Source organism: Mobula birostris, chromosome 10, assembly GCF_030028105.1.
Source record: "Mobula birostris isolate sMobBir1 chromosome 10, sMobBir1.hap1, whole genome shotgun sequence".
Lineage (NCBI taxonomy): Eukaryota > Metazoa > Chordata > Chondrichthyes > Myliobatiformes > Myliobatidae > Mobula > Mobula birostris.
In genome coordinates, this window is record NC_092379.1 from 17,662,160 (window position 1) to 17,727,369 (window position 65,210).

At 49.9% G+C, this 65,210-nt stretch overlaps 1 protein-coding gene and 1 long non-coding RNA gene across 2 annotated transcripts; both read left to right on the plus strand.

Annotated features, from left to right (window-relative positions):
* The first annotated feature begins 23,498 nt into the window (after nt 1–23,498).
* On the plus strand, nt 23,499–32,129 carry LOC140203862 (uncharacterized). Its single transcript, XR_011887401.1, has 3 exons — nt 23,499–23,612; nt 27,405–27,507; nt 31,882–32,129. It is a non-coding gene; the product is annotated as an uncharacterized lncRNA (long non-coding RNA).
* Nucleotides 32,130–32,269: 140 nt separating this feature from the next.
* Nucleotides 32,270–36,126, plus strand: LOC140203861 (uncharacterized). The gene has a single exon (XM_072270004.1). It carries the CDS (start codon nt 32,289–32,291, stop codon nt 33,537–33,539), a length of 1,251 nt encoding a protein of 416 aa, XP_072126105.1. The 5' UTR covers nt 32,270–32,288; the 3' UTR covers nt 33,540–36,126.
* The last annotated feature ends 29,084 nt before the right edge of the window (nt 36,127–65,210 follow it).

A 65,210-nucleotide genomic window follows, 5' to 3' on the forward strand; every position in this document is an offset into this window, starting at 1 on the left:
ATGGCAGGGGAGAAGAAGGTGATCTTGAGTCGTTGAGTGCTCACCTCCTGTATCTCTTCCCCGGTGTTAGTGTGGAATTCGTCACTGCAGACAAGGCCACCCGGCTCAAAGACAGCTTCCACCCCACTGTTCGGAGGTTATTAAGTACTTTCCCAGTACGATAAGCTGCCCTCTTGATCTTGCAGCCCATCTCATTATGATCTTGCGCCTTATGCTTTGCCTGCACTGCACTCTCTCTCTAGCTGTTAAGCTTTACTCTGCATTCTGTATGTGGAATTTGAATTGGTTGAATATGGTCTCCAAATATCTTTGAAATGTTGAGAATGTCTCAATGACTTCCTCTGGCAGCTTATTCTCCTCCTGGGTGAGAAGATGCCTGTTATGGTTTTATAATCCTCTGCTCGGTCACCCCTGAGTCTCTTACGCTGCAGTGAAAATGGCCCATCTAGTTTCTCCTTATAACACCAGGCCTCGATTCCCGTTACCATCCTCATGAATATTTTCAGCATCCTCCCCAGCTTCACCGCACCCTGGCTGACTGAAACTGCACACAGTGCTCCAAGCACAATCTCACCAAGGTCTCATACAACTGTAACTTGACGTCCCAACTGGCCCAGCCTCTCCCTAGAGATCAGGGCAATATTTCTCGCAACACACGCTCAAAGTGCTGGAGCAACTCAGGCAGCATCTATGGATGGAATAAAGTATCAACGATTTTGGCCAAGATCCGTCACCATATGTCCATGGGGGTAGATGGAGGGGTGTGGGGCGTGGGGAGAATGAGACGGGGTTGGGGTAGATGGGTGGCTGATGCTCAGCACGGACGTCAGTGGGCTGAAGGGCCTGTTTGATCCTGGGACCCCATCTGTAAATCACTCCCTTCTGAGAGATCAATCTACCTGGCTGCCTGTTGGACAATGATGCCCATGGTCCCGTTTGTGGGAGCCTTCGCCTCTTGTGAGAGCACTTGAAGGTGCCCCGGCCGGAAGGGAGGGGAAATCTCTGAATCAAAGCCCGATGCTTCGACGGTGCCTTCTCCATCTACTCCGTCCACAAATGTACAGGTATCTCAAACAACGATGAGTCAGACTCCAGGGAGGAGATAGATCGCGTAATGACATTGTGTCCTGATAACACTTTCTCCCCCAATGTCTGTAGAACAAAAGAGCTGGAGATGTGAACCTCAGCACTGCTGAGAGTATGTACCGTGTTATCCTAACCAGTCAGGACGCCCTAAGACATACGAGCAGAATTAGGCCATTTGGCCCATCTAGTCTACTCTGCCATTTGATCCTGGCCAATTTATTTTTCCTCTCCATTCCATTCTACTGCCTTCTCCTCTTAACCTTTGACACCCTTACTAATTAAGTACCTATGCATTTCAGCTTTAAATATACCCAATGACTTGTGGCAATACATTCTACAAATTCACAAGAAATACCCCCTCATTCTGTTCTAAAGGGATGTCGTATCGGAGGCTGTGCCCTCTGGTCCCACACTCTCCCACTAGTGGAAACATCCTCTGCAGGTTCGCTCTATCTGGGCCATTCGGTAGGCTCAATAGTACACCTGTAGAAGCTAGTTAGAACGTTCGGCTACAAGCCGAGCCGCCTCAGAAGTAAAGATGCTGGGGTACCTTCTGTCAGGGTCACTAGCGAGGTCAAGTGAAGGAATCATAGAGACGTCGGTAATTCAAAGAAAACAAAAGATTTCTTTCAGAAATTGACCCGCAAAAATTAACAAGAACTCAGGCAAACTACACAGAATCATGAAGCACTAAAGTCGCTCACAATAGGTAGATGAGCTCGGTCAGAGTTTCACCAGACAAGAATTCGCAACGACTGAGCAAAGAGCGGTTGATAAACCCCCTGAAATACACCCTGGAGCACGTAGGATTCAGGACCAATCCGACAACCCTGGTGCTGGACGAAGCAATGATCCCCAACGAGAACAACGACAAGACATTGAAATTCCCATGCTAATTCCAGTAGTCCAAATTGAATAAACCTGATAAATACAAAGAGTTTAACAATCCCTAATGTCCCAGATGAGACATCTGCAAAATGAAGTGAAAGCCCTGAGGAAGTACAAAGACCAACAATTCGGCATAAAAGGTAAACAATCAAGGACAGTGCATTCCCACGAGGTCACACTGAGGAAATATAGTCCACATACTAACTGAAAAAAATTACCCCTGGCTGTGACACCTGTTGTTACGTGAATGAAATCGCTGGAGAAAATTACTGGTAGATACAAAGCAGCTTCTTTTTTTGACAAAACAAGGTACAGCAGGCAGTGGAAAGATCTCCTGGCCCAATGGGGGGGCTCGACATGTTATGTGCCAAACATCAAAGGACAACTCCATATTTACAATGTATAGACAATGCTTTCTTTGAGACCACATGCAACCTTCACATCTCCTGATTCTCATCCACACCACAGATGCCAGCATCGTCTGGACTGGATTTATAGATTTTAGGAATCCATTGTTCCAAATTAAATCCACAATACATTTACTTGATATTTTATGTGCTAAACACAAAGGACAATCCCATATTTACAAAGTGTAGACAATGCTTCCTTTGAAACTACAAACAAACGTCACACCTCCGTCTTGGTACGCACACACCATAGACATCCAAGTGAATTTTAATCAGTATTGACTGGTCTGAGATTCGCAGCTTTTAGGAACCCATTGTTCAGACCTGCACCTTAAATTAAATTCAAAGGCAGAAGACTGGTAGCCAAAGCCATTCACTAACTGTAAATGACCTAAACCCAAAAATCACTCTAACACCTTCCTTGTGAATGTATTTATGTGCTGGGTTCAGGATGGGTCATTAAGATGTTAACATCCATAAATGTAAAGCAGCTGACAGAAACAGACCCCTCAGACTTCCTCATCTGTACTGATCCCCCTTTCCCATGACCCTGTCCTTTGCTACCTAGCCTGTTGTGTCTCTCTAAATGCTTCTGACCACATTCCAGATATTACCCTCTCCCCATGTGGGATAAGAACCCTCACATCCCCTTTAAATCTCCTCCCCCTTACCATAAACCTGCACCTCTGTGTACATTGCTTGATCCACCTATGATGGGGAAAAGACAATGACTGCTCTATCCATGCCACTCAGAAACTTCTATCAGGACCCCCCTCAGCCTCCAAAGCTCCTGGGAAAACAGGCCCAGCCCTATCCATCCTTCCTTCGAAGTTTTCACAATTTCAGCATGTCACCTAACCCCATGATTAAAGTCCTCGGATCCAAGCAACGTCCTGGTGACAGGAACACAGGCAGAAACATTGGAATTGGTTTACTATTGTCACATGAAAAGCTTGCCTTGCATAGTGTTCACACAGATCAAACCATTACAGTATCAAGATGAGTCCTGCCGAAGGCTCTCGTCCCAAAATGCCGGCTGCACGTTTTTTCCATAGATGCTGCCTGGCCTGCTGAGTTCCTCCAGCATTTTGGGGGGTGTCGCTCGGATTTCCAGCATCTGCAGATTTTCTCTTGTTCAAAATCATGTTTCATACCGTTGGCATATGTTGTGAAATTTGTTGTGCAACATATAAACTACGCCATAAATTACAAAAAGAAATAAATACTTAAAAATTAAACTTTAGAGTGAAAGGAGAACAGAAATAGTGAGGTGACATTGTCCATTCATAATTCCGGTGGCAGACGGGAGGAGTCTTCCTAAAGTCTTCACAAGATCACAAGACAAAGGAGCAGAAGTAGGCCATTCGGCCCATCGAGTCTGCTCCGCAGCTCCCCCATGAGCTAAACTATTCACCCATCTAGTTCCAATTTCCGGCTTTCTCCCCATATCCCTTGATACCCTGACTAATTAGATACCTGTCAATCTCCTCCTTGAACACCCTCAATGATCGGGCCTCCACAGCTGTGGCCGTGTGGCAACGAATTCCACAAATCCACGACCGTCTGGCTAAAAAAATTTCTCCTCATCTCCGTTTTAACTGGGTACCCTCTAATTCTAAGACTACGGCCTCTTGTCCTGGACTCACCCACCAAGGGAAACAACCTTTCCACATCTACTCTGTCCAACCATTTCAACATTCGAAATGTTTCCATGAGATCCCCTCTCATTCTTCTATACTCTAATGAATACAGTCCAAAAGCCGACAAACGCTCCTCATATGTTAGCCCCTGCATTCCAGGAATCATCCTCCTAAATCTTCTCTGAACTCTCTCCAACATCAGTACATTCTAAGATAGGGGGCCCATATATACGTGGTCCACCATGCAGTGGCTGAGTTCTTGTTTCGAGTGTGTGTCTTCAGGTTGCTGCACCTGTTCTCTTTTACCTTCTTGAAGATCAAAGTTCAAAGTAAATTTATTATCAAGGTATGTGTATGACGCCATGGGATTCATCTCCTTGCGGAGGGGCACAGTGGACACAAAGCAACACAGTAGAATGAGTGGAAAACTACACACACAAATAAAGGTAAACGACCAAGGTCCAAAAGACAACAAACTGCACAAATACAAAAAAAAAAGAGCAAATAATAATTAAATAAATATTGTGAACATGAGTTGTAGAGCCCTTGAAAGTGAGTCCGGAGGTTGTGGAATCGGTTCAGTGTTGAGCTGAGTGAAGTTGTCCACTCTGGTTCAGGAGTCTGGTGGTTGAAGGGTGAACCTGGTGGTGTGGGACCTGAGGGTTCTGTACCTCCTTCCCAATGGCGGGAGCAAAACGGGAGCATCGCCCAGACGGTGGGAGTCCTTGATTATGAATGACGCGCTCTCGTGAGAGTGCTCCATGTAGATGTGCTCAATGGCGGGGAGGGCTTTACCCATGATGGACTGGGCCATATCCATTGCATTCAGTAGGCTTTTCCGTTCATGGGCATTGGTGTTTCCACACCAGCCCGTGATGCAACCGGTTAGGACACTCTTCCCGCTGCGATCCATACACCGTAAGTTTGTCCAAGTTTTAGATGACATGCCAAGTTTGCAGAAACTTCCCGGAAAGCAGAGGCTCTGCAATGCCTTCTTTGTAATGGGACTTGCGTGCTGGACTGAGGACAGATCGTCTGACATGATAATAGCAAGAAAATTAAAGTTAGTGACCCTCTCCACCTCCGAGCCCCTGATGGTGACCATGGACCACTAGTTTCCTCCTTCTGTAGTCAATAATCAGCTCTTTGGTTTTGGTGATGTTGTTATTGTGTCACTATTTAGCTAGATTTTCAATCTCCCTCCTATCTGCTGATTCATCACCACCTTTGATTTGGCCAACGACAGTGGTGTCATCAGCAAACTTGAGTATGGCATTGGAGCTGTGCTTAGCCTCACTGTCATAGGTGCAGAGCGAGTAGAGCAGGGGGCTGAGCACGCAGTCTTGAGGTGCTCCTGTGCTGATGGAGGTAGTGGAGGAGATGTTGTTGCCAATCCAAAATGACTGGGGTCTGCAAGTGAGGAAATTGAGGATCCAGTTGTGCAAGGAGGTATTGAGGCCCAGATCCTGAAGCTTATTGATTAGTTTTGAGGGGACGGTAGTGTTGAATGCAGAGCTGTAGTCAACAAAAAGCATCCTGATGTTTGCATCTTGACTGTCCAGATGTCCACGAAATAGCATCTGCTGTTGACCTGTTGTGATGGTAGGGAAATTGGACTGGAACCAGGTCACTCCTCAGGAAGAAGTTAACATGTTTCAGTGAAACAGAGATCGCAGCAATATCTCGTTTCTCTCCAATACAACAATCTTGCCCTCAGGTCCTCTATCTTGTTCTCCAGTGACTGTACATTAGCCAACAAAATGCTGGAGAGAGCTATCTTCATACCCCAACGCTTTAGTCTGGCTTGGTCCACCCTGACACTTTCTCCTCCAGCAATGGCCAACCTTCGTCTGTTTCAAGGTGCCATGCCTGCTTTTGTAGGTATTGCTGCTGTCCAGCTGGTCCAAGGCTGAGAGGAGACCCAGTCAGATCACGTCCGCTGTAGACTTATCGTAGCGGTAGGCAAATTGCAACAGGTCCAGCTCCTTGCATTGGCAGAAGTTAGCTGTAACCCTGGTCAACCTCTCGAAGCACTTCATCACAGTAGATGTGAGTACAACTGGGCGATGGTCATTGAGGCAGCTCACCCTGGGCGCTGGTATGATTCTCACTCTTTTGAAACAGGTGGGAACCTCTGACTGCAGCAGTGAGATATTGAAGATGTCCTTGAACACTCCCACCAGTTGGTTGACATAGGTGTTCAGTACTCTAACAGGTAACGCCACTGGGGCCTGACACCTTACGAGGGTTCACCTTCTTGAAAGGTGTTCTGACGTCAGCCTCTGAGACAGAGATCACAGGGTCACCAGCCACAGCGGGGACTCGTACAGGTGTAATTTTATTCTCCCTTTTAAAACATGCATGAAAAGCATTGAGCTCATCTGGAAATAAAGCATCACAGCTACATACGTTAGGTCTTTGTCTTGTAGGAAATAATGGCCCGCAAGCCCTGGCGGGAGCAAAACGGGAGCATCGCCCAGACGGTGGGAGTCCTTGATTATGAATGACGCGCTCTCGTGACAGTGCTCCATGTAGATGTGCTCAATGGCGGGGAGGGCTTTACCCATGATGGACTGGGCCATATCCATTGCATTCAGTAGGCTTTTCCGTTCATGGGCATTGGTGTTTCCACACCAGCCCGTGATGCAACCGGTTAGGACACTCTTCCCGCTGCGATCCATACACCGTAAGTTTGTCCAAGTTTTAGATGACATGCCAAGTTTGCAGAAACTTCCCGGAAAGCAGAGGCTCTGCAATGCCTTCTTTGTAATGGGACTTGCGTGCTGGACTGAGGACAGATCGTCTGACATGATAATAGCAAGAAAATTAAAGTTAGTGACCCTCTCCACCTCCGAGCCCCTGATGGTGACCATGGACCACTAGTTTCCTCCTTCTGTAGTCAATAATCAGCTCTTTGGTTTTGGTGATGTTGTTATTGTGTCACTATTTAGCTAGATTTTCAATCTCCCTCCTATCTGCTGATTCATCACCACCTTTGATTTGGCCAACGACAGTGGTGTCATCAGCAAACTTGAGTATGGCATTGGAGCTGTGCTTAGCCTCACTGTCATAGGTGCAGAGCGAGTAGAGCAGGGGGCTGAGCACGCAGTCTTGAGGTGCTCCTGTGCTGATGGAGGTAGTGGAGGAGATGTTGTTGCCAATCCAAAATGACTGGGGTCTGCAAGTGAGGAAATTGAGGATCCAGTTGTGCAAGGAGGTATTGAGGCCCAGATCCTGAAGCTTATTGATTAGTTTTGAGGGGACGGTAGTGTTGAATGCAGAGCTGTAGTCAACAAAAAGCATCCTGATGTTTGCATCTTGACTGTCCAGATGTCCACGAAATAGCATCTGCTGTTGACCTGTTGTGATGGTAGGGAAATTGGACTGGAACCAGGTCACTCCTCAGGAAGAAGTTAACATGTTTCAGTGAAACAGAGATCGCAGCAATATCTCATTTCTCTCCAATACAACAATCTTGCCCTCAGGTCCTCTATCTTGTTCTCCAGTGACTGTACATTAGCCAACAAAATGCTGGAGAGAGCTATCTTCATACCCCAACGCTTTAGTCTGGCTTGGTCCACCCTGACACTTTCTCCTCCAGCAATGGCCAACCTTCGTCTGTTTCAAGGTGCCATGCCTGCTTTCGTAGGTATTGCTGCTGTCCAGCTGGTCCAAGGCTGAGAGGAGACCCAGTCAGATCACGTCCGCTGTAGACTTATCGTAGCGGTAGGCAAATTGCAACAGGTCCAGCTCCTTGCATTGGCAGAAGTTAGCTGTAACCCTGGTCAACCTCTCGAAGCACTTCATCACAGTAGATGTGAGTACAACTGGGCGATGGTCATTGAGGCAGCTCACCCTGGGCGCTGGTATGATTCTCACTCTTTTGAAACAGGTGGGAACCTCTGACTGCAGCAGTGAGATATTGAAGATGTCCTTGAACACTCCCACCAGTTGGTTGACATAGGTGTTCAGTACTCTAACAGGTAACGCCACTGGGGCCTGACACCTTACGAGGGTTCACCTTCTTGAAAGGTGTTCTGACGTCAGCCTCTGAGACAGAGATCACAGGGTCACCAGCCACAGCGGGGACTCGTACAGGTGTAATTTTATTCTCCCTTTTAAAACATGCATGAAAAGCATTGAGCTCATCTGGAAATAAAGCATCACAGCTACATACGTTAGGTCTTTGTCTTGTAGGAAATAATGGCCCGCAAGCCCTGCTAGAGCTGATGTGCAATGGATTCCGTCTCTAACTTCACTCGGAATTGCCTTTTCACTCTTAAGATAATTTTACAAGTTTCAGCAACTTGCTTTGATCTTGTGCAGTAGCCACACCCCCATACCAGGCAGTGAATCAGTCAGTCAGAATGCTCTCTACGGTACATTTGTAGAAGTTTTTGAGTGTTTTAGGTGACAAACCCAAATCTCCTCAAACTCCTAATGAAATATAGCCATTGTCTTTCTTTCTTTATAACTGCATCAATATGTTGAGTCCAGGTTACGTCCTCAGAGATAGTGACACCCAGGAACTTGAAACTACTGATCCACTTCTGATCTGTCTTTGAGGATTGGTTTGGGTTCTCTCAACTTACCCACTGAAGTCCACAATCAGCTCTCTGGTCTTACTGATGTTGGGTGCAAGGTTGTTGTCACAACACCACTCAACTAGCTGGTACATCTTGCTCTTGTACGCCCTCTCACCTCCATCTGAGATTCTGCCAACCATCATCATCAGCGATCTCTCGTAGTCGAGTATGATTCTTCTCCTGGTGGTTGTTCTGGTCACTTGTGGGTCCTGAGATGACTGAAGAGGCCGATCCGTGACCCACAAGTCCTATTGCAGTGTTGGCAGGTGGAGATCATTGAGGTGGTGGTGGATTTAGCTGGCTGGGCCTTTCCCAGTCTCTCCTTGTATTGAAGCTGCTTGGTCTCAGCAGCACGGTGGAGGTATCCTTCGGGCTGTGCAGTTCCCTCACGGACAGACCCTCTCCAGCTTTCCCCGTCCTGTGCTAATTTTTCCCTTCCATTCAGGTTAATGTGGGTCTAGATACAATCCTTGAACTGCTTTTCCTGCCCTCCAGGAGCGTGCTTCGCATCCTTGGGTTGGCTGAACAGGAATTGTTTAGGGAGATGGGAGTCAGGCACATGGATGATGTGGCCGACCCATCGGAATTGCTGTTGAGTCACGATTGTGGCTATGGAGTTAATGTTAGCTTCCTCCAGGATGCTGGAGTTAGTGTGCCTGTTTTTCCAGTGAACTTTCAGAGTCTTTCAGAGGCATCTTTGATGGTAAGTTTCTAGGAACTTTATGTGCCTGCTGTATGTTGTCCACGACTGTGCTCCATGTAGCAAGGAGGGGAGGACTATAACTTTATAGACCAGAAGCTTAGTGTTGGTCTTGATATTCCGATCTTCAAAAACTCTCTTTCTCAGCCTGGCAAAAGCTCCACCTTGCCTATTCTGCGATTTATTTCAAAGTCGATGTTGGCTCTTGAAGAAAGAGAGGTGTCAAGGTATGGGAGATGATCAGTGTCCTCCGGAGGGATGTTGTCAACTTGGATGGCTGGAGGTTTAGGAGCTTGATCTGGAGCAGGTTGGTGCAGGACGTGGGTTTTCTTGATGCTTAGATGAAGTGCCAGGAGCCTGTACGCTCAGGCAGAAGCATCCATTCTGCCCTGCAGATCCGCAGATCCTCCTCAGAGTGAGCTACGATGGCGTTGTCGTCTGCACATTGGAGCTCCGTGATGGAAGTAGTTGACATCTTTTTCTTTGCCTTGAACCTGTTAAGGTGAAAGAGCCCCCACCCCCACCTATCCTGTCGAGAATCTGGACTGCTTTTGGGAGGTCTTGGCCTGTGAGGTGAAGAATAGTTGCAATGAAGACAGCAAGCAGAGTTTGGGCAATGATACACCCCTGTATGCCCCGGTCTCAACCTGAATGGTTGCTGTTTCAGAGCCGCTGTTGCTGAGGACTGGTGAGCTCATATCATTGCGTAACAACTGCAGGATCCTGAGGTACCTCTCCGGGCACCCGATTTTGGACAGTACCTGCCAAAGTCCAGGACGATTTACAGAGTCAAATGTTTTTTTAAGGTCTATGAAGCCCATATAGAGTGGGAGATTCTGTGCCTGGGCTTTCTCCTGAAATTGACATGCTGTAAAAATCATGTCAGATGGACGGAAGCCACACTGAGACTCAGGCAGGAGATCTTCTGCCAGAGGTGAAAGCCAGTCACATAAAATTCGGCTGAGTACCTTTCCTCTTATAGGGAGGACGGGGGTGCCTCTAAAATTTCTGCAGTCAGCTTTATCACCCTTTTTGAAGAGTGTGACAATCAGGGCATCCCTAAGTTCAGCTGGAATCCTCTCCTGGTCCCAGATCTTGACAAGCAGGTCATAAGTATGATTTAAAAGCTCTACTTTCCTTGAGGATTTCTGCTAGAATTCCATCAGTGCCAGTGGCCTTGTTGTTCCTCAATTTCTTGCCAGCCGTCTGCGCCTCTTTGACACTAGGAGGCCTACTCATGTCCTCCTTCATAAGTCGTTGTGGGAGATGGTTGATCACTTCGATGTCAACAGTGTCATAACAATTACGTAGCTCCTGAAAGTGCTCCTTCCATTGAGTATTGATGACATCATTGTCCTTCAGCAGCCTTTGACCCTCTTTGGAGTGCAGGGGATTCAGGCCATGATGGTTTGGGCCATACAACATTTTAAACTTTATACTTTATTGTCGCCAAACAATTGATACTAGAATGTACAATCATCACAGCGATATTTGATTCTGCGCTTCCTGCTCCCTGGATTACAAATCGATAGTAAATATTAAACATTTAAATTATAAATCATAAATACAAAATAGAAAAATGGAAAGTAAGGTAGTGCAAAAAAAAAACCGAGAGGCAGGTCAGGATATTTGGAGGGTACGGCCCAGATCCGGGTCAGGATCCGTTCAGCAGTCTTATCACAGTTGGAAAGAAGCTGTTCCCAAATCTGACCGTACAAGTCTTCAAGCTCCTGAGCCTTCGCCCGGAGGGAAAAGGGACAAAAAGTCTGTTGACTGGGTGGGTCGTGTCCTTGATTATCCTGGCAGCACTGTTCCGACAACGTGCGGTGTAAAGTGAGTCCACGGACGGGAGATTGGTTTGTGTGATGTGCTGCGCCGTGTTCACGATCTTCTGCAGCTTCTTCCGGTCTTGAACAGGACAACTTCCATACCAGGTTGTGAGGCACCCTAGAAGAATGCTTTCTACGGTGCATCTATAAAAATTAGTGAGGGTTTTTCTTGGTGGCATTAAACAAACCCCTGCTATCACCAGAGTCAGCAGGGTGCTGTATTTCTAGGGCCCTGGTTCTTTATTTCCCTTACTCTATGCTGGACTACGGCCTTCGCTTTGGAGTGGTCTTCTCTGTATGCCAAAAGCAAATCAACAACTTTATAGGTGGCACTTTGAGCTGTGCCTAGCCACACAGTCCTGAGTGTAGAGAGCGAGCAGAGCAGTGGGCTGGGCATACATCCCTGAGGTGCACCAGTGTTGATTGTCAGCAGGGAGGGAGAGAATGTCACCAATCAGCACAGATGGTTTAATAATGATGCAACATGGTATCCTGACCCTTGAACTCAAATTGCTTTACTAATAAAGGCAAACATGCCTTGTGCCTTCTTTACAACCTTATTGCACACTCATTAACCTGCCACCATGTGCGTCTCTGGGATATCCTTGAGATCAGCCGGGGAGAACTCAGTCACTCGCACAGAGAGTGGGCAAAGTCTACACACACCCAAGGTCAGGAGTGAACCTGGATCACTGATTGGGAGGCAGTGGATAGACCAGTCATTCACCAAGCTGCATCTGAGATCTGGGTTTCAAAGTTAAAGTCAATTAAAGTACAGTGAAAAACTTACTTGCAGTAAACCAGGACCAAGCTTATATATCACTGGTGTATGTCGTAAAATGTGTTGTTTTGCAGCAACACATTGCAATACAGAATAATGTAAGCTGTAAATTACAGCAAGAAGTATATATATTTAAAAAGTTACACTAAGTAGGTAGTGCAAAATGAGAAAAGAAGTATTGAGGTAGTATTCACGGGTTCAATGTCCATTCAGAAGTCGGATGGCAGAGGTGAAGATGTTGTTCCTGAATTGTTGAGCGTCTGTTCTTGGTATCCTGTACCTCCTTCCTGATGGTAGCAAAGAGAAGAGGGCTTGTACTGGATTCTGGGGGGGCTAGTGCCCATGAGGGAGCTGACTGAGTCTACAACTTTCTGAAGCTTATTTCGGTCCTCTGCCGTTAGAATGCTGTCCGTGGTAGATCTATGGAAATTTCCGAGTGTTTTTGGTGACGTACCAAATTTCCTCAAACTCCCAATGAAATAGAGCCACTGTCTTGTCTTCTTTGTAACTGCATCAATATGGTGAGTCCAGGATTTTTTTTCATTATTTCAAAATATACTTTATTCAAAAATAAATATATACAATAAACCATTCAATAACTTTTCATCCTTTACATACGTTTCCATTATACTCAGTACATATCCGTATTAATAGCTACCCACGTGGCACTCCAGTAGTTCAGCTTACCACATCATTGTTGAGGGGTATACTCCCCGCCCACCGACCCCTCCCACTCCCACGGGTGGAGAAACCTATACTGTGGTCCTTCCCCACCGGGCCCTTGCGATGGCTGCACCGAGTTTCAGTGCGTCCCTCAGCACGTACTCCTGCAGCCGAGAATGTGCCAGTCGGCAGCATTCTCCCACGGACATCTCCATGTGCTGGTAGATCATCAAGTTTGGGGCCGACCAAAGAGCGTCTTTCACCGAGTTGATGATCTGCCAGCAGCACCGGATGTTTGTCTCCGTGTGCGTCCCCGGGATCAGAGAGTCCTCTGTTACGCAGCTGCTGGGGATGAAACGTAACATCCAGGATAGATTCTCAGAGATGTCAGGGACTTGAGACTGCTCACCCTTTCCTCTCCTGATCCCTCAATGAGGACTGGTGTGTGTTCCCTCATCTTACTTATTGTGTTCATTATCGAGGGAGAGTGCCGAGCACACCAGGAAGCCAGCGTGCAGGATATCCAACTGAAGTTTATTGATCCCACGTGCTTGTAAAGCGTGTGAACACCTCCCATGGGGGAGTAGCTAATTGAGTGGCCAAGGAGTAACATTATTAACAACCACTACATCTCCCCTTCTTGAAAAACAGAAAAACTAGGTATGTCCTACTTGTCTACAGAACTGTGTTGAAATTATAGTCACTGAAGTTGTGTGATTCAGTTCACTTTACCCATACCACGTAATTTATGGTCCCTACATAAACATAAAAAAGAATTGCCAACATTATAACTGTCTTTCTATTTGTTTTTAATGGTCTCTCTCTCTCTCTGTTTTCCTCATTTTTTCACCAATTCCTTCTTTTTTTAAAGAGCAGTGTCAGTTTGAGAAATGTTTTCAACATTAGAACGCTTTTTAAAAACACTAACTCTAATGGAAGTCAGGGTGGACTACCTGAATACTCCAGCAAAGTGAGAGGATTATTCTGCCTCTTTAATCACTTTCCCGAAGTTATTAGGCTACAGAGTGTAGCTCTGTGGTGATAGATGACTGAGGATGGAGAGGAACTGTTTTTCCCAGAGAGCGGTGAATCTGTGGAATTCTCTGCCCAATTAAGCAGTGGAGGCCACCTCAGTGAATGTATTTAAGACAAGGTTGGATAGATTTTTACATAGTAGGGGAATTAAGGGTTGCGGAGAAAAGGCAGGAAGGTGGAGATGAGTCCATGGCCAGATCAGCCATGACCTTATTGAATGGCGGAACAGACTCGATGGGCCAGATGGCCTACTCTTGCTCCTATTCCTTATGTTCTGGTGCAAGGCCTGATGTGGTATAGGTCTCTGGAATTGTTGGAGTGGATGGAGATCCTTGAACCCGTGCATCCTCCTTGCTAAGTGGTCCTCGTCGTAAGGATCAGACCACTCTACTCCGTTCTCCACCTTTCATGGACCTCAAAGGTGCACAAGCTCACTCCTGATAGAAACAGAGAAACATAGACAACCTACAGCACAATACAGGCCCTTCGGCCCACAATGCTATGTCGAACATGTAGTTACTTTAGAAACACACATCAAATTTGCTGGTGAACGCAGCAGGCCAGGCAGCATCTCTAGGAAGAGGTACAACCGACGTTTCAGGCCTGACGAAGGGTCTCGGCCCGAAACGTCGACTGTACCTCTTCCTAGAGATGCTGCCTGGCCTGCTGCGACAACCAGCAAATTTGATGTGTGTTGCTTGAATTTCCAGCATCTGCAGAATTCCTCGTGTTTAGTTACTTCAGAAATTACCTAGGGTTACCCATAGCCCTCTATTTTTCTAAGCTCCATGTACCTGTCCAGGAGTCTCTTAAAAGCCCTTATCGTATCCGCGTCCACCACCATCGCCGGCAGCCCATTCCACGCACTCACCACTCTCTGCATAAAACAAACTTACCCCTGACGTCTCCTCTGTACCTACTTCCAAGCATCTTCAAACTGTTCCCTCTCGTGTTAGCCATTTCAGCCCTGGGAAAAAAGCCTCTGACTATCCACATGATCAATGCCTCTCATCATCTTATACACCTCTATCAGGTCACCTCTCATCCTCCGTCACTCCAAGGAGAAAAGGCCGAGTTCACTCAAGCTAGTCTCGTAAGGCATGCTCCCCAATCCAGGCAACATCCTTGTAAATCTCCTCTGCACCCTTTCTATGGTTTCCACATCCTTCCTGTAGTGAGGCGACCAGAACTGAGCACGATACTCCAAGTGGGGTCTGACCAGGGTCCTATATAGCTGCAACATTACCTCTCGGCTCCTAAACTCAATCCCACGATTGATGAAGGCCAATACACCGTATGCCTTCTTAACCACAGAGTCAACCTGCGCAGCAGCTTTGAGTGACCTATGGACTTGGACCCCAAGGTCCCTCTGATCCTCAACACTGCCAAGAGTCTTACCATTAATACTATATTCTGCCATCATATTTGACCTACCAAAATGAACCACTTCACACTTACCTGGGTTGAACTCCATCTGCCACTTCTCAGCCCAGTTTTGCATCCTATCTATGTCCCGCTGTAACTTCTGACAGCCCTCCACACTATCCACAACACCTCCAACCTTTGTGTCATCAACAAATTTACTAACCCATCCCTCCACTTCCTCTTCCAGGTCGTTTATAAAAATCAGGAAGAGTAGGGGTCCCAGAACAGATCCCTGAGGCACACCACTGGTCACCGACCTCCATGCAGAATATGACCTGTCTACAACCACTCTTTGCCTTCTGTGTGCAAGCCAGTTCTGGATGCACAAAGCAATGTCCTCTTGGATCCCATGCCTCCTTACTTTCTCAATAAGCCTTGCATGGAGTACCTTATCAAATGCCTTGCTGAAACCCATATACACTACATCTACTGTTCTACCTCCATCAATGTGTTTAGTCACATCCTCAAACAATTCAATCAGGCCCTTGACAAAGCCGTGCTGACTATTCCTAATCATATTATACCTCTCCAAATGTTCATAAATCCTGCCTCTCTGGATCTTTTCCATCAACTTACCAACCATTGAAGTAAGACTCACTGGGCTATCTCTACTCCCTTACTTGAATAAGGGAACAACATCCACAACCCTCCAATCCTCCGGAACCTCTCCCATCCCCATTGATGATGCAAAGATCATCGCCAGTAGCTCAGCAATCTCCTCCCTTGCCTCCCACAGTAGCCTGTGGTACATCTCGTCTGGTCCCGGTGATTTATCCAACTTGATGCTTTCCAAAAGCTCCAGCACATCCTCTTCCTTAATATCTACATGCTCAAGCTTTTCAGTCTGCTGTAAGTCATCCCTACAATCGCCAAGATCCTTTTCCATAGTGAATATTGAAGCAAAATATTCATTAAGTATCTCTACTACCTCCTCTGACTCCATGCACACATTTCCACTATCGCACCTGAGTGGTCCTATTCTCACACGACTCGTCTGCTTGCTCTTCGCATACTTGTAGAATGCTTTGGGGTTTTCCTTAATCCTGTCCACCAAGGCCTTCTCATGGCCCCTTTTGGCTCTCCTCATTTCCTTCTTAAACTCCTTCCAGTTAGCCTTATAATCTTCTAGATCTCTATCATTACCTGGTTTTTTGAACCTTTTGTAAACTTTTCTTTTCCTCTTGACTAGATTTATAACAGCCTTTGTACACCACAGTTCCTTTCCCTGTCTCATTGGAACATGCCTATGCAGAACGCCACGCAAATATCCCCTGAACATTTGCCACATTTCTGCTGTACATTTCCCTGAGAACATTTGTTCCCAATTTATGCTTCCAAGTTCCTGCCTGATAGCCTCATATTTCCCCTTACTCCAATTAAACGCTTTCCTAACTTGTCTGTTCCTATCCCTCTCCAATGCTATGGTAAAGGAGATAGAATTGTGATCACTATCTCCAAAATGCTCTCCCACTGAGAGATCTGACACCTGACCAGGTTCATTTCCCAATACCAGATCAAGTACAGCTTCTCCTTTTGTAGGTTTATTAGATTAGATTAGATTATGAGGACACTCAGTCCTCGTTTATTGTCATTTAGAAATGCATGAATTAAAAAATGATACAACATTCCTCCAGAATGATATCATAAGAAAACACAGGACAAACCAAGACTAAAACTGACAAAACCACATAATTATAACATATAGTTACAACAGTGCAAAGCAATACCATGATTTCATAAAGAGCAGACCATGGGCACGGTAAAAAAAAGTCTCAAAGTCCCGATAGACTCATCATCTCACGCAGGCAGCAGAAGAGAGGAACTCCCCCCGCCGTGAACCTCCAAGCGCCGCCAACTTGCTGATGCAGCACCATTGGAAGCACCCGACCGCAGCGGACTCTGTGTCTGTCCGAAAACTTCGAGCCTTTGACCAGCCCCTCCAACACAGCCTCACTGAGCACCATCCTCTGCCGAGTGTTTCGAACCTGCCCCGGCCACCGAGCAACAAGCAAAGCCGAGGACTCGGGGCCTTCTCCTCTGGAGATTCTGGACCACACAGTAGCAGCAGCAGTGAAGCAGGCATTTCAGAAGTTTCACCAGATGTTCCTCCGTGCTCTCACGTCCGTCTCCATCAAATCAGGATTGTGCATGTCACCCTACTTGACAAATAACAGACATCACCACTGGAGTGGCTGCTGCGAGCTGTGTCGTGCCGCCATCTTCTCCTCCCTCCTTCCACATATTGTTCTGCCTGATCTCACCTCGTAATGTTCTGATCACAAATGATCATGGTGCACACTGCCGGACTGTTGTTCCTTTGCTGAATTGGTCTGAAACCCAAGCAGCTTCACCTGTCCTGAGGAGTGTCAAAGATCTTGCCCTGTGTCCAAGATCATGAATGCTCTTCATTTTCTCACGCTGTGTTATCTCAAAATTTCTCACTTTGGCTGAATCCAGTCGGTGAGGTTGGAGGAGGGAAGGAAGAAGAGGCAGCTTGTTCTCAGTCTCCAGCCCATTGATGGCTCTGATGGGCTGGGAGAGGCATGGAGCAATAGGCTGGTAGTGCTTTGCAGGGGTCTCTCGCCTTCAGTAGGAGACTCTTCACAGTTTGCACTGCTCTTTCCGCTTCTCCATTTATCTGTGGGTACTGTGGACCGGTTGTCTGGTACTTGTCTGGTACACAGTGTGGACATGGTGGAGGATTACAAATACCTGGGGATACGAATTGACAATAAACTGGACTGGTCAAAGAACACTGAGGCTGTCTACAAGAAGGGTCAGAGCCGTCTCTATTTCCTGAGGAGACTGAGGTCCTTTAACATCTGCTGGACGATGCTGAGGATGTTGAATGGCGAAGGCGTCTCTTTCAAGCCAGTGAAGTCTGAGCTCATGAGCTCCTTTTGGAACAGCTGGCCACCCACGATCACAGTGTTGCATGACCTTGCTGCAGATTTGGTCCGTTTTCAACTCAGCGCAAATTTCATCCACCTTACTTTGTGACGCAGGAAAGCTTTCATGTACCCGAGTGAAAAAGATAACAGTGTCTTCCATGAGGAAAAAGTAAGCTTCCTTCCACTCACTTTTGCATGGCATCCTTGACAGAGGGGTCTGGTGTTGTGAAGGATTTGCCAGGGACATGTTCAATGTCATAACAGTATCACATAAGCCCTCATTCTGAATCTTTGCAGATGTGGAGGTAAGTCATCCAAGTGTTTTGAACTGAGGATGCTGATAAATGGCTTGTGGTCTGTTTGAAGTAGGAATTTAGTGCCAGTCAAGTAGGAGCTGAAGTGTTCACAAGCCCATAGGAAAGCCAGTGTTTCCTTTTCAATTTGGGTGTAACACTGTTCAGTAGGAGTCAGTGCTCTTGATGCATATGCCATTGGTTTTCATACACCACTGCAGCTTTGCATGAGCACCCCGCCCCCCACCCGGCCAAAGGAAGAGATGTCTGCTGAGACCTTGGTTGCTTTGTTTGGACCAAAGAACGTCAATGTTGGCAGAGTGATAAGCTCTGCTTTAAGTGATGAGAATGACTTCTCCTGTGGTGCGTCCCAGCTCCAAACATTTCTGAGGGAGGAGGTCAGGTGGTGGCTTTATTTTCTCTGCCAAATCTGGAATGACCTTTCCCAGCTGGTTTACCGTGCCAAGGAAATAGTGGATCTCTGATACCTTCATCAGTTGTTCTCGCCGAACTCCTTCCAGTTTGTTCTGAATCTGGTTGCACTCCCTCTGAAGACAGTTGGTGGGATAAGGACTTCACCTCCTACTTCACAAATTCACATTTCTTTTTGTTCAGGGTGATTCTAGCCTGTTTCAGCTTCTCCAAGGCAGCTTCCATTCTTTTGTCATGTTCCTCACTTGAGCTTCTGAAGATAAGTATATCATCCAGTCCCCCTGAAATTTGGTTCACCCTCATCTGAAAGAGTTCAGGGGCTGATGAGAGGCCAAAATAGAGTCTCTAAAAGGCATAGCATCCACATGGTGTGATAAGGGTTGTGAGCTTCTGTGACGCAGGAGCTAAATGGATCTGCCAGAACCCTCAGTTTGCATCTAGTTTGGTGAAGAACTTTTCTCCATGCAGCATACTCAATGTGGGTTCAACAGAGGGCAGAATAAACTTCTCCCCTCTCACTGCATTATTCAATTTTGTTAGATCAACACAGATCCTCACTGTGCCAGCTGGCTTGGGAGCAAGAACAATACCCGCACACCTCCACTCACTCAGGTTATGATGTCAAGCGCCTTCATTCTCTCAGGTTCAGCTTTGACTTGGTTCATCAAAGCGATCGGAGAGTAGGACATCACTCCTAACCTCAGCTGGATAAGGTAATCTTTCGATACCCCCAGGCCTGTGAACAATTCCAGATACTTCTCCTGCCACTGAATATTGTGTAGTGATTCCAACCTTGCCATGAGGTTCAGCTCCTCGATGGCACGTCATCCAGAAGTGTAGATTCTGAACAGCACAGGCATCCTCTTTTCACTGAGGTTAAGCTTCCCTGGCCCCATGAGCACTGTCTTTGTTGGGTTTAGCGCAATGCCTGCTCTCTCCTCCAGTTCTGTGAACAGACGGTTGGGGATGGCTGTGACATCTGCCCCAGTGTCTGTATTGACTGTCACTTCCTCATTTTGCTACTGAACAGTAGTACACCAGCCTTGTCTATCTGAATCTGAAGCCCCAAGGAAAGCTCTCTCTCTCTCTCTGTCTGAATCATGGTCTTCTTTGACCTGCTGAAGAACTTTGAACTTCTATAATGGCCAACTCTATTGCATTGGTGGCAATCACTTCTTTTGTTGACAGAGCTCTTTGACATGAAATGGAGACTTGCCGCATCTCTTACAGTTGGACATTTTACCTGCTTTTTGCTTTGCTTGTTGTTTTGTTTCAGCTGAGCTCCACTCTCACCTCTTTCTGGATACACTTTGTACTCTTCTTTTTGTACAGTTTCTAGCTTTACCTCAGCATTGTCTTCTTGCCTGAGTTCTGCTGTTGCTGATGAACAATCTCACACTGCCTGACCATAGTAAAAGCTTTCTTTATTGTGAGATTTGCCTGCAACCGACGTCTCGCGGACAATTTGGTGTCTGGTATCCTGACAGCAATCCTGCCTCTAATGAGCTCTTCTCTCAGATTTCCATGTGCACAGTTGTCTGACAGGGCATTAAGTCATTTACACTTCCATCTGGGTCCTGTATTCTGGAGTTGAATTTTGCCCTGTTATATACATTTCATTTCACTTTTCAGAGAAATATTCTTTGAATTTATCCTGCACTGTTTTATACTCCTTTTTTTCTGAGCATCTGTCAGTCCTAATCCATCCACGATGTCACTGGCTTTGTCACCCATGCAGTATATCAGTGTGCTTACTTGATGCTCTTCTGAAGCCTGAGTGAGATTGTTTCAACCCTAAATCTCTCAAAGCGTCTGAGACACCTCTCAAAGTCCCCTAGCTGAGAGAAATCAAATGTCTCGGCGGCTTTATCATGTAAGTAGATGTATGCTATTGTTGCTCTTCTCCATGCCTCCTTGAGCTGCTGGGGTGGCATTTTCCTGACTTTTCTTTAGCATTTGTCTGTTTTTTTTATGAGGCCAGGTTGCTAGTTCGATGCTCAATCCAGTATGGATGGAAAATATGCAAGGAGCCTGCTCGAGTCGAACAACTTGAAGTTGAGTGCGGATGACACCATACCACTGGCTGGCTATAGGTAGATTTAGGCAATGTTGCCTCTAATTTACAATGACCAGTGTGCAAAAAAATCTTGCGCTGTGCAATTTTTTTGCCCAGTGACAACGACATGTGCGCACTGAATAATTTCTTCAATAAAAACAGTATGAATAAGCCAGTTCTAAAATCTGCAGACAAATCGTTGCAAACTCCACATTGTCAAGACCATCCACATCAGATAATTGTGTACGATCATGAAATATGCTTAACATGTCAACGAGGTAGAGGGTGACAACCTGTTGTGCACAGTTTAAATTCCTTTGCGCGCTGGTAGCGAATGATGTGTGCGTGCGCACACCTTAGAGGGAACATTGGATGTGGGTGCTGGAGGTATTTGCTCCATTTTCCTGTTTGCTTGTTTCTTCGTTTATTATTTTATTTATTTGGACTACAAAGGTCTTCTTTTCTCTTCCTGAGAGTTTGACTGACTTCTCTGCTGTGTTTGTGGCTCTCTGCGTTTTCCCTGGCCAGTGGTTCACAGATTATTACAATGTATTCACTTTTGGGTATAGCGTGAAGGCATTGCCTAGCAACCCTGGCTCTTTCTCAACTCACGCTCAATACAGTTATCAAACTAGCATAGGCAGTTTAGGTTGATAAGTGTCAGGATATTTTTCATCGATATATGAAACAAGAACAGTCTTACGGTAATTTCTTTCTTGGTTTGGGTCATTTCGTCGATGATCAGCCACTTCCGACACTATGTTGTGTTCATTAATGAGGGAGAGTGCAGAGCACACCAGGATGCCAGCATGCAGGATATCCAACTGAACTTTATTGATAACCCTGCTTGTACAGTATGTGAACTCCTCCCATGTGGGAGTGGCATAGGAATGACACTATTAACTACCACTATAGTGCCCTTTCTGAAGTCCACAACCAATTTTTTGGTCTTACTGATGCTGCAACACCACTCAGCCAGCTGATCTGTCTCAGTCCTCTACGCCTTCTCATCACCATCTGAAATTCTGTCAACAATAGTTGTATCATTGGCAAATTCATAGATGGCAATTGAGCTGTGCCCGGTCACAGAGTCAAGGGTATGGAAAGAGTAGAGCAGTGGGCTAAGCACACTCCCGTGAGTGTGCCAGTGTTGATCAGTGAGCTGGAGATTTTATTTCTGATCTGCACGGACTGTGCTCTGCCAGTGAGGCAGTCAAAGGTCTAGTTGCAGATGAGGCACAGAGGCCCAGGTTTGATTTTTGATCAGAGCTGTATTAATGATTGTGTTAAATGCTGAGCTGTTATCAATAAACAGCAGCCTGAAGAGTCAATGAGATTGCATCCACTGTAGACCTATTGTGGTGATAGGCAGATTGCAGTGGGTCCAAGTCCTTGCTAAGGCAGAAATTGATTCTAGCCATAACCAACCCATCAAAGCACTTCATCACCATAGATATGAATGCGACCGGACAATAAGTCAGTAAGACAGGTCACCCTGCTCTTCTTGGGCACTGGTATGATTGTTGCCCTTTGAACCAGGTGGGAACTTCCAATTGTAGCAAATAGCATGAGAAACGCAACATTCACAAGAAAGAAAACATAAATTGTACTAAGTTCTACAAGGAAAAAAACACAGATCAGAAACATAGTCCATTTTTAGAGCATAGTGGTGAAAGCAGCCATGATTTTGCAATGCATGTTGGTGATCATGGTCGTGCTGGTTGGTTCGAGAACCGAAAGGTCGAAGGGAAGTAGCTGTTTCTGCAACTTCAGGCTGTCCAATGATAGCACGGTCTAGATGGTGGGGATCTTTGATGATGGATGTTGCTTTCTTGAGGCAACACTTCGTGTGGTGAAAAGGGACATGTCCCAGGTGTATTAGGCAGGATGCACGACCTCTCTGCAGCTTCTTTGGTTCCTGTGCATTCGAATTGCTGTACCAGACTCTCATTGTTAGATATGTCACCGAAGATTCTTGCAAATTTCTACAGATGTAGAGCAGAGGGCATTCCGACTCGTTGCATCACTGCCTGGTAGGAAGGTTCGAATGTGCATGATTGCAAGAGGCTGTGGAGAGTTTTCGAATCAGTCGGCTTCCTCACGGTCACAACCCTTCCACCTTGGAGGATATCTTCAAGAGGCAGTACCTGAAGGACCCTCACCTTTCAGGGCACATCCTCTTCTCACTACTACCCTCGGTGAGGAGGTACAGGAGCCTTAAGACCCAGCCTCCACGATTCAAGAACAGCTTCCTTCCCTCTGCCGTCAGTTTACTCAATGGTCAATGAACAATGCCTCATTATTTGTCTTTTGTGTTATTTATTTAACTTTTCTTTGCACTTACTGCTACCACAGTACAGCAAATTTCAGGTATTATGTCAATGATAATAAATATGATTCTGAAACGGGTTAAGTAAGACCCCGGTTTTCTTTCACCGCTTTGGGTATCACAGCAGCGAAGAGAAGTCAGACTGCTCCTGGATCTGATCCGTCACGCAAACAATTTGTACCCTGACAGCAACGTAGGTTGGGAATATTTATCTTTTGTTCGCACGGAGCTGTTAAGAATGTTATTTTTAAAGAGGAAAAGCTTTTTCAGGAACTCTCCCCCCCACTCCCGGTGGGAAGCCACCCTCTGCCGCCCTTCTCTGCCACAGGGGCGGGAGGAGGGGTGGGGTTGGTCGTCGAGTCCCGCCCTCTCCACCGATTGGTTGGAGGACCAAGCGCTGCCGCACCGTTCCTCCCGGTGCTCCGGTTGGCGATTGGTCGCGCTCCCGTCACTCCATGGCACGCCGCCCGTCACGTGGTCCGCAACAGGGGGTTGGGGGGGCTGCTCTCTCCGTGCTCGAAGGAGCCGCTCAGTCCGCCGCCATTCAGGAGGCGCTCCTGCGCCCGCTTGGGTTGGTATTTTACCGGTCGATCCAGCCCGCCCGATGCGCGAGCATGCGGTTTATCCCCGTGGAACGGAAAATAGCGCGACGGATGGAAATTGCCAACGCCGTCTCCGCTCGCCTTTCCTCACCCTCCCCCCTCCGTCGACCGTTAGCGAAATCGCCCGGCAGGCCGCGCGCGCGGAGCCCAGTGCGCAGGCGCGCCGGACCACTCTCGGCCCCCCCTCCCGCCCCCCTGCGCTGTGAGCATGCGCGGGAGTGGTCGGGTGCTGGCGAGGGGGCGCTCCCGCGCCCAGCTGCAGGGGCGGGTTGGCGCGCGCAGGGTGGGCGCCGGCCCCGGGTTGGGCGCTTTCCCTGCGCGCGGGGAGTTCTGGGTACCGGGCGACGCCATTAAGGGAGACACGGGGAGGCGGTGGCCACAGATTCTTGAGTAGTGGTCTCTGAATCCGTGGGAGCAATTCTGAGTCATTTTACACCTCTGCTCTTTCTCCGAAGGACCCTATGAACACTACCTCGTTATTCCTCTTTTGCACTAATTTGTTTTTGTAATTTACTGTGTCTTTTACGTCTTGCACTGACTGCTGCTGTAAAACAACAAATTCTACGGCATGAGAGGCTGCCCCAGAAGGTTAAGATATCTGGCTTTCAGGATGGAGTTGTCAGTTTGATTTAACATTGTATTAGGGGGAGAAGTGAGAGACAGGTAGTAGATGGTTGTCTCTCTGACTGTGACTACTGGTGTGTCGCAGGGATCATTGCTAATTCTGTCCATTGTAGTTTATCAACAATATTAATGGTTTGGATCATAATGTGAATCAGTAGGGTGAATGTAGGTAGGCATTTTCCTCTCATGTTGGGTGAGAGTAGAGCTTGAGGCCAAAGGTTTAGAGTGAAAAGTAAAGTATTTAAGGGGGATCTGAGGTGGAACTTCTTCACTCAGAAGGTGATGCGAGTGAAACAAGCACTCAGGGTGGTGTGTGGTAGATGTGGATTCAAAGTGTAATGTTTGAGAGAAGTTTGGATAGGGTATATGCATGAGGGGGTTGTAGATGGGACTCGGCATCTTGTTCGTGCTGGTCTGGGATTTTCACACAGAGTTTAGAGAGGATGGTGTGAAAACGGCAGTTCTGTGGGTGAAAACACTTCGTTAATGGGAGAGGCCAGCAGAGAATGGCCAGACTGGTTCAAGTGGACAGGAAGACAACAGTGACTAATCACCATACATTACAACAGAGGTGTGCAGAAGAGCATCTCTGAATGCACAACACGTTGAAAGTTGAAGTGGATGAGCCACAGCAGCAGAAAACCACCCCGAGCTCCATTCCTGTGGCCGCTTTATTAGGGACTTAACTGTACCTAATGAAGTGGTCACTGTGTACAATAAGCCTGATTTTGATTAGGGAAGAGTTGGTACAAACCGTCTACCAAGCCCAGATTTATTCTCCTTCCAACTCCCACTACAGGCCACAAGTTGCACCTCATTGCTTGTCACATTCTCACTTCTAAAATTAAACATGAACTGTTTTCTATCAATCTATTCTCCGTCTCTTAAACCTGGAGTTACAATTAAAAAATTAAAATCTCATTAAACACAATTAAATCCTCTCGCCCCCCCCCCCCCCCCCATTTCCTCCTAAAGTCAGGAGGTAAGTTCAAAGTCAACTACATTAGTGGTCTGGGCCGGGAAATTTACTTTTCCAAAGGTTGTCAGTGAATAGACTGCACTTTCTTGGTTACAACTGGACGAGAAACTCCCCTCATGAATTGTTACAAACTCTGTTTGTCCCCTTAGTAACTTCTGCCCCCTTTCAGAGTACTAGGAAGGTGTGCTTGATGCAGACTGAGAGAGATTTACAGCACAAAGACAATCCCTTCAGCCCTCGGTCTGTGCAGCCATTAATCCCATCAACTCCCCATATTCCACCCTCAGCCACACATCAGGGGCGTTTTGAGACCAGTTAACTGTCTGACCCGTGCAGCTTTAGGATGTGGGAGGAAACTGGAGCACCCAGGGGTGGTGAGGGGTGTGCTCCCACGTGGTCACAGTGAGAACACACACACACACACACACACACACACACACACACACAGGTCAGGGCTGAACTGGTGTCTCTGGAGCTGGGATTTGTACCATCACCCACACTGCACGCCTAGTTAAACAGGAATACTCTAGCACTGGACATAGTCCAGGAGAAATTCGCTGGGCTAATTGTTTAAGAGGGTCATCCTACCACCGAGTGGATAAATAGTTAAATCTGTGTTTCCTGGAGTTTAGAAAGATAGGGGCTGATCTCATCAAAACATAACAGACCCTGAGGGGGTTTCTCAGGGTAGGTGATGAAAGTGTTTCTGCTGTTGACGTGGTTACGGGGCAAAGATCCAGTCGATTAAAACCACAGTGTGTAGGGGTGTCTTCTCTTGTTGGGAAAAGAATCTCTGGCTGCTCGGGGGTGAATGTTATGCTGTAGGATAAAAATCAGCTTTATATGAAATCTGTTGTTATTTATTCTTCTAACTATCTATTTATTGGGTTACAGAACAGAATAGGCCCTTCAAGCTGCGCCACCCAGCAACCCCCGATTTAATCCCAGCTTAAACGCGGGACAATTTACAATGACCAATTGACCTACCGACTGCTACGTCTTTGGACTGTGGGAGGAAACTGGAGCACCCAAAGGAAACCCACGCAGTCACGGGGAGAATGTACAAACTCTTTACAGGCATTGGTGGGAATCGAACCCAGGTCGCCTGTACCGTAAAGCGCTGTGCTCACCACTACGCTACCGTCCCGCTGTTGTGCAGTAGGAGGACGTAAAGTTACTATAAATAGGTAGTGCTGGAGTTCCCAGTCTCTTTTATGCCATGGACCCCTATCGTTAACTGAGGGGTCTGTGGGAACCCCTGATGTCGTGCAACAAGAAAGAAAAATGAAGTCGTCTTCCTGGACTGTTCAGGAATCTGCTGGCAGGGGGATAAAGCTGTCCTGAACCATTGAGTGTGGGTCTTCCAGCTCCCGTACCTCCGCCCCGATGGTAGTAACAAGAATAGGGCATATCCTGGAAGGGGAAGGCCCTCAGTGATGGATGCTGCCTGCTTGAGCCACCACCTCTTGTAGATGCCCTCGGTGGTGGGGCGGGTTGTGCCTGTGACGAGCCTGCAGCCTCCTGTCACCCTGTGATGCAGACAGTCAGAATGCCTGCCACTGCGCATCCGTCATAATTTGCCAGAGAGGAGCATTGGGAGGGTGGAGGTTTGCTGAGGACGTGGTACCGGAGAGGAGCTGAGATCAGCTGCGGTCACACTGGGCGCCGGGGCCTCTGGCTCCTGTTGACTTGTTTGTGTGAGTACCTCTGCATTCCAACCCTCCGACCGCCGCGGCACGCTGGAGAAAGCCTCTCCGTTCTTTGGTACCACAGTGGTTAGTGCGATACTGACAGCTCGGGGCATTGGGAGTTCGGAGTTCAGCAACCTGTGCAAAGCGTCTCTTTACGTCCACCCCATGGAACATGTGGGTTTCCTCCGGGTGCTCCGGTTTCCTCCCACAGTCCAGAGACGTACCGGGTAGGTCAAGTGGTCATTGTAAATTGTCCCAGGATTAGGTTAGGGTTAAATTGGATTAATCAGCAGTTGCTGGAGCAGTGCAGCGCCAAGGTCAGAAAGGCCCACTGCACGCTGTATCTCTAAATAGATGGAAAAATTCCTTGCTGGCTGGGGAGGAGGGACCTTGGCTTTGCATGCTGGTTTCAGAGCTGCAGCGTGCCCTGTCCCACGTCTCAATGCCGTCTGTCTCTTCCTCGCCAGGAGACCACTCAACCTGTCGCACTGGTCCACCCCCACCCCCCCTCCCCCAGGCGGGGTTCATCAAACCGTGACTGAGCTCCGGGACTCCGTAACATTCCTTCAGGTACGTGTCAGAGCCGTTCTGTTATGGTATCGGAATACTGAAGCAGGCTGCTGGAAGCACCTGGCTCCTGCGGCCCGGGTGCCAGTCTACCTTCAGCTCGCCTGCCCTGAACCTTCCTGTTCAATCACCCTTTAAATGTTGTAATTGTACATCACTTGTTCCACACGCCCACCCCCGCTGCCCGCCAGATCCCCTTTAAGGCTTTCCCCTTCTCCTTGGAACTGTGCCCTTTGGCTGTTACCCCGCCACGCTCAAGGACCACTAGCTATTGAGCAGATCCCTAGTACAATAACGTCTACTTGTGACTTCACAATCTACCTCATCATGGCCTTGCAGCTCACCGTCTGCCCACGCTGCACTTTCCCTGGGAGCTGTGCGTTCTCTTCTTCCTTTTCCACTGAGCTACCTCAGAATGCAAGACAAGCTTTTCACTGTACCTCAGTAAATAAATCAATTTACCAATTTAATTTTTTTTTACCTTCCTCTGCCCTGGGTAGACAGGGTGGGCTCTATCTACTCTGCCAGTGACCCTCGTGGTTCTATAAAACTCGACAGGGTCGACCATTATCTTCAGGCCTCCCCTCCACGAGTTCTGTCTACAATTCCTGCATCACCGTCTGGTTTGCCGGGGGGAGGGTGGAGCCCACTGCACAGGATCAAAATAAATTCTGGAGAGTTGTAAAATTAGTCAGTTTCATCATGGGTGCTAGCCTCCATAGTATCCAAGGTACCTTCAGGGAGCGGTCCTCACAAAGGCGGCCTTCATCATTTAAGGACCCCCACCACTCAGGTCATACCGTCTTGTCATTGTTACCGTCGGGAAGGAGGTATGGGAGCCTGAAGGCACACACTCAGTGATTCAGGAACAGCTTCTTCCCCTCTGCCATCTGATTTCTGAATGGACGTTGAACCCATGATCACTACCTCCCTACTTTTGTTTTTATTTCTGTTTTTTTTTGCACTATTTTAACTATTTAATATACATATATACTTACTGTAAGTCAGTTTTTTTCTATATTTATCATGTTTTTCTTTGTACTGCTACCGCAAAATTAACAAATTTCAGGACACACGCCGGTGATATTAAACCTGATTCTAATTCTGCTGTTAGCTTAATCAAAGACGCCGCCTCTCCCCCTCCCATACAAAAGCCTGACAGCACCTATCACTGGGCCCAAGGACAGCTTCTACCCAGCTGCTATATGACTATTGAACAGTCCCCGAGTCATCTCTTGACCTCACAATCTAACTCATCACGACCATGCACCCTATTAAACAAGTAAATTGGTTTACCCACTCTGGGACTCTGTCCCTCCCTTTGCAACTGGATCCTTGACTTCCTGACCACCACACGGCCCCCAGTAAGAAAAGTCAGCAACACCTCTGCCTGCGATTGTCCTCACAAGGTTGTGTCCTCGGGGCCCGGCTCTACTCCCTGTACGTTCACGACTGCGTGACCACCTCTCTGCACTGCCCTTTCTCTGTAAGTGTAACATTTTGTTCTGCATTCTGTTGCCGTTTTCCCTGTGCCACCTCAGTGTACTGATGTGATAAATGGATAGCACGCAAAACAGACTCTTTCCATGTACCAGTACAGCCTGTCAGCCTCCTGCATTCCAGGGAGAAAAAGAACCCTGTCCAATCCCTCTTTATAACCACAGCCCTCTCTAATCCAGGCAGCACCCTGATGGTTCCCTCTTGTCCCTTCTTTATCTCGACTACAATAGCGTGGTGAGGAGAACTGTGGACGATACAACCTAGTGTTGTCAAGCCGGTGGTTTGTACAGTCCTTGATGCCTTGTTTGTTACCTAGTTCCCAATTGGTTCATAAGAACTTAAGAAACAGGTGCAGCAATAGGCCATCTGGCCTGTCATTCAGATCATGGACTCAGCTCCACCTCCCCCATCACTCTTAATACCCTTGCTATGCAAACCTCGATCTCACTGTGTATTAAATGTATTTTGTGAGGTAGCCCCTCCTGCTTCCCAGTGGAGAGACTTCCACAGATTCACTACTCTGTCAGGAAAGCAGTTTCTTCTCACCTCTGTCCCAAATCTACTTCTGCCGATCTTGAGGCTACGTCCCCTAATTCTAGTTTCACAACTTTCCTGTCCTGATCTTCTGTACCCCTTTCACAATTCACATTTCTATAAAATCCCCTCTCATTGTTTTGAATTCCAATGAGTATAGTGTCTGGTGATTCAATCTCTCGTCATACGCTAATCCTGCCCATCCAGAATCAACCTGATGAACCACCTCTACACCCCTCCAAAGCCAGTATATCTTTCCTCAAGAAACCTACTGTTAATGCCAGTGGCATTTAGTGCAGCAGTGAAGGACCTCCATCTCTGGTGATGTTCATGGTATCAGTAGCTTCCCCTTGGTTTTCACCACTGTCAGTCATGCAAGTCCCGGGTGAAGACCCAGCAGTTTTGTTTTACCAGTCAGGGTGATTAGTTATCAGTCAGGGTTATTAGTTACCAGTCAGGGTTATTAGCCCTGAGATGAAGCCCCGAGCCTGGAGGACTAGTTGACCTGGAGGTCTGTCCTCTCCCCTTTGACCTGTTTGGCATGGGTGATCCTGCCAAGAGCCAAAGCATAAAGCCCTGACTCCAGCCCAACATAGTTCCCCTGGATGATTGAGGCACGCAAGCCTCCAAACCCAATAACAAGGTTGTGATCGTCTCAGAGGCTCCTCAAATCAGGAGACCGGAAATACATGCATTACTTCAGGTACTGTCTCAGTTAAAAAAAGGTTGCATGAAAAACAGGTTTGCATGTCTTCCATACTTGGGTACTTGGTAAGGGCACCAGGGGTTACAGGTTAAAGCAGGAGAATAGAGCTGAGAGGGATAATAAATTTACAAGTCCCTTTTCAATGATGTTAATGTACCTTCTTCAACCACTTCCCCTTGCAGCTCATTCCATATGCGGACCACCCTCTGGGTGAAAAAACTTGCCCCTCAATTTCCTACAGAACTTTCCCTTCTCACCTTAAATCTGGGCTTTCTGGTTCTTAATTCTCCAGCCTGGGGAAACACACTTTGCCATTCATAGCTATAGAGTAATAGAGAAGTACAGCATAGAAACAGGCCCTTCGGCCCATCAGATTCATGGTGAAATCATTTAAACTGCCTACTCCCATCGACCTTAGCCCTTACTATCCACGTACTTCACTTAACCATTGAAATCGAGTTTCCATGTACCCTACTCTGGCAGCTTGTTCCACCCTCCGAGTGAAGTTTCCCCTTGTGTTCCCTTTAAACTTTTCACCTTTCACCCTTAACCTATGACCTCCAGTTGGAGCCCCACCCAACCTCAGTGGAAAAAGCCTGCTTGCATTTACCCTATCTATAGCCCTCATGGTTTTGTATACTTCTAATAAATCTCCTCTCGATCTCCTGTGTTCCAAGAGTAAAGTCCCAACCTATTCAATCTCTCCTTATAACTCTGGTCCTCCAGTACTAGCAACCAGGTCATCCCTCAGCCTTCTTTGCTGCAGGGAAAACCATCCTAATCCTATTCAGTCTCTCAAACCCTCCACTCCCGATAAAAGCTTTCCCTGCACTCTTTCAATTTAGCAACATCTCTCCTGCAGCAGACCAGTCAAAACTGAACTCAGTACTCCAAGTGCGGCCTCACCAACGTCTTGTACGACCTCAACATAATGTGCTGTACTCAGTGCTCTGACTGATGAAGACCAGTGTGGCAGACATCTTCTTTTCCACCCTGTGTACCTGTGACTCCATTTTCAGGGAACCGTGTACCTGTACTTCTGGATCACCCTGTTCCTCAGCACCCTGCACGTCCCAGAGTTTGGACTCGGAGCCATCGATGAGGGCCATTGTGCCTTTGCCGCCCTGCCTGCCCTGTGCTGCCACTTTCAAGAACCCGTGCACCTGCACCCTTCGCTGTCCCTGGTCTACAATACCCTTAAACTCCAGTACCAAGCGCTACTGGTCTCAATGGGGACAGATCAGCGCAGAGCGAGGTAGCAGGGCCCTGGAGGGCGGAAGGGTCTGTTCGGTAACCTGGGACTGACCCTCGCTCTGCTCATGGGGTGGTAATTATTCCTCACCCCATTCCTCCCTCCCTCCTCTCCTCCTCCCCTCCATTGGATTTGGTTTATGATTTCTTTGCATACTGTTCAAACAGATCAAACTCCGCTCACGTGATTGTTCCTAACCTCCTCACTCTCCTCCTCTCCCTTCCCCCACCTTCCTCTTCTCCTCCTCGTGCCCCCCTCCTTCCTTCCTCCCTCCCCCCCACATCTCCTCCTTCCTCTCCCTACATCTCCTTCCTCTCCCCACCTCTTCTCCTCCCTGCTCACCTCATCTCTCCTCCTTCCTCCCTCCCCCTCACTTCTCCTCCAGGTGCTTCCAGGATGGATCTGCCAGAGGCTCCCACCACAGAGGGGAAGGAGCGGGAGGAGGAGAACCCCACCACAGCAGAGGGGGTGGGTGGGGTCGGGCCTGACACAGCAGAGGGGGTAAATGGAGACAGGCCTGACAAGGCAGAGGGGGTAAATGGAAATGGGCCTGACACGGCAGATGGGGTAAATGGAGATGGGCCTGACAAGGCAGAGGGGGTAAATGGAAATGGGCCTGACTCGGCAGATGGGGTGGGTGGAGATGAGCCTGACAAGGAAGGGGGGGTGGGTGCAGATCGGCCTGACACAGCAGACAGGGTGGGTGGGGATGGGCCTGACATGACGGAGGGGGTGAGTGGAGATGGGCCAGACATGGCAGAGGGGGAGGAAGAGGAGGAGGGGGCAGTGCAGATGGTGGTGGTGGGAGGGTCACCCAGCTCTGGTGGAGTTGGGGCAGGGGCCATTCCTGGTCCCAGGGGTGGGTCGGACAAGCCCTTCTCCTGCCCGGGCTGCGGCTTGGGCTTCCGGCGCTCCTCCAACTTGTCACGGCACCGCTGCCGGCCGGCTGGCGAGCGTCCCTACAAGTGCGGGGACTGCGGCCGGGGCTTCAACTACCCCTCAGAGCTGGCCATCCATCGTCGCAGCCACACCCGTGAGCGCCCCTTCGTCTGCCCGGTCTGCGGCAAGGGCTTCATCTACTCGTCCAACCTGCTGACCCACCAGAGGGGTCACACCGGCGAGCGGCCCTTCGCCTGCCCCCTCTGTGGCAAGGCCTTCGCACGCTCCTCCAGCCTGGCCGCCCATCAGAGGGTCCACTCGGACGAGCGTCCCTTCCCCTGCCCCGAGTGCGGCCGCCCCTTCAAGAGCGCCAAGGAGCTGAAGATCCACCGGCGCCTGCACGCCGGCGAGCGCCCCTTCCCCTGCACCGAGTGTGGCAAGGGCTTCACCCAGCTTTCCGTCCTGCTGGACCACCGGCGCACCCACACCGGCGAGCGCCCCTTCGCCTGCACCCTCTGCGGCAAGGCCTTCGCCCGCTCCTCCAGCCTGGCTGCTCATGGGGGTGTCCACTCCGATGAGCGCCCCTTCCCCTGCGGGCTCTGCGGCAAGCGCTTCAAGAGCTCCCGGGAGCTCAAGACCCACGGGCAGGTCCACTCGGAGGAACGCCCCTTCCCCTGTGAGATCTGCGGGGAGCATTTCCGGCAGGCCCGTAACCTCCTAGCCCACCGGCGCATTCACACTGGTGAGCGCCCCTTTGCCTGTCCTCTCTGCGGCAAGGCCTTTGCCCGCTCCTCCAGCCTGCTGGCCCACCAGCGGGTCCACTCTGAGGAGCGCCCCTTCCCCTGTCCTGCCTGCCCCAAGCGCTTCAAGAGTGCCCGGGAGTTGGCCACTCACCGACGGGTCCACACGGGGGAGCGCCCCTACGCCTGCCCCCTCTGCCCCCGCCGCTTCGCCCAGCCCTCCATCCTACAAACCCACCGTCGCACCCACACGGGGGAGCGCCCTTACGCCTGCGCCATCTGCCCCCGCCGCTTTATCTGCTCCTCGAGTCTCCTTAACCACCGCCGCACTCACACACTGGAGCGCCCCTTCACCTGCTCCGTCTGTGGCAAGGCGTTCCGCCAGGCTGCCAACCTGCAGAGCCACCGCCGGCTCCACCTGTGACAGGCCGTGACAAGGGGCGGGGAGGGACATGACAAATCCAAGCCCTGCAGCTTTCGCAGACTGTTCCTTGTCATCCTGGTAATGCTCTGGGCTTTGGGAGGGGAGAGTTGAGGGTTTGTGGGGGGAGGGTTAGACAATGATTGTTCCCCATCCCGTGTATCCCTGCAACTATCAGAGATCCCCCTTCAGAATGGGAGGGGATTTCAGACAATGAATAATCCCCTTCTCCCATATCCCTGCAGCTCTTGAGGTCCCTTCTGTAATGCTGGTGATGCTCTGGGCTGGAGGGGGGAGGAGTTGGGAATTCAGATGAAGATTTGTCCCACCCTGCCCATCCCGGTGGTTCTTGGGGACCTTCTCCTCTGAATCTGGGGGGACTGTGGGCTTCAGGAGTGGAGTGGGGGTGGGTTTAGATGGTGTCATCATTCGACTCACCTCTGCGCTCTCGAGCACCCTCTGATATTCAGGAGGGGCGAGGAGACGGGATGGGGGTGCTTAGACAACAATTCATCCCATCCCTGCAGCCCTCGGGGGGCTTCTCTGATCTTCAGGAGGGCAGAGGGTAGGGATGTGGATCAAAGTTGGTCCCTGCAGGGTCTCCTGGGCTTGGATGGCGGAGTGTTCAGCAGTACGGAATAAGGGAGAGTTTTGGGGGTGTTGGGACAAGAATGCATGTCACTCCCTGTGATGCTCGGGGACCCCTTTGTGTAAACCTCGCTGTGATTCGGGGAGAGGAGCTGGAAGGGTCACCTATCCCCTCACATCACTGCAAAACCCAGACCCCTCCCTCTAGGCCTGGTGGGGCTCTGAGGGTAAGTGATGGACAGGAGTGGAGAGAGAGGGCTGGGGGCCGCTAAGACAACATTGTATATCCCTGCTACACTTGAATCCCTTCTCTACTCGTTAAAGGAGCTTGGTCTTCCGCATGTTTTTCTTCTGGGGTAGTAGAGGGGCTGTGAGTACAGAGGAATCAGTCAGAATCACTGGGCCCATCCAGCCTGTTGGTGCCAATTGCACACCTCCCATCAAGCATCTGCCGGTGAGCACCTCGCATTCGAGGTGGGAGGGAGAGTGAAACCGTCAGTGTGAGAGGGTGGGGTGGATCCAGGAATGGCTCAGGAGGTCGGCTAGCAGGGGTGGGTGTCCACCGAGTCGTGGAGGGGGGGCGCGAGGGAGAGGTTGGGTGGGTTACCCTACTCATCACCCAGGCTGAAAGGGGTTGTACCTGCCTGGACCTGTAAGATGTAGGAACGGAGCAGAACTGGGCGTTCTGGCCCATTGAGTGTTCTCCGCCCTTCCCAGCCGGGATCTCGATAAGGTGCAAGACCTCGTCCGTGTTGAGTGGACCACCATCATCATCATATGACATTGGTGATCGTGGTCTTTGACCGTGATTGTTCTTGGCAAAGTTTTCTACGGAAGTGGTTTGTTATTGTTGGCTCCTGGGCAGTGTCTTTACAAGACGGGTCACCCCAGCCATTATCAATCCTCCTCAGAGATTGTCTGCCTGGCGTCAGTGGTCGCACAACCAGGACTTGTGATCTGCACCGGCTGCTCGTACGACCATCCACCACCAGCTCCCATGGCTTCACATGACCCTGATCGGGGGCTAAGCAGGTGCTACACCGTGCCCAAGGGTGACCTGCAGACTAGTGGAGGGAAAGAACATCTTACCTACCCGTTGGCAGAGATACACCTCCACCGCGACACCCGCATTGAGCAAACTGGGGAGCTGGATCAGTACTGCATCTGGAATTGGGGAAGACGCGGAACTGATATCCGGAGAATACTCAGAGCTGGAGCACACCCAGAAGTTGAGATGGAGTCAGCTGTTTCCAGGAGACGGAGAGAGGGCTGGAGTTCTCGACAACCACCACCTCTGGTTAGCACAGCTTGACCTGGGGGTGGTGTGGGGGTTTCAGAAGTCAGATATTGACCACGACGCCCCAGTCATTGGCAACGTCTCTCAGTCCCCGAGTCAGTTCATGTCTTGGGCATGAAGGTTGAACTATTGGGTGGGTGACCTCTGAACTCTGTGCCCCCCACACCACCCCTTCCCCCAATCACCTGGGGTCATGGGGCTGGACGCAGCAGGGGCCTGCTGGTGCTCAACCCTTCAGACTGTTATATGGGTGGGACAGGAGGTGCACAACACAATGCCAATCATGGTGGTTGTTTACTGATTGGGATGGAGTCCTGACATGCAGAGGCATCAACTTCTCTTCATTGTTGCTGGGTCAAAATTCTGGGTTTGCCACGCCCCACACAACACAGGGGACGAATCCTGTGGTGGGACAACCAGCTTTACTACAGGCAGCCCAGGACTACTGCCAGCTTTGAATCAACAGTTTATACGGATTTAAAAGATAAAGTGTTGGATTTCACGGGGATGTGTGTTACGAGGGAAGGGGAGAGGTTTAAAGGGCACCAATGGAGAACACGGTGGCGACTTTAAGGACCACCAAGCCATTTTAGCCTAACCTCCCCCAACCCATGATATTCTGACCTTGTGTAGCATTACGATACACTGATTCATTGTGAGAATTTGTTAACCTCGACTCGCTATTAAATCAATCGTGTACTCTCATCTCTGTGGTGAGCCACCATTCTTCCCGTTCCATGCTCTCATTTTTGGTTCAAGACTTCATAGAGAAAGATGGGGACAGTAATAGAAATGGTGAAGTTTGAAGGGGTGGAGGGATTACAGAGATGAGGAAGGATGTAGAGGCTTAGGTAGAGAATGATTGGGTGGGGTGGTAGATGAAGGGGGTTTGGAGACAGAAAAACGCTTGTGGCGTAGCCCAGCAGCCATGATCCTTTGTGTGTGTGTCCACTGTATTAGGTACACCTCGTTAATGCAAACTTCTAATCAGCCAATTGTGTGGCAGCAACAAAAGCATGCAGTCATGGTCAAGAGGCTCAGTTGTTCAGACCAAAGATCAGAATGAAGAAGAAATGTGATCTAAGTGACTTTGACTGGTGAATGATAATTGGTGCCAGATGGGTGGTTTGAGTATCTCAGAAACTGCTGCTGTCTGGGAATTATCACACACAACAGCCTGTAGAGTTTGTGGAGAATGATGTGAAAATCAGCGGCAGTTCTGTGGGTGCAAACGTCTTGTCAATGAGAGGTCAGAGGAGAGTGACTTGGCTGGTTCAAGCTGACAAAAAGGCGAGAATAACTTAAATGACTACGTTTTACAACAGTGGTGTGCAGTCGAGCCATCTCTGAACGCACAATATGTCAAACTTTGAAGTGGATGGGCTATGAGCAGAAAACCATGAACATACCGCCTGTACCTAATAAAGTGGCCACTGAGTGTCTACTGTATATATACAAATACAGATCCTGCCAACACCTGTTTAGTAAATCTTCCTCCCAGCTCCAAGCAATGCCCTCCAGTATTTGACATTTTTACCCTGGGAAAATGACTGGCCATCTATGTACATCAGAATTTTATATGCTTCTGTCAGGTTGCCTGCCTCCCACACCAGTGAAAAACACCTTACAGCCAGGAGAGCATGTAGTCTCCACGCAGACAGCATCAGAGGTCTGGATTGCTGCTCCACGAACCAATCCCTGAGGGTTAGCTTCTCAGGCTTACTTCAGTACAGTGACATTTTTCCCCCACAGCTGACAGAACAGGCTGGATTAAGGTTTCCTACACTAAGATAACAGCTGTCAAGGCGGTGAATAGCAGCCATGTCTCTCTAAGTCGCTTGCATTTTCTCAAGATTGTAAGAACCTTGGACATGGTGACCTCATGGTGTTACGACAACCTTTCCTCCACTGTCTACAAAAGAAAAGAACAGGTCACTGACTTTAGGAGGCTGGGTGGAAAACACGTCTCTCTCTGTATTAGGGTGGAGGAGGGGAAGATATATGAGCTTTAAGTTCCCATGTGTAAACATCATTAGACAATTCGCCCTGCTCACCCCATGCACAAAATGCTGAAGGAGCTTGGCAGCCCCTTTTTCCTTCCAACCTGATGAAGGGTCTCGGCCAGAAACATTGACTGTTTATTTCCTTTCATAGGGTTCCTCCAGCATTTTGTGTGTGTTGCTCAGGATCTCCAGAATCTGTTCTATTTATCCTGGTCCAGCCAAGAAAGCTCACCCAAAACCTCTGCTTCCTCAGAAGGCTAAGGAAATTCGGCATGACCGTCACTACCCTTTAGCGTAGAATGGATCCTAACCGGAAACATTACGGCTCGGTATGGTAACTGCTCTTCCCATGGCACAGCTCAGCACATCAGAAACACCAGCCTCTCCCATCTCCCCCTCTATGGATTCTGTCTATATCTCTCGCTGTTTTGATACTGCACAGGATCGAAATCAGCTGAAGAGACTTATAAACTTACTCAGTTCTGTAGTATCCAGGATATCTTCAAGGAGCGAGGGCTCAGAACAGTGGTATCCATCACTAAGGCCCCCCAGTATCCAGGTTCTGCCTTGTTCTCATTGCTACCATCAGAAAGGAGGTACAGGAGCCTGAAGGCACACACTCAGTGCTTCAGGAACAGCTTCTGACCTGCTATCTGATTTCTGAATGGACATTTAACCCATGAACACCACCTCACTACTTTATACTTACTGTACTTAATATTTTTTTCTCTATTATTGGTTTTCAAGAGATATTGAGGGTCTGGTTAAGAGAAAAAAGGGAGGTGCTTCGCAGGTATAGGCAAGCAGGAACAAATGAGGTGTTTATATAAGGAATGGAAAAAAATGCTTAAGAAAGAAATCAGGAAGGCTAAAAGGCTTGAAGTTGCTCTAGCGGTCAAGGCAAAGAAGGGATTCTACAGATATGTTAAAAACAAAAGGATTGCAAGGGACAGAATTGGTCCTGTGGAAGACCAGGATGGTTATTCCCATGTGGAGCCAAAACAGATGGGGGAAGATTTTAAATGGGTTAGTTGCGTCTGTATTTACTCAGGTGACAGATACAGAGTCTATAGAAGTGAAGCAAAGTGGCATTAACTTCATGGACCCCGTACAGATTACCGAGGAGGTGTTTACTACCTTGAGGCAAATCGGTGGATAAATCCCCAAGGCTGACAAGGTGTTCCCTCTGATTCTACAGGAGACAATTTCAAAAATTATCGGGACCCTATCAAAGAAATTTAAATCATGCTTTGTAACAGGGGACGTACCAGAGGACTGGAGTTCTGCTGTTTTAAAAAGGTTCTAAACATAAACGAAGAAATTATAGGCTGGTGAGTCTGACATCAGTTGTGGGGAAGTTATTGGAAGGTATTTTAAGGGACCAGATATACAAGTATTTGGATAGACATGGACTGATTAAGGATAGTTAGCATGGCTTTCTCCGTGGTAGGCCATGTCTAACCAATCAGAGTCTTTCAAGCAAGTTACCAGAGAAGTTGATGAAGGCAAGGCAGTGGATGTTGTCTACATGGACTTTAGCAAGGCATTTGACAAGGTCCAGCATGGGAGGCTGGTCAAGAAGTTTCAGTCACCTGGGATTCAAGATGAGAGAGTAAATCGGATTAGATATTGGCTTTGTGGGAGAAGCCAGAGAGTGGTAATAGGTAGTTGCCTCTCTGACCGGAGGCCTGTGACTAGTGGTGTGCCACAGGGACTGGTGCTGGGTCTGTCGTCGTTTCTCATCTGTGTCAATGATCTGGATGTTGTGGTTAACTGGATCAACAAATTTGTAGATGACATCAAGATTGGGGGTTTAGTGGACAATAAGGAAGACTATCATGGCTTGCAGAGGGATCTGCATCAGATAGAAAAATGGCAGATGGAACTTAATGCAGACAAGTACGGTGTGTTACACCTCAGCAGGACCACCCAGGGTAGGTCTTACACAGTGAACGGCAGGACACTGAGCAGTGCAGTAGAACAAAGGGATCTGGGAATACAGGTCCATAATGGTTGAAAATGGCGTCACATGTTGATAGGGTCGTAAAGAAAGCTTTTGGCATTTTGGCCTTCATAAGTCAATATACTAAGTACAGGAGATGGGATGCTGAAGTTGTATAAGACATTGGTGAGCCCTAATTGGAGCAGTGTGCAGTTTATGCAGGAAAGGTTGAAAGAGTACAGAGATCATTTCAAGGATGTTGTCAGGTTTGGAGGACCTGACAAATAAGGAAAGATTGAATAGTTAGGACCTTATTCTTTAGAACTTAGAAGATTGAGAGGAGAGTTGATAGAGGCATACAAGACTATGAGGGGTATAGATAGAGTAAATGCTTGCCGGCTTTATCCACTGCGGTTGAGTGGGAGTACAACCAGAGGTCATGAGCTAAGGGTGAAAGGTGAGAAGTTTAAGGGGACATGAGGGGAAACTCAGAGGGTTGTGAGATTGCAGAAGGAGCTGCCAACACAAGTGATGCATGCGAGCTCGATTTCAGTGTTTAAGATAAGTCTGGATAGGTACATGGATGGCAGGGGTTTGGAGGTGCAGGTTGATGGGTGTAGGCAGTTCATGTAGTTTTTGAATGGATTAGATGGGCCGAGGGGCCTGTTTATGCGCTGTACTTCTCTATGTCTCTCTGTGCATTGCATTGTACTGCTGCCAAAAATATAACACATTTCATGACATTTACCGGTGATGTTGAACCTGATCCTGAGATCAGCCAACATAATCGAACCCCATTCACCCCTGTCATTCTCTAAGATATTAAAACTTGTGAAGACGCACCACCACTCCACAGGAGTTGTTGGAACTCCTGATCTCCCGGTCTACTTTTTCATAGGCCTTTCACTTTATTTGTGTACCTGCACTGAGCTCCACTTACAACTGTAATTCTGCTCTGCATCTGCAGTCTCTTATATCTCCATATTCTGCATTTGTTTTTTCTCCTCCGTGCTAGCCCGATGGTACTGATGAATGAAATGATGCGTTCTGCTGGCAGGCAAACACGTGTTTCACCGTTTCTCTCCACACATGACAATACGAAAGCAATTTCTAGTTGAGACCTTTCATGGATTACAACGTAGAAGAGCGCTTTTACCTCCTGCCAGTTGGGGGCGCTTTCACTGACAGGAAGCTCAGCGGGATAGGCATCTGAATCAGTTTATTATCAAAGACTTACAGACCATAAGACACAGGAGCACAATGAGGCCATTTGACCCATTGAGTCTGCTCCGTCATTTCATCATGGCTGATCCATTATTCCTCTCAGGCCCAATCTCCTGCCCCCACCCCCACCATCCCTTCATGCCCTGACCAATCAAGAATCTATCAATCCCAGCCTTAAATATACATGAAGACTTGGCCTTCACAGCTGTCTGTGGCAACGAATCCTACAGATTTACCGCTCTCTGGCTAAAGAAATTCCTCCTCATCTCTAAAAGGACACCCCCCTGGTACTAGACTCTCCCACCATCAGAAAGATCCTCTCCACATCCACATTAATCAAGGCCTTTATGCATTCGCTCGGTTTCAATGAGATCACCCCTCATTCTTCTGAGTTCTAGTGAATATAGGTACAGAGCTATCAAACGCTCTTCATATGACAAGACGTTCAATCCTGGTATCATTTTCGTGAACTTCCTTTGAACCCTCTCCACTGTGCATCTCCTTTCGACGATAAGGGGCCCAAAACTGCTCACAATCCTTCGTGGGGCTTCACCAGTGGTTTATAAATCCTCAACATTACATCCTTGCTTTTATATTTTAGTCCTCTCGAAATGAATGCACACTTTGCATTTGCCGTCTTCTCCACCGAATCAATCTGCAAATTAACCATTGGAGAATAATGCACAGGGACGCCCAAGTTCCCTTACACCTCCAATTTTTGGATTTTCTCTCCATTTAGAAAAATAGACTACCCTTTTATTTCTTCTACTGAAGTGCAGGACCAGACACTACCCAGCAAGGTATTCCATCTGCCACTTCTTTGCCCATTCTCCTAATATGTCTAAGTCCTTCTGTAGCCTCTTTACTTCCTCGGAAGTACTTGACCCTCCACCTATCTTCGTATCATCCACAAACTTTGCAACAAAGCCATCAATTGATAGATCTGAGGATCTAACCTGGTCCCAACATATCGATGGAGCTATAAAGAGGGTAAGGCAGCGACTATATTTCATTAGGAGTTTGGGGAGATTTGGTTTGTCACCTAAAACACTTGAAAACTTCTACAGAAATACCGTGGAGAGCATTCCGACAGGCTGCATCACCGTCTGGTAAGTGGGGAGAGGTGCTATTGCACAGGACTGAAAGATGCTACAGAAAGTTGTAAAATTAATCAATTCCATCTTGGGTAGAAGCCTCTGTAGTATCCAAGACATCTTTAAGAAACGGTGCCTCAGAAAGGCTGTGTCCATCATTAAGGACTCACATCACCCACACATGTCCTTTTCTCATTGTTACCATTGGTAAGGAGGGACAGAAACCTAAGGGCTCACACTCAGCGATTCAGGAACAGCTTTTTCCCATTTGCCATCCAATTCCTAAATGGACATTGAACCCATGAACATTATCTCACTTTTCAAATATTATTTCTGTTTTGTACTATTTTAAATTAGCTATTATATATATATATATATATATACTTACTGTAATTGATTTACTTCTTTCTATATTTATCATGTATTGCATTGTCCTGCTGCTGCAAAGTTATTTCACAACATATGCTGGTGATATTAAATCTGCTTCTGAAATTCCATTTCAGGGCACGATATTTGTTGTTTTACAGTGAAAATTGCTGTAAGTTACAAAATAAACAAATGCATATTGGCAAAAGAAGCAGAAGAACAAGGTAGTGCTCATGGGTTCAAAGCGCGTTCAGAAATTGGATGGTGGAGTGGAAGAAGGTTTAGAACACAGCACGGTACATCTTGGGCTTTCGGAGCACAATATTGTCCAGACCTGTAAGAGAAAACTAACCCTCCCCTACTACACAGCCATTTTCTATCATCCATGTGCCCATGTAAGAGTTTCTTCATTTGCCCTAATGTATCTGTCTGTACCACTACTTCAGGCAGTGTTAACACGTACTCACCTCCCTCTGTGTAAAAAATCTACTTCTGACACCCTCCTCCCCATACACTCCTCCAATCACCTTAAAGTCATTCCCCCCTGGTATTAGCCATTTCCGCCCTCTGAAACAGGCAGTCCCTGTCCATTTGATGTGCAGTACGTTTCGTATCATCTGATACCCCTCTATCAAGTCAGCTTTCATACTTGTCTCCACGGAGAAAAGCCCTAACTCACTCAACATTTCCTCATTAAGACATGCTCTTTAGTCCCGGCAGCATCCCGGTAAATCTCCTCTGCACCCTCTCTAAAGCTTCCACATCCTTCCCGTTCGAGGCAACCAGAACCGAACACAATACTGTACCCCAAGTGTGGTCAAACCAGGGCTTCACAGAGCTGTAATATTACCTCTTAGCTCTTGAACTCAATTCCCCGTCCAATGAAGTCCAACACACCATACGCGTTCTTAACAACCCTATCAATTTGCGCGGACCTCAAGATCTCTCTGTCCCACGACACTGCTAAGAATCCTACCTTCTGTCTTCAAATACGACCTTCTAAAGTGAATCACAACTTTCCTGATTGAACTCCCACTTCTCAGCCCAGCTCTGCATCCTGTCAATGTCCTGGTGGTAACATGCGACAATATTATATACTATCTATAACTCTAGCAACCTTCGTGTTCACGCACCCTTCCACTTCTTCATCCAGGTCACTTATAGAAATCACCAAGAGTCATGAACCCTTCCGACCAGCGAGGGGCGCTGTGTAGCGGCAAGACTCGACACACCTGAACATCATTGATTTGAGTTTATTAGAGTTGTTTATTTGCTACGATTATCATTGATCTGTCACTGTGCTTTTGGTGACGGTCGTTCTGTGAATACGGTTTCTCTATACTTCTCGTTCTTAAGTGTTCAGTTCACCCGGATAGCCAGTTGTTAGAAGTACCCCTTGCCCAGTTATTCTTTCTTACTTTTCTTCTAACATTTGCGTATCTGTGCATTTGTAAAGCTACAGCGACACTGTAATTTCCTTTGGGATCGATGGAGTACCTCTTTCTGTCTATCTCGGTTGCTTAATCCGATAGCCAACGCAGATCCCCGCGGTCATCTCCGGAAGAACCTATGCTCCGTGGGTCTCCTCAGCGGAGCAAGAGAGGCGTATGGGAGAGAGCAGTTGCTTACACTGTGGTAAGACCGGCCACTCCCAAATCACCTGGCCCAAGGTGCGGTGAAAAATCCCAGGACCGTCCCGTGAGGGGTGGACTGTATCGATCTTAAGTCTCTCTTCCGTTCCGTCGAGTCCTGGAGTGTTACCAGGTTCGGATACGGCCCAAGTGTGGAGAGACACCGAAACAGGTCGATAGTTCACAGACTTTAATACAAACAGTGTTAAAGGGAAAATAAACAATAAACACTAGACCAAACAGGGCCGTTAACTAAACTTCTCAAAAGGAAAACGAAGCTACACTGCGGCCGAAAAGAACATCTAAACATTAAATGAATACCGCTAGTCTTCAGAGTTAGTTGACTCGACAGTCCAATATCTCAGGGAAGGCCGAATGCAAAACAGCAGCAAAGCGTTGCTGTGCTCTGTCCAAGTCTTGACAAGCACCACGACCACAAGTATGGAGTTAAGTACTATCACGATTAAATAATAATTAGCTGACACGTGCAAATTCACAAGCGCAAATGCCGTACCTACTGCGCTGCCGTGATTGTGCTTGTGACAATGCCATCTCTCTAGGCGCAGCCCCTGAGGCGCCACGGGCCTGTGTCCACTGGAAGTCCCGGATCAGCGACTTGTCCAAATATCCTTCGCCAGGATCCAAGTTCGTTCTTCTGGGCCACACCCTTCCCAGTCCACAAGGTACTGGACCTTACCATGTACCCGGCGAGATGTCAGGAGGCGCCGCACAGTATAGACAAGGAAACCATCTAGCGGAGGGGGAGGTGGGGTGACTGGGGCCAGGGGAGAGGTAGTAACCGGCTTGAGCTGGGAAACATGGAATATGGGTAGATCTTCAGTGATGCTGGTAGACGCAATCTATAAGACACCTTGTTGACAGCCTTTTCCACTACAAGCGGTCCCACGTAGCGCGGTGCCAGTTTCCGGTTCTTGACTTTCAGGGGAAGATCCCTTGTTGCCAACCAGACCTCCTCTCCTGGCTTGACTGGCCTTATTTATTGACGGAGCCGACCAGCCTGCCGAGAATGCTGGGTGCGCAGCAGAGAAGCCCTGGCTCGTCTCCAGGTGCGCTGGTAGCGCTGGTCAGCTGTTCAGCAGCAGGAACTCCTACGACGATCTCATGATCAGGGAAGAGCGGGGGCTGGATTCCCTTCTGGCATTCAAAGGGAGACATAGCGGTGCAGGACGACTGGAGGTTATTGCGGGCGATCTCAACACTTTGGAACGCACGGCAGCAGGGACAAACAGCCGGTTGGGAGGTCCCCCATCCGGGACTGGATCTGATTGTTGGGCGGCCCTCACCTCTGCCTCTATTCCCCACATCGCCGGAGCAGCGATATACGAGCGGGGAAGAATGGGCTCTGGATCAGCATTGTCCTCAGATCCATCGAACTGTCGGAGAGAGCGTCGGCCTTTGTATTCTTGTTGCGGGGACGATAAGTGAGGACGAAATTGAACCGGGTGAAGAAGAGGGCCCACCGGGCTTGACAAGAGTTGAGTCTCTTAGCATCCCGGAGATTTGAGAGGTTCTTGTGATCCGTCCAGACCAAGAATGGATGCTCTGCTCCCTCCAGCCAGTGTCGCAATTACGCTCGGGAATATGCCAGTGTCAGATAATTTTTATTTAATCATGGCGGCATTTAACTCCCTTCTTTTCTTTGTAGCGCTTGTCGAGACCCGAGCAAAGCACAGCGAAGTCATGCTACGCTGCCTGCTTGCATTCGGCCTTGCCTGAGAAAGTGGACTGTCGCATCGACTGACGCTAAAGGCCAGCGTTATTCGTTTTGAATTTGGTCACCCTTTCAGCCACGATGTGGCATCTAGTTTTCCGTTTGAGAGTTTTAGTTAACGGCCCTGTTTGACCTAACGTTTATTGTTTTCTTTTCCACTAAAACCCTGTCCGCGTTAAACAGTCTGTGAACTATCACCTGCTTCAGCGTCGCTCTCTCTCCGCATATATCCCATATACGACAGAACTGACAGCTGGTAGCGGTCCATACGACTCTGACATTGAAGATACTTTGGGAGGGATATTGCATACAGAAGATATTTATTTTAATTTGGCATCATGTCTGGCACAGACAATGTGGGCCGAAGGGCCAGTACGTGAGCTGTACTTTTCTATCCTGTATCTGATGTCTGCTGTCCCGAGGTGAAGGGTCTCCGGGGAAAGGGAAATAGAGACATTTGCTTGAGCCATTGGGATTGTGAACGAAAGAACAGGCCAGTGGCTTCAGGAAGCAGGCTGGTGCTCCTGCAGATTTCAAAATGCCAAGAGCTGCCAGTTCATTACCAATCCTGTTCCAGCCACGTATCCACCACAGTCACGAGAGCTCAGCAAGGACATATCGGCCCACAGCCGACATATCGGCCCACGTATCCACCACAGTCACGAGAGCCCAGCAACGACATATCGGCCCACAGCCGACATATCGGCCCACGTATCCACCACAGTCACGAGAGCCCAGCAACGACATATCGGCCCACGTATCCACCACAGTCACGAGAGCTCAGCAACGACATATCGGTCCACAGCCGACATATCGGCCCACGTATCCACCACAGTCACGAGAGCCCAGCAACGACATATCGGCCCACGTATCCACCACAGTCACGAGAGCCCAGCAACGACATATCGGCCCACAGCCCGCTCTGCTGCCACGATAAGGCCAAAGGATCGGAGGGTGGAGGAGCAACACCTCATCTTCCGTCTGGGTAGCCTCCAACCTGATGGCATGAACATCGATTTCTCGAACTTCTGGTTATTTCTTCCACACCTGTCCAACTCTTTTCTACGTTCTCACTTGTCCATTCTCCATTCTGGTTATCCTTTCATCCCTGACCTCATGACCTGCCCGTCAGCTCCGTCTGGTTCTGCCCCCCTCCACCTTTCCTTTTCTTCCATGGTCCGCTCCTATCAGATTCCTTCCTCTCCAGTTCTTTACCTCTCCCATCCATCCTCCCCCAGCGTTTCACACCACGCTCACTCTCCCACCCACCACCTTCCTCCTCACCTATCACCCGCCAGCCCAACCTTCATAGTCATAGTCATACTTTATTGATCCCAGGGGAAATTGGTTTTCGCTACAGTTGCACCATAAATAATAAATAGTAATAAAACCATAAATAGTTAAATAGTAATATGTATGTTATGCCAGGAAATAAGTCCAGGACCAGCCTATTGGCTCAGGGTGTCTGACCCTCCAAGGGAGGAGTTGTAAAGTTTGATGGCCACAGGCAGGAATGACTTCCTATGACGTTCTGTGTTGCATCTCGGTGGAATGAGTCTCTGGCTGAATGTACTCCTGTGCCCAACCAATACATTATGTAGTGGATGGGTGACATTGACCAAGATGGCATGCAACTTGGACAGCATCCTCTTTTCAGACACCACCGTGAGAGAGTCCAGTTCCATCCCCACAACATCACCGGCCTTACGAATGAGTTTGCTGATTCTGTTGGTATCTGCTACCCTCAGCCTGCTGCCCCAGCTCACAACAGCAAACATGATCGCACTGGCCACCACAGACTCGTAGAACATCCTCAGCATCTTCCGGCAGATGTTAAAGGACCTCAGTCTCCTCAGGAAATAGAGACGTTATAGCCAGATTACAATTTACACCGTCATAGCCAGATTACAAACCCAGCACCCGTGTGCCCTCATTACCATCTCGGGTGACTTCAACCATGTTGCCATGGCTAGAACACTGCCCAACTTCACGCAGTATGTGAGCTGTACAACCAGAGGGGAGAGGACTCTGGATTTGATGTACGCCAACGTCAAGGATGCATACAGCTCCTCTCCCCTCCCCCAACTGGGAAGGTCAGATCACTACCTGGTGCATCTAAAACCCCGCCTTCCACCTTCTTATTCCGGTTTTGGCCCCCTTCCCTTCCATTCCTGATGAAGGGTCTCGGCCCGAAATGTCGACTGTTTATCCTCCTCCATATTTTACTGAGTTCCTGCAGTATTCTGTTTGCGCTGCCCCAGAGGGTAGACCTCGGGGGTTTTAATCACGGTTTAGCGTGGAAGAGGCCGTTCGGTCAATTACTAGGTCACTGATAGATCCTTGCAGCCGATTGCGCTCCTGCGCTCCATTTCTTCCTCCTTGAAAAATCCTGGTGAAACAGCGTCTTCTCCTTGGAGGCTGTAAAGGCTCCTTCCTTTATAAATGCTCACTCATTTATGAGGACGTGAAAGTTTGGGCTGAGACAGATGCAGTTTCCAATAATCGTGCTGCACCGTGATAAATGTTTTCTCATTTTACAAAATGCCCCGCACGGCGCAAATCCTCAACGGGTCCTCCGTCTCACTCTAACACCAGCATTTGTACATGATCTGTGACCCCAGTGCTGCTCAATGTACAGTTCAAAGCACTTTCTGCTGCGCGAAGGGCTGTGGGTTTTCAGGTCGCCATTGCTGCCATTGCCGCACTTCTGGTTACCTTTATTTCTTTCAGCTCGTCCCTTTCCTCACTCCGCTTGGCTGTTCCGAGGAACTTCCCCACGGCAGCGTTTGGGGCACATTGCAGCCCCAATTTCAGCTCTTCGACGGTTCTAACTTTTATTTATTTCTAACTTCCACACCCCTCTCAGATAATGATCATGAATTGCAAATTTTAGTCATTCTGCAGCGAAACCAGACCTTCGGCGCACCGAATTCACGCCGGCCATGAAGCATTGTGTTTCCTGCCGTAGCATTTTTTCACCTTTTATGCCAAGTCGCTTCCAACCTCACCTCTTGTTCTGCATCTTAGGGTGTAGATTTGTTCTCGGAGAACAAATCTGAGGCCAAGACGAGCGCGAGCCATCTTATACCGTGAGGTGTAGGGCGCTTTCTGCTTCGCAGAGGATTGTGGGTACACCGCCAGCCATAGCTACTGCTACGGCAACGGAACACTCAAAAAGTGCGTGCCTCTCCCTGTAACCGCAAGGTTTTCCTTCCGGCATCCCAAAGGCACGCCAATCGGCCAGTTAATTAGCCATTGTGAAATGCCCCCGGTGAGCAACAGCGTGATGGGATAGGGTCTCAGGACAGAACGGCCTCCCAGCTGTGCTACAATAAATTAGTAGTTGGTGAAAAATCGGTGAGTTCTTCGCCCTCTCCTACTGGTAACAAGCCGCTGAACATGAATCTCTTCCTGGTTTGGCTTGGAGCAGTTTAATGAACCAATTGGCCACTTCCTGGGCCTTATATTCAATCTAATTGGATCACCAGGCTTTGAATAGACTGGGGCCTCTACAAAGCGTGAAGGGGGAAGATATGGAAGCAGCCTCCCCTCCCTAGGGTGGCTGGGAAATAACCCAGTCGGGCAAGTGTGAAGTGACCTCCGATTCATGCCCATTACTGGCCGGAATTCCGGGAAATCTCCGTCCTTCCCAGAGTCTCTGGGGCTGGGATGGGAAGATGACCTCATCAGTGAGGACATCTGCCCCAGAAAGGCAGCATCCATAGCAAAACCCTCACCACCTAGGACATGCCCTCTTCTCATTATTACCATCAGGGAGGAGGTACAGGAGCCTGAAGACCCATACTCAATGATTCAGGAGCAGCTTCTTCCCCTCTGCCATCACATGTCTCATTGGTACATAATCTGCATTATTACTCGTTTGCACTATTTATTGTAACTTAGTTCTCTTTTGTCTTACACTGTACCGCTGCCACAAAACAACAAATATCCATCATGTGTCAAAGACAATAATCCTGATTCTGAACACTTTGAGACCTGGAGCAACTGTGCTGCTTTGCCCTGCAGATTCATCCATTTCAGATATCCCGCCGTTCCAGTTTGTGGTGTAGCTGCCAACGCATTGACGTTATTTGCTTTTCTTTTTCTTCTTCCCCCACAGGAGCCGATTGGCCTGCGCAACATTTTCAGTAACTCTCTCCAAACTCCAGCCCTTCTGGGAAAGGTCCCAGCGTCTTATAATTTCTGGTCCGCCTCTCCTCTCATGCCTCCTTCCAGGAGATCAAAGGGCAATTAGTGAGTATTTTCCTACCTCTCAGCCCAATGCCAGTGTGATCCATTCAATCCGGACTCCGACAGCAAACCTTTCCTTTTTTTTGTTGCTTGTGCACCTCTCCCACCTCCCCCAATATTTTGAGGATTTGGGTCCCAGGGACTTCATTGCCTTTTGAATCCCTTCCACCCTTTCCCCCACCAGCCCCCGCTCTGTGCCTCGGAAGGCCAGCTCGATTCCAGCAGCTGAGCACCCCCCACCCCATCCCACCATCAGTGAATTCTACAGGAGGTGCTGCCTCAAGAAGGCAACTCCATCCGAGCCAGGCCCCCTCTCCATCCAGGTCAGGCCCCGACTCCATCCGGGCCAGGCCCCCCCTCCGTCCGGGCCAGGCCCCCACTCCGTCCGAGCTAAGCCCCCACTCCGTCCGAGCCAGGTCCCCACTCCGTCCGAGCCAAGCCCCCACTCCGTCCGAGCTAGGCCCCCACTCCGTCCGAGCCAAGCTCCCATTCCATCCGAGCCAAGCCCCCACTCCATCTGGGCCAGGTCCCCTCTCCGTCCAATCCAGGCCCCCACTCCGTCCGAGCCAAGCCCCCACTCCATCCGGGCCAGGCCCCCACTCCATCCGAGCCAAGCCCCCAATCCATCCGGGCCAGGCCCCCCCTCCATCCCATCTCTCCATCCGGGCCAGGCCCCCACCTCATCCGAGCCAGGCCCCCTCTCCAATCCGGCCAGGTCCCCTCTCCATACACCTTCTCACAGCTCCCGTCGGGCAGTGGGTACAGAAGCCTGAAGTCCCACACCACCAGCTTCAGAAACAGCTACTTCCCTTCAACTGTTCGGTTCTCGTACCAACCTGCACAACCCTAATCGCCATCACAGTAGCCACATCTTGACCACCTTGCACTACAATGGACTTAATTTATCTCGTTCTAATTGCGTAAAATTTTTCCTTGATTTCCGGTGACCGTTACGTACATGTGGACTTTGCACAACACAGCACAGGCACATCGCTCGCCACCGTCGGGGGGATCAGTAGGACACACTGCCTCGAAAAGGCGGCATCCATCATCACCATCCGGGCCTCGCCATCTCCTCCCATCGGGTAGGAGGCACAGAAGCCCCAAGGCCCCCATTCCACCAAGTTCAGGAACAGCTACTTCCTGTTCAGTTCTTAAAGCGACCCTAACCCTGCTTCAGCAATGGAACACCGCAGACCACTTCTTGCACTACAGTGGACGTGTTTGTACGAGTGTCTTGTTTTGCACACTTTTCTCCATCCTCCCCACACCTACGTCTCTCCTCCTGAACTCCCCTACTGCCCACCTCATCTCCCTCCCCTTCCCCTCCTCCCTCCATGCACAACCTATGTTCTCTCTGCTGCCTGCCCCACAAGTTGTGCCCCCCCTCCCCGCACCTGTCCTTTCAAAGTCCCCGCATACAGGATGATTGTCCCAGCTCTCTGCTCCTTCCATCACGGACGGTGCCAGTCCAGTGTTGCGTTTCCCGGTCGGCGATTGGGTGCAGGGGCGGGGGGGAGAGGGTCTCGAGCCAAAAGCTGGGGCTAGACTCCAGGGTGAAGCCTGCAGTGGTCCAGCAGCTCGGCGGGCCGGGAGAAGGACTGTCCGCAGACGGGGCAGGTGCAGAGGCTGCGGGCGGTGTGGAGCCGCTGGTGGGCCAGCAGGCTGTAGGACTGGGCGAAGCCTTTGCCGCAGATGGAGCAGAGGAAGGGGCGCTGACCGGTGTGGGTCCGCCGGTGGATGCGCAGGTCCTGAGAGCCCTTGAAGCGCTTGGAGCAGTCGGGGCAGGGGAAGGGCCGCTCGTCGGAGTGGACCCGCTGGTGCCGCTGCAGGCTGGAGGACTGCGAGAAGCCGCGGCCGCAGTTGGGGCAGGCGAAGGGCCGCTCGCCCGTGTGGACCCGCTGGTGCCGCTGCAGGCTGGAGGGTGTGGCGAAGGCCCGGCCGCAGACGGGGCAGGTGGACGGGAGCCGAGCCCCTCCCACCGCGCTCACCCCCTCCCCTTCCCCGTCACTCTCCTCTTCGTCGGCGTCCGTTCCCTCCGGCGCACGGTCCTGGCTGTCGGACATCACTGGGTCCCTGGAACGAGAGGGTCCAAGAGTTAAGGTCTGACTATGGAGCGAGAGAGGTGAGAGTGGGGAAGGGCGGGGCGGGGAGAGGGAGGATGGATGAGGATGGGGGTGAGAAGGAATGTGAGATGATGGACTATTGACTTCATAATCAATATCGTCATGGCCCTTGTACCTGCAGTGCCCTTTCCCCATACCCGTTACGTTCAGGTATTCCTTTACCCTATACTGTCTCAGTGCACGGTGTAATGATCTGATCTGTATGAACAGTGCACAGGATGAGCTTTTCACTGCATGTGACAATATTAAACCAATTTATCGATGTCTTCCCTCATCCCCCTTCCCTCTCCTCCCCTCCTTCCAGGGGAAGGGTCTAGATCTGAAACATCAACTGTCCATTTCTCCCCCCGCACCACAGACATTGCCTGACCCTTTGACTTTTCCAGCGTGCTCTGCTTTGAAACAATGAAGTTCCCTGTTTTCCAACGGTAACGCGCCGTAATGTTTCACTGCTATGGTAATGGTTTCTCTGTAGCAGCAATGTTTCAGTTATGACTGGAGATAATGGGACTTTGGAATGTGGGGCTATCCAATAAGAAGAATGTTCTTTCTTGTGGGTCTGAGAGAAGGGATTTCGTCTTTTGCCAGGGAGAGATGAAGAGAGAAGACGTGGGTTGAGAGAGTTGGTAGACCGCTGGAGCCAGGGTCTGCGATGCTCGGAGGACGATGGGGAAGGACGAAACCATGAGCTCCAACATTGTGCATTGGACTGTTTCATGAGAATGGCCTTTTTTTGTTGCTTTACTAACCTATAGTGAAATTAAGAATTATAAAGCTCAATCGTTTAATCGCATATTGTGTACTGCTTGTTATTTTGTGGTACTGATTTGTAAAAGGGGAACACATCATGCAGCATCCACCCAAACGAGATTTCTCAAGTTTGGCCAGGCTGGAGGCTGTCTCCCCCAGATTAAACCTCTAGCTGAACCTGAGGGTTGCACAAATGTTTCTCGAGTTCCAGAAAACCTTCCTCCTGATTAACTCACCGACCGCCCCTCCCACGGCCGCCGATGGCCCTACTTTTTACGGGCTTCCGGCCGCAAGATCCAGGACTTGGGGAGAGTGCCTGCTGGGGAAGTTGAATCGGACTGGGACTCCTCTTGTTGGGGGGGGTTGGTGGTGGCAGATTGACCTTAGTGGGGGCAGTTGCTTTCCTGTAAAAGAGAACAATTCAAAGTTACTCTCTCCTGGATGACACGTACAACCTGTCCCGGCCCCAGTTTGCCATCACTCCCCCAACTCTAATGAGGGAGTGGTAGCCTGTGGGTGGGGAGCATTGCCCTGTCACTGGACTCAGTCAGGCAGCTTAAGAACCTCAGCCAGCGCAGAGGAGTTCTCCCACAGGTCCTGAGCTTGGTCTAGTTACTGAACCCAAACTACAAATTGTGGTTTTTGTCACAGACTGAGATAATTAAAAAGAGAAAATACTGGATCAGCACAGCAGATCGCTGGATACATGGAGAATATTGCGGCTTGCTTCTGGGAAAAGGAGGGGAGAAGGAAGCGGGAGAGGGGAGGGGACGAGGTGGAGGAAAGGATGTATGGAATGGAGGAGGGAAGGAATGGGATGGGAAGAATAGAAAGGGGGAAGAAAGAGGGAGGAGAGGAGAAGGGAAAAGAGCAAGGGGGTGGGGGAAGGAGTGAGGGTGAAAGGGGAGGAAAGGAGGACACGAGAGGGGGGAGTTGTGGGTCCCTTATTCCTTCCTGCAGCCGGTGCAATGTGCAGTTTGCACATCCCACCCGGTTCGTGGCCGCCCTCCCGTTGTGCACCCATCACCCCCGGGCCCCAGCCCCGGCCCCTCTCCAGCGGCTGCCAGACCAATTGACAGCGAGGAGTCACCCGGGCGGCCGGCAGACGGCATCGCGCATGCGCTGCCGGCGGACTCTTACCATCCCGGGTGATGCCGGTATTCCGCATGCGCGTCGCCAGTCGATGAGCCGACTCTAATTCGCTGGTTCCCTTGGTCGCCCGGCATGCCGAGGACAAACCGGGCGAGTTGAACCCCGGCGGCCGTCCCGTTTGACGTCAGTTGAAGGCCACATAACTCTGGGGACCGGGGTCGGTGGGTTTTTTTTGCCCCCCCCGTAGTTTCGCCGTACCACGTGACGCCCGGATCGTCGCGCTGCGCCGCTCGCGACCTACTCCTTTCGTCACGTCGCCCGCCGGCCCGCGGCCCTCTGCCGCCTCTGATTGGCTCTCGGGCCACGTGATCCGCGCGGACCCCGGCCTGCGAGCACGTGGTGCCTGGAGGACTGAGGCGGCGGCGGGTCCTCCAAGCAATCGGCGGTGAGAGTCGGCGCTTCCTGGTTGCGGGGCCTGGGAGGTTTCTCGTTTTATAGCTGGTGTGGGTTTGTCACCGTCACGGCAACCGAGAAGCAGTGAAAAACCTCGCTGTATATGCAATCCGGACAGACCGCATGCGTAAGTGCAGTCAGGTGGCGAAAAGCTACGGCTGGGGCGAAGGGGCAAGGGTCATAACGGGGTCATGAGTCCGACGTATCGTGCGGGAGGTCAGTCTAGGAGTCTGGTAACAGCGGGTAATCTCAGTCTTTTGTATATCCTGCGTTTGGAGACAAGGAGAGAATTCCCGGGGTGGCTGGGGTCTGCGACGCGTTACCATATAAGCATAACGGCATGGAAACAGTCTATCTCGGCCCCTCTCATCCGTGCCGAACTCTTACCCTATCCTGGTCCCACTGACCTGCACTCAGCCCATAACCCTCCATTCCTTTCCTGTCCATATATCTGTCCAATTTAACTTTAAACGACAACATCGAACCTGCTTCAACCACTTCTGCTGGAAGCTCGATCCACACAGCTACCACTCTCTGAGTAAAGAAGTTCCCCCTCATGTTACCCCTAAACTTTTGTCCTTTAACTCTCAACCCATGTCCTCTTGTTTGAATCTTCCCCACTCTCAATGGAAAAAGCCAATTCACGTCAACTCTATCAATCCCCTTCATAATTTTAAATACCTCTATTAAGTTCCCCCTCAACCTTCTACGTTCCAAAGAATAAACCCAACTTGTTCAACCTTTCTCTGTAACTTAGCAGGTGAAACCCAGGCAACATTTTAGTAAACCTCCTCTGTACTCTCTCAATTTTATTGACATCTTTCCTATAATTCGGTGACCAGAACTGTACACAATACTCCAGATTTGGCCTTACCAATGCCTTATACAAATTCAACATTACATCCCAACTCCTATCCTCAATGCTCTGATTAATAAAGGCCAGCAAACCAAAAGCTTTCTTCACCACCCTATCTACATGAGATTCCATCTTCAGGAAACCGTGCACCATTATTCCTAGATCTCTCTGTTCTAAAGCATTCTTTAATGCCCTACCATTTACCATGTATGTCCTGTTTTGATTAGTCCTACCAAAATGTAGCACCTCACATTTTTCAGCATTAAACGCCATCTGCCATTTTGCAGCCCACCCTTCTAAGTGTAGAAGTTACTGAGTGTAGACGGAGCCCATGGAGGGCAGGCTGCTTTCTGTGGGGTGCCGAGCAGTGCCAACGGCTTGCTGCCCCGTAGCGAGCTGCACTTAGACCCAAGAGCTGACTGTGGTCTTCTGGAAGGGGCAGGCAGCAGAGCTGTTTGAGAGATCAGCCGAGGCCCGATTGGTGCACGCCAGAGACTGCACTTCAAGCAGCTCTGTGGGCCACGCAGCAGCTATGGAAAAGAGTACAGTCGACGTTTCTAGCCGAAACCCTTCTCCAGTCCTTCCGAAGGGTCTCGGCCGGAGATGTTGACTGTTTACTCTTTTCCATAGACGCTGCCTGCCCTGCTGAGTTCCCCCAGCGCTTTGTGTGTGTTGCTCGGATTTCCAGCATCTGCAGATACTCTCGTGTCTCTGAGAGGCTGCAGGAGTTTGAGCCGCCAGATTTGTGCTGAAGTGCAGTGGAGAGCGTTCTGACCGGCCGGTGTGGCGGCTCGTAGACAGGGCCGCGAGAGGCTGCCGGTCCCATGGCGGACACAACCCTCCCACCGCAGCAGCGTAACGCTAGCGCAGCATCTGTTCCCACCGCTGTCCGAAGAGTTTGTACGTTCTCCCCGTGACCGCGTGGGTTTCCCTGAGTGCTCCGGATTCCTGCTACAGCCCCGGGACGTGGGGGTTCACGGGTCAATTGGTCAGCTGTGTAACTGGACAGTGAGAGGCTGTTATGGTGCTGTTTCCCTAAATAAATATAATCTAATCGTCGTTCACAAACACAGCCAAGCCAGACGGCGTTCCTCCGGGCTCAAGCTGTAAATAACATTTCTAAGCAGTCCAGGAACCCACAGATACTACCTTACTATTGTTTTCTGGAAGTTTTTTAAAATATTGTAATTTATAGTAATTTTATGTGCTTGCAAATTAACAGTTTTCTTGTCAAATAAGCCAGTGGTTATAGATCCAGTTTTGGTGTTTCTTTGGTGCATTTGTAAAGATTGGTGGGTTCCTAAAGTTATCGTAGCCGGGGGTGGTGGTGAGGATAAGCTCCCACTACCTATAAATTACTCCCAATGGTGTGTGACTCTGACAGCCAAGTCCAACTCTTGGCCTTCACGTCTGGTTTAACTACGAGACCCGGTGGAACTGTTTCTACTGACGAGAGAAGGGGCAAAGGCGGACCACTGGCACCTCAAAACCAGTCGCTTCGGGCAGGTGGGGCTTGTCAGCCTTGGATGGCAGCCCGACTGGGAGAAGGAAAACTCTGATTTAAAACCTCCGCTGCCTTGTGGCCATACCCACCCATGGGAACGGCTTCAGGAGTAAACCCCAAGGAAGAAATCTGAAGCTGGGATCCCTCCAGTTTGATGTTGTCTACAGCTTCACTCTGGCAACCTCTGCGACGACACTGGTGCCAAGCTGTATTGGCACTTGCCCTTCCCTTGGACTACATCAGTGATGCGGACAGGGGAACCTGCTGCATGGGCAACAACCGATTCTTCAAATCTTCCTGCCCAGGTTTGCACCCTAGAGAGGACACAGTCCACCAGAGGCACAAACCCACGATCGCCTGGGATCGATGGTTGCCGACTGCTGAAGATTGGTGAGGGTCATTGGGATGTGCTGAACCTCCTCAGGAAGCTGAGGTGCCGGTGGGTTTTATTCATTGACAAACTGTGTGGAATAGTCTCCTCCAGCCCTTGCGCTGCCCAGCAACCTGGCGTAATCATGGGACAGCTTACAATGAGTGATTAATCTATCAGCTGGTACGTCTTTGGACTGTGGGAGGAAACCGGAGCACCTGGAGGAAGCCCACGCAGTCGCGGGAGAAACGTACGAACTGCTTCCGGGGAGCGGCGGGAATTGAACCCGGGTCATGTGCACCGTAAACCGTCGGGCTGCAGCGTCTGGAACCGGACCGGTCGTGATAAGGGGACGTTCGCGCCCGGGCCCGAAGCTGTCAAGCAGCTGCACGTCGCACGCGGGGGTTGAAGCATCCAAAGGCTGGTTACTGGCCCTCATCTCTCAGAAGGGAATCGGGCCCTTCTGGAAACTGGTCCACACCGACCAGCCTGGCTTCCTGAGCTGACTCCGGTGTCCCACACCCCCCTCGAGCAAGGGTGGGCGGCTCCCAACCTCTGTTATGCCATGGAGTAACACTCTTAAGCAAGGGGGTCCGTGGACCCCCAGGATTGGATCCCTCCCCCACCCCTGGCTCTGGACGTTTCCTATCCCTGCGCCTGCTCACGGACCGTTGGTCCCACTCCCATCAGGGAGGAGGCTACGTCGCATCCAGCCCCACAGACTCAAAAACGGTTACTTTCCCCAAGCAGTAAGGCTGATCAACACCCCCACCCCCTAAACCACCCCCCTGTCCCCTGTCCCCACCACTACTTTATCAGACTTACCTCATGTAGACAGTCCTGTGCCTAGTGTCACTCCATAGACGACAATCTATGGAGATGAGCTATTTATGTATTCATGTTTATTCTTCAGTTAATGTGTTCTTTATCTTGTGGTGTATCGGATCTGGAGTAACTACTGTTTTGTTTTCCTTAATTCTGACCTTCAGCTCTCTGTGTTTCGTAAACGTTGTTGGTGTGCCTGCCTCTGATGCCTGTGCTGGTGGCTCATTCCACCCCCTCTGCGTGGGGACAAGCCTGCCTCTTGGGGTTCTTTAAGTGTTTCCTCTCCCGCCTTTGGCCCGTTCCCGGTGCTCCCCCCACCCCCCCACTGGGGAGAAGGACTGGGACCACTCAGGTGATCTGTGCCCCTCCTGGCACCGTCAGCTCACCCCCTTAGCCCCCCTTCTCTCTGGGCAAGACAGCCCCAGCAAGCAAGTGGCATTAGGGAACAGTGTGATGACGCTGGAGAGGGCAGCAAAAAGGATTCACTGGGACTGGAGGGTTTGCATTATAGTGAGAGACTGGAGGTCTTTTCCCTGAGCTTTGGGGGAAGAGTGATCATAATATCACAGTTTTTGTCATTTCCCTTAAGCGTACCGTGGCCCCATTTCCTACTTCCTTTAACCCCATTTGATAGTCTCTTTAGTCCCAGCGGGGACCCTGTTACCCACTCTCTTTAAACCCACTAGGACACTGTTTCCCACTCCCTTTAAATCCTCTGGGGTCCTATTCCCATTACCTTTCATCCCACCAGGGACCTTGTTCCCTTTAAACGCACTGGGAGACCCATTTCCCAGTTCCTTTAATCCCACTGGAGTCAATAGACAATAGACAATAGGTGCAGGAGTAGGCCATTCAGCCCTACAAGCCAGCACCACCATTCACTGTGATCATGGCTGATCATCCACAATCAGTACCCTTTTCCTGCCTTCTCCCCATATCCCTTCACTCCGCTATCTTTAAGAGCTCTATCTAACTCTTTTTGGAAAGAATCCAGAGAATTGGCCTCCACTGCCTTCTGAGACAGATCATTCCACAGAACCACAACCCTCTGTGTGAAAAAATTTTTCCTCAACTCCATTCTAAATGGTCTACCCCTTATTCTTAAACTGTGGCCTCTGGTTCTGGACTTCCCCAACATTGGGAACATGTTTCCTGCCTCCAGCGTGTCCAATCCCTTAATAATCTTAAGGAGTCCTGCCTCCTGCTCCCTTTAACCCCACTGGGGACAGGACACTGCTTCCCATTTCCTTTAAAGCCACCGGGGACCCCATTTGCTGCTCCCTTTAAACTGACTGGGTCTCCTCCCACTCTCCTTAAAGCAACAGTCCCTCTCCCTCCCGTCAACCGCTCCCCTTAAGCCCACAGGGGGCCTCATCTCCTGCTCCATAGCACCCAGGACATCTTCAGGGAGCAGTGCCTCAGAAAGGCAACCTCCATCATTACGGACCCCCATCACCCAGGCCATGTCCTTTTCTCACTGCTGCCATCAGGTAGGAGGTACAGGAGCCTGAAGACACACACTCAACGATTCAGGAACAGCTTCTTCCCCTCTGCCATCCGATTCCTGAATGGTCATTCAACCCGTGAACTCCACCTCACTACTTTTTAATTTCTATTTTTGCAGTACTTCTTTAACTATTCAATGCATATATACTTACCGTAATTCACAGTTTTAATTCTGTTATCTGTACTGCTGCTGCACAGTTAACAAGTTTCACAGCATGTGCCGGTGATGTTAAATCAGATTCTGAGCTTTGAATTACATCCCAAGACAGTAATATATTTGAAAAAAAAGTCGTTTATTTATTTTCACAATTCTACATGCTCAAATCACACCCCAACCCAAACAATTTCCTTGAAGTTACTCTACATTTACTCTACCTAGATTAATACACATTTGAAGATCTGGTTCTCTTCTCGTTTCAAGTGAGACAGTCGACTGGAGGGGAGGGGGAGGTGGAGTGGAAGCAGGGGGAGGTACGTGCGAGACATCGCAACTTTGGGAAGGGAACTAGAGGAAGGATTTTTCACAGTGAGCATCAGGACCCTGGGGAGTGTTGCAGGTCAGAGGGACCCAGGGGTACAGGTAAATGGTTCCCTGAAAGTGAGGTCACAGGTAGACAAGGCGGTGTAGGGCACGCTGGCCTTCGACAGTCCGGGGACTGAGCACAGGAGCTGGGATGTTATTTTGCAGTGACACAAGACATCCGTGAGGCTGCACTTAGAGTGTTGAGTTCAGTTTTGGCCACCCAGCTATGGGAAGGATGTTGTTAAACAGGAAGAGGGCAGAGGGGAGGGCTGACAAGGGCACTGCTGGAGCTCGAGGGACGGAGTTGCGGCAAGAAATGGAAGTCAATGCTTCTTAACAGAAAGGTGGCAGCTGGGAGTTACCGGGGTCTGGTGGTGTTAGTTTAGACTGGGTGCGCAGGAAACTGGTGACCGTACAGAGTTGTACAACATCAGGGAGAGGGTGAACCTTTTCCTCCAGGGTCGGGGAGTCAAGAATCAGGTGTCACAGGTTTAAGGTGGGAGGGGAGAGATTTAACAGGGAGAAAATCCGAGGGACAAATTTTTTTTACCCAGAGGGCGGTCCATGTGTGGGACTAGCTGCCAAGCGAAGTGGTTGAGGCAGATATATTAACAGTATTTAAAAGGTGCTCGGACAGGAACGGTTCACAGGGTTTTTGACCGCAGACGGGAAAGTCTGCTGGCTCAGGCGGGGGGCCTGGGTCAGCATGGCGCAGAAGGGCCGAAGGGCCACCGAGTGGCTGGTCTAGTCCCGGATGCAGGTGCAGCCGATGGGCACTTGCAGGTGCTGTATGGTGATGCAGTTTTCCCGCCTTTGTTGGTCAAAGTGGCGGTAAGTCACCTCCAGGCTGTGTCGGATGGGGACGGAGCGCAGCTCTGACAGCGGCTGGTCACAGAACCGCCCCTTGCACACCGCTACGCGGATGTCCTTCGGGAAACGGTGCTCGTCGTGGCAGTTCCTGCGGGCAGAAAGAGGGGCGGGGGCTCAGTTACTGCATCTGCCTGCCAGGACAGGTCCCATTTCTCAACCTAAGCTGCCCCCACCCACCACCAGCACCTCACAACCTGCTGCCCCTCCACACCCCTCCCAGCTTCTCCCTCTGTAACTCTGTTCCCCACCTTTCTCCCTCCTCACTGTTCCTCTTCCTATTTCTCTCTCTCCCCTTTTTCCTCAACCTCCCTCTTCACACCCCCTTCTCACCACCACGCGCTCTCATTCCCCACCTTCCTCTCTCTCCCTCCCCATTCTTTCAGCATTTTCTCTATCTTTCTATCCCTCTTTTCTCTCTTATTTCTTTCCCTCTCTCCCACTCTCTCTCACCCCCTCACCTCTTCCTCTCTCACTATCCTACACTCTCTCTTTCTCTTTCTATCCCCTAGCCTCTCCTCTACCCCTCCCTGTGGCCCCACCTCCCTCCCACTCTCTGCCCCCCAAACCTGCATCCCTCTGCCCCCTCACCTTCCCTATTGCCCCTCCACCTTCCCTCTGCCTCCCTCACCTTCCCTCTGCCCCTCACCTTCCCTCTGCCCCACCTCCATCCCTCTGCCCCCCACCTTCCCTTTGCCCCACCTCACCTATCCTTTGCCCCACATCACCTTCCCTCTGCCCCGTCACCTTCCTCTGCCCCCTCACCCCCTGTTTTAGCGTTTCTCCCCCGCTGCATCGCTGCACTTACTGGTAGGTCCAGGGGGAGAGGGAGAGCTCGTTCAGCCGGTCTGGCCGGGTGTAGTTGTCTGCGGTGCATTTGCCGAGATCCGAGGGCAGGCGGTGTCTCTGCCCCATGTGGGGATGGTGTCTCGTTTGGCAGCCACTGGCCTCCGTCCGTATCCTCAGCTGCCTCCCACTCCTCGGCTGTGCCTCTGCTCCTTGTTGGCTGGTCATCAGCATCACGAGCAGAATGACCTGAGGGGAGGGAAGCTTCGTCAGGTGGACTGGCAGGAGTACGTCTCCTCTAACGGGTGAGTGAGGCTCATTCAGGCCAGGAAACCCCATCATCTCCCTCGTCGCCCCTCCCTCCCCCTCTCTCTCTATTACTCCCCTCTCTCTCCATTACTCCCTCTCCCTCCCCTCTCCCTCCCTACTCCCTCTCCCTCCCCTCTCCCTCTCCCCCTCTCTCCATCACCTCCCTCCCTCCCCTCTCTCTCCATTACTCCCCTCTCCCTCCCTCCCCCTCTCTCTCCATCACCCCTCTCCCTCCTCCCTCCCTCTCCCTCTCTCTCCATTACTCCCCTCTCCCCTCTCCCTCCCTTCTCCCTCCCCCTCTCTCCATCACTCCCCCTTCCTCCTCTCCCCCCCTCTCCCCCTCTCTCCCCCTCTCTCCCCCTCTCTCCCCCCTCTCCCCCTCTCCCCCCCTCTCCCCCCTCCCTCCTCCCTCCCTCCCCCTCTCTCTCCATCACTCCCCCTCCTTCTCTCCCCCTCTCTCCCTCTCCCTCCTCCCTCCCCCCTCTCTCCCCCTCCTCCCTCCCTCCTCTCTCCCCCTCCCTCCCCCTCTCTCTCCATTACTCCCCTCTCCCCTCTCCCTGCCCTCTCCCTCCTCCCTCCCTCCCCCTCTCTCCCCCTCTCTCTCTCCATCACTGTCTCTATCTCACTCTCTCCATCACTCTCTATCACTCTCTCTCTCTATCTCACTCTCTCTCTATCACTCTCTCTATCTCACTCTCTTACCATCACTCTCTCTATCACTCTCTCTATCTCACTCTCTGTCTCTATCACTCTCTCTGTATCTCACTCTCTCTCTATGACTCTCTCTATCACTCTCTCCAGCTCTCTCTCTCTATCTCACTCTCTATCACTGTCTCTCTATCTCACTCTCTCTATCTCACTCTCTCTCTATCACTCTCTCTCTATCACTCTCCATCACTCTCTCTCCATCACTCTCTCTATCTCCCTCTCATCACTACCTCTGTCTCTCTCCCCTGTCACACACACCCTCTTCCTCTCCCTGACCCCATCACTTCCATTCTTTCTCACACTCGCCCTCTCCCCATCTCTTTCTCCCCCCCCTCCCGTCACACATACACTCTCCCCCTCTTCTGCCTCTGTCTCTCTCCCTCATACCTGTCACACTCTTCCTGTCCGTCTCCCCAGCCTCTTTCCCCCATATCCCTCCCTGTCTCTCTGCCCCATCACTCTGTCTGTCTTTCCCCATTTCTCTGCCCTCTCTGTTTCACCCTGTCTCCCTGTCTGACCCCCTCTCTCCTCCCTCCCTCCCTCCACTCTGAACACCTCCCAGCCCTTCCTGCTGGCCCCATGTCCTCTCACCCCCAGGACCTACCACTGGGATGGACGTCATTGTGAGTCTTTGTCAGGAGCTGCAGTGTGGAGAATAAAGGCTTCCCTCCTGGGTATTTATGCTGTGGGGTCCCTCCCTCCTTCCCTCCCTCGGTTCCTTCCCCATGCTCTGCGCAGTAGGCTGGAAAATACAGGCAAGGGTTTCCCTCATTTGCCTTCCCAGCAACTGTTGCTAGGAAGCATGAATCAGGAAGGGGGCAGAGAGTAAACAGGGTCTGAGGAGGCGGGGGGCAGATGAGGGCCTTCAGCCACCTTTCCATGGCCTGCCCCCACCTCTCCCTCCTCACCATCTTCTCTCCTTTTCCCTCCCTCCCATCCCTCCCCCCCCCCGGATGCCTTGTTTCTCTCTCCCCACTCCCTCTCTCCACCCCTCCCCGCTCCCTCTCCCCCCTCTCTCCTCTCTTCCCCTCCCCTGCTCCCTCTCTCCACCCCTCCCCTCTCCATCTCCGCCCCTCCCTGTCTTTCTCGCTTTACCAGTTCCTCCTTCCATTCTGGTAATGGTAACCAGGTAAACCAAGAGACGGGGATCCTCGTCAGCTGCATGCTGACTAACCTCCGAATCAGGAAGCAGTGAGGGAGACCCGGAGCAGAGGCAGCAGGGAAGCTTTCCTTGTTTACTCAACACCTGGAGAAGCCCTGTGGAGGCGGAGGTTCCCCTTCCGCCCGGCTCCACACCCCTCCCATGCCCGTAAACTGCTCCTGCCCCCATCGCTTCTCACCATCCGCCTGACTCCCTCCTTCCCCTACGCCTCCCTCCCCAGCCCCGACAACGCTAGGACCCCCACAATGGAGAGGTTCCTGAGGAGTACCAACGAACTGGGGGGTGGGGGAGGTGAAGTTGGCTGGAGTTCTAAAGACCCTCGAAGGTAGACAAGGTGGTAAAGAGCAGAGTACAAGATTGGAGATACTTATCATTAATCAGGATCCTCCCTCTCCAGGACGTGCCCTCTTCTTGTTACCACCATCAAGGAGGAGGTACAGGGGCCTGAAGAGCCAAACTCAGCAGTTTAGGAGCAGCTCTTCCCCTCCGCCATCAGATCTCTAAATGGTACCTCCTGGACCAGTGATTTCCTTTTGTAATTCGCAATGGTACTTTAGTAAAAGGGTGCGGAGGGGATTTCCCGGGTAAGCGTTAACTGGGACAGAGCCCCTCTCTGTGACCAGGATAAACTGGGGTGGAGGAGACCTAGAGTGCACATGGCCACGCTTTATAAAACCAGGAACAGGTTGAATGGCCTGATTCAGCTCCTGCGTCTTATAGCAGAGTGGAGATACAGTCCTGTACAACATTCCCAAGGGATTCGATGGCGTGGGGATTGACCTGGAGGGGTGCCTATACACTGGGGATGGGTGTGTCTGAAGGGAGGGTGGATGGGGGGGGGGAACACAAAACATACAGAACTGTGCAAAAGTCTTAGGTACATGCACACACACATTCATCACATTCATACACACACGCACACGTATATACACACACACACACACACACACACATATATTAGGGAGCCTGACTTTTGCACAGTACCGTAGTAATTTTGTGTACTGCTGCCACAAAAGAAAAACAAATTTCTTGACATATGTGGTGAGTATTGTGTACAGTTTTGGCTACAGGAAAGATGTAAATAAGGTTGAAAGAGGACAGGGAAAGTTTACAAGGATGTCGCTGGGTAGGGAGATCTGAGCTGTAAGGAAAGATTGAATAGGTTAGGACTCTATTCCTTAGAATGTAGAAGATTGTGAGGAGATTTGATAGAGGTATACAAATTATGATGGGTAAATGCAAGCAGGCTTTTTCCACTGACGTTGGGTGGGACTACAACCAGAGGTCATGGGTTAAGGGTGAAAGGTGAGGAGTTTAAAGGGAACATGATGGGAGACATCTTCACTCAGAGGGTCCTGAGAGTGTGGAATGAGCTGCCAGCACAAGTGGTGCATGTGAGCTCGATTTCAACTTTTAAGTGAGGTTTGGATGGGTACATGGATGGTAGGGGTATGGAGGGCTATGGTCCTGGTGCAGGTCGATGGGAGTAGGTAGTTTAAATGGTTTTAGCATGGACTAGATGGGCCAAAGGGCCTGTTTCCGTGCTGTACTTCTTTATAGCTCTAGGGTGATAAACCTGATTCTGATATGGGTCTCGATTGTGGACTGAGAGTGGGAACGGGGCAGGGAGAGGGGAATCGTTGGGGAAAGGGGAAGGGAGAGGGGAATCGTGGTTGGGGAAAGGGGAAGGGAGATGGGAGGGAGCAGGA

Coding starts and splice junctions, on each gene's coding strand:
- LOC140203861 (XM_072270004.1), top strand. CDS start 32,289: ATGGTGGTGGTGGGAGGGTCACCCAGCTCTGGTGGAGTTGGGGCAGGG.